Below are 72089 nucleotides of genomic sequence, written 5' to 3'. Positions count from 1 at the left end.
AAAAAGATAGTAGCTGTTTATGTAAAACAATGCTGTTTTAATTGAGTTTGAATTTTAAATTGAATTTGAATTTAAATTCAACGGATTGAAGGGTAACGTAGAGAACCTTGAAATAACTCTCGCATGACATTAAACATGATAATGAATAATGGAGCTCACATGACATTAAAAAGCTTATTTACTAGTCACAATGCTATGCTTCAGTGCTTTATAAAATAACATACTCTTAGAAAAAGTATCATATTAGGTCCAAACAAAGACTTGTAACAACTGTGGAAGCAACCATAAAAATAAACAATACTCACATTTCCAGATAAAACAAAATTCTTGTCAAAGATTCGTAACTAGAATGCAGTATCTCAACCTGTAGTGTTTGAAAAGAGTTTTGTCATGCGCCAAATACTAAAAGTGCACCAGGATTTCTTCTTAAGTTACTTTCATTTTTATGACTGTTATGAAAGCTGCAAATATTTAATCATTCAGATTGAAATAATCAGTACTGGGCTTGCTTTGGTTAAGATATTTTAAAACTAAAATCTGGGTGTGGAAATGACAGAAGAAGGCCTTAAAAAGTAAAAAGCCTGATCTGAGGACTGGAGGAGGAGGAGGAGAATTATAAAAAAATAACTGCATTCAAAACGCTTATATAAAAGTAATAAAAAGTAAAGGTAAAGGTTCACCTTGCACATATGTGCTAATCGTTCCTGACTCTAGGGGGCGGTGCTCATCTCCGTTTCAAAGCCGAAGAGCCAGCACTGTCTGAAGACGTCTCCGTGGTCATGTGGCTGGCATGACTAAACGCCAAAGGCGCACGGAACGCTGTTACCTTCCCACCAAAGGTGGTCCCTATTTTTCTAGTTGCATTTTTTACATGCTTTCGAACTGCTAGGTTGGCAGAAGCTGGGACAAGTAGCGAGAACTCACCCCATTATGTGGCACTAGGGATTCGAACTGCTGAACTGCCGACCTTTCGATCAACAAGTTCAGCGTCTTAGCCACTGATACCATCTGTTAAAAATGCATATACAGATAGTCTTCGACTTACAACAGTTCACTTAGCAACCATTCGAAGTTACAACGGCACTGAAAAAAGTGACTTATGACCACGTTTCCCACTTAACGACCATTGCAGCATCCCCGTGGTCATGTGATTTACATTTGGACGCTTGACAACTGAGTCACATTTATGACGGTTGCAGTGTCCCGGGATCATATAATCTCCTTTTGCGACCTAACAAAGAAAGCCCATGGGGATGCCAGATCCACTTAACGACCAGGTGACTAACTCACCAACTGCAGTGATTCACTTAACAGCTGTGGCAGGAAAAGTCGTAATATGGGTCAAAACTCAGAACAAATTTCTCACTTACCGACATAAATGTTGGGCTCAGTTGTGTTCATATGTTGAGGACTACCTGTACATACTTTATTCTGTTTAAATATAACACAGGTAAAACAAAAAACAACAACCCTGTATGACAAAAATGGATGCAAAACTTCCCAACAATGGGAAGAAGTACCATGTTTCCCCGAAAATAAGACCCTATCTTATTTTATTTTTTTTGAACCCTGAAATAAGTGCTTAGCCTTATTGCCATGCGCTCAAAAGCCCAATTGGGCTTATTATCAGGGGATATCTTATTTTGGGGGAAACAGGGTAGGTAGGTAGTGATAGATAGATAGATAGATAGATAGATAGATAGATAGATAGATAGATAGATAGATAGATAGACAGACAGATAGATAGACAGACAGACAGACAGACAGATAGATAGATAGATACCGTGTTTCCCCGAAAATAAGACCCTGTTTTATATATTTTTTGAACCCTGAAATAAGCACCTGGCCTTATTCCCATGCGCTCAAAAGCCCGATTGGGCTTATTATCAGGGGAGGTCTTATTTTGGGGAAAACGGTATGGACCAGCTCCATTAATATTTCTTGTCTAAAGGAATATTCATATAAAATGTTTTACAAATGGTACATAAATCCATCAATAGTCTCCAAGATAGATAAAGCATGCATAATAAATGTTGGAAAAGTTATGACCGTTGTAGAAATACACTATACCCAAATAAAATAATGACTGTTTTTTTAAAAAAGAATTAAGAAAAAGTAAGAAAAGCCTGTTCTAAAGAAACGCTGTTCCACAAGTGTGTACAATGGAAGAATCAAAAGAAAAATGTTCTTTCAATATCAATTTTTTTTTTCCCTGAAGGGTCAATGCAGGAGGTCATAAAGCTTTTCCTTGGCTCATTTCTCAATATTAAATAGATCTGGTAATTACATGGATATGACACCACTAGCAGATTCTAGACTGCAGGCTAAACTGGGAAGTCTTGGAAGAAGGCTAAATATTTCTGTACTGCTGATAAAACTATACGACATTTCACTGAAGTCATCAGGAAATGAGCTTTGACGTAAAGAAAACTTCTCTAAAGTTGCCCAATTTGAACATGAATCTTTTCGTTGCACTTACTGGTTTAATGTTACAAAAGAGAGCCAGTTTGGTCTAGTGATTAAGGTGCCAGACTAAAAAGCCAGAGAATATGAGTTCGAGTCCCGTCTTAGCCATGAAAGCCAAGTAGGTGACTCTACCTCAGCCCAAGCCATCTTACAGGATTGTTGTTCTGGAGAAAATAGGAGGAGAAAAGTGTGTTGGATATGTTCATTCTTTGAGTTATTTGTAAAAATAATAAAGACGGGATACAAATCGATCAATTAAAAATGAGTAGTTAAAGCAGAGTTTCTCACTCTTGACAACTGTAAGATGTGTGGACTTCCAACTCCCAGAATTCCCCAGCCAGTATGCTGCAACAATCATGAAGACAAGTTAAAAGTAATTTTTTTATTAGGAATAATTAATCAAAGGTTAAAGAAGCAACTCCAACATATCATTTTATATATAGTAACAGCAGCACGAATTGTTTATGCCCAGTGTTGGAAACTTGAAAATATACCAGCCAATGAGAGGATTATACATAAGATATTAGAATGTGCCGAGATGTATTTATGTTAGAAATAAAAGGCAAAGAAGAAACAGAATTTTACTGGGTTTAGGATAAGCGGTATAAGCGGTTAGAACAGAGAAACAAAAATGTATAGAAATAAATGTAGATAACTGTAAGAGACACATGACACAGTACTGTTAAAAAATGCTTATTGTTCTGTAAATTGGAAAAATGGAAAATATTTTTTTTAAAAAAAGATAAAAGTAATTTTTTTCAGAGTTGTTCTGCCCCAGCTACGGACCCCAAAGAATGCAGCACACACAAAGTCCGTTCAAACCTTAGTTTACTAAATAAACCAGTTTTTTACAACAACGGCTGTTAATTAACTGCATTAACAGCCACCAAGAATTCAAAGAATAATACTGAAAGCTTACTGTGGTTGGCAGAATGCCCAGAAGCAATTTGCAGGAAGCTGATAAGATAAGCAAGAAAAGACAGGAAGGTATGTGAACGAAGTTGTTCCCTGCAAATTGTTGTTTCCTCACAAACTCCGCACGGGTTGTGATAGGAGGGTCCCGATACTCCCATGTTACACCTCTCCTGCGTGACTTGCATTGGTTACCGGTTGCCCTCCGGGTGAGATTCAAGGTGCTGGTGATGACCTATAAAGCCCTACATGGCTTAGGCCCAGGATACTTGTCGGACCATCTGCAGCCAGCAACGGCTTCCCATCGCCCAGTGCGTTCTCACAGGGATAGCCTTCTCCAGGTGCCGTCCGCTAGACAATGTCGGCTGGCGGCCCCCAGGGGTAGAGCTTTCTCTGTGGGCGCGCCCACTCTTTGGAATCAACTCCCCCTGGGGCTTCGGTTGGCTCCTGACCTTCGCACCTTCCACCGCGAATTAAAAACATGGCTGTTTACATCACCCAGCCTGAGGGGGGAGGGGTTGATTATTTTAATGGGTTTTAAGATATGTTTAAATTATATATTTATACATTTATGTATTTTATGCATGGGTATTTATGTATTTTATGTTTTATTGGGTTTGTTTTACTTGTTGTGAGCCACCCTGAGTCCTACGGAGATAGGGCGGCATACAAATTATATTAAATAAATAAATATATTAAATAAATAAATTGCTTCAGTCGGCGTTCCTCCTTAAATAGGCTAAGGGAGTGGCCAATTAGCCCCAAGCCTTACTCTCGAGGAGACCTCCTCCTGAGGAGCCACTCCTGCCTTTTAACAACTCTACGCGCCCGTGCATCGAGAAGAGGCTCCTCCTCTTCTTCCTCTTCACTTAAGGGAGCTTCTGGAGGTTCTGAAGGCCCTGGCTGAGTCCCCGGCTCTGGCACCACATCTTCTCCAGCCTCCTCACTGTCCGACTCGAGTGCCAGCTGCACAGGCTGCTGGCGCAGCACCACACCAGCCTCCTCACTGTCCAAATCAGCCACCAGCTGCACAGGCCGCGTATGGGCCACAACAAAGGACAACAAGAGGGAAAAATATATATATATTTGCGTCTCAGGCTGATTTTCTTAGCTTTTCTAGCCGGCTGTGGGTATGTGTCACAGTCATGGTGAAAGAGTATAATAGGAAGCTATTTATGAGCTGCCGGTATCTATGGTGAGCCGTCCTTCTGCTGGAAGAACAGCTCACTAAAATGCTGGAAACAAACACAGGTAATCTTCAACGTACAACTTTTTTTTTAAGCGACTATCCAAAGTAACAACGGCACTGTAGAAGGTGACTTATGACCGTTTTTCACACTTATGACCTTTGCAGCATCCCCATGGTAACCTGATCAGAATTTGGACGCTTGGCCACTGGCTCATATTTATGACGGTTGCAGTGGGGTCCTTGGGTTATGGGATTGCTTTTTGCCACCTGCTGATCAGCAAAAAAATCAACGGGGAAGCCAGATTCACTTTTACAACCGGGTTACTAACTCAACCATGGCAGCGATTCGCTTAACGACAGCGACAAGAAAGGTCGGTAAAATGGGGGGCAAAATTTGCTTAACATCTGTCTCACTTAGCAACAGAAATTTAGGGCTCAATTAGGGCCATAAGTCAAGGACTATCTGTAGGCTTTTTTCAATCAAAGGGCAAGACCTTCCCTTTTGATGTTAGATATTGAATTTTAATGCGTGGGGTAGTGGTGGGTTTCAAATTTTTTTACTACCGGTTCTGTGGGCGTGGTTTGGTGGGCGTGGCTTGGTGGGCGTGGCAGGGGAAGGATACTGTAAAATCTCCATTCCCACCCCACTCCAGGGGAAGGATACTGTAAAATCCCCATTCCCTCCCCACTCCAGGGGAAAGATCCTGTAAAATCTCCATTCCCTCCCCACTCCAGGGGAAGGTTACTGTAAAATCCCCATTCCCTTCCCACTTCAGGGGAAGGTTACTGCAAAATCCCCATTTCCTCCCGATCAGCTGGGACTCGGGAGGCAGAAAATAGATGGGGGTGGGGCCAGTCAGAGGTGGTATTTACAGGTTCCCTGAACTATTCAAACTTTCCGCTACCAGTTCTCTAGAACTGGTCAGAACCTACTGAAACCCACCTCTGGCATGGGGGCCAAACTTGCGGCCAGAAAATGTTGGTATGAATAGTGAGGTCGAATCTGCAAAACTGAAGTTTGTTGCTGAGGTTTAGGGAAGAGGAAGAGGAAATAAAGTAACATGTGAATAACGTTATGCAAGAAGGCCAGGGCAGATGTGGAACTAAAACTGAGCTATCTGAATATCGAACGCTGTACAGACGGGATATATTGGGAGATAATCTTGCTTTTCATTTTCTGTTCTTTGAAGTAGGACCTATATTGCTTTCAAAGTTTAAACACAATAATAATCCAGAAGATCCTAAAAGTTGTAGCACCAAGAAAATGACATGCATAGCTTCAACAGTTTGCTAATCCATCTTTAGCTCTTAGTTGTTCTCACAGGAAAAGAACTCACTAACCTGGCTAAAGATTCTCATTTGGGAATATAAAAGTTTCCATCCATTCCCTTTATACCTGTCTGATATGCCATAAGCCAGTGGTGGCGAACCTATGGCACGCGTGCCCAAAGTGGCACGCGAAGCCATGTCGCCTGGCATGTGCAGCCTTGCCAGTTTGTTTTCTGGGTTTCTGGCACGCATGCAAGCATGACGATGAGCTGTCCTTTGTGTGTGGCAGTCCCGAAAACCAGTGTGTGCATATGCGCTAGCTAATTGTCGGGTGCACATGCACACCAGAACCCGGAAGTTTGGCTTTTCCAGAGCACAATCCATTTGCATGCACGACAGTGCCAAAAACCAGCCTATGCGTGCACACCAGCCAGCTGATTATCAGGCACACATGTGCTCTAGAACCCGGAGGTTCAACTTTTCTGGAGCGGGCCCCTGACAAGCGTGCGCGTCAGAGGTAGGTTTCAGCAGGTTCTAACCAGTTCTGGAGAACCGGTAGAGGAAATTTTGAGTAGTTCGGAGAACCAATAGTAAAAATTCTAACTGGCCCCACCCCCATGTATTCTCTGCCTCCCGAATCCCAGCTGATCGGGAGGGAATGGAGACTTTACAGTATGCTTCCCCTGCTATGCCCACCAAGCCACGCCCACCAAGCCACACCCCCAGAACCAGTAGTAAAAATATTTGAAACCCACTGCTGCTGTGGTTACAATCAGAGGGTGGTATTCAGCCGGTTCAGACAGATTCGCCCGAACCGGTAGCGAAAATTGCGGGTGGGCCCAGCCATGCCCACCTGCCCCGGCTCTATGCCGTCCTATTTAGGCAAGTTTTTGAGGCCAGGCGCATGCATGGAAGGTACGTGCGTGAGCAATGCGCATGCGCGGAAGCCTGTGGGCATGCGTGGACGTGGCGTGTGCACTCATATTTGTGAATCGGTAGGGAAAGTAAGTGAATAGCACCCTTGGTTACAGTCCATTTCTTTTGGAAAACTAGACCATGCTTGCTATCCCTCCAAATCTGACAGCTTTTGGGTGTAATATCTATTAGAAACTCAAGAGTTTTGCTTTGATCTTAGGTAGAAAAGAAGAAGACAGACAGTTTGGTGTGGTGGTTAAAAGTGCCGGGTTAGAAGCAGGAGACCATGAGTTCTAGTCCTGGATCAGGCATGAAAGCCAGCTGGATGATTTGGGTCAACCATTCTATCCCAAATCTAGGAAAATGAAAGTCACTCCCATAAGTTATGTTATCAAATGGACTTGTTTTCGAATCAGGGTTGACTTAACAAACCATGAAAGCAAGATGGGAAAGAAACTATGATGGTGTTACCCTTTGGCCTAAGCCAGTGATGGTTAACCTTTTTGCCGTCGTGTGCCAAAACCGGGGGGAGTGCGGGGGTGTGCCCACACCCAAAATTCAATGCCCTCTGCACCCCACCCCCTGTGCATGTGCACGCGACCCCCCCCCCCCGTGCTTCCCCCGCTTTTGGCAGACGACGGCAAAAAGGTTACCGGTGGGCCCAAGAGGCCTGTTTTTCGCCCTCCCCAGGCTCCAGAGGCTTTCTTGGAGTCTGGGGAGGGTGAAAACGGCCTTCCCCACCTCCCCGGAGGCCCTCGGGATGCAGGGAATGGTCAGTTTCCCGACTTCCGGTGGGCCCGGAAGGCCCAAAAGTCAGCTGGCATGCGTGCTGGAGCTGACCTAGGGCAACACTCACGTGCCCACAGATATGGTTCTGCATGCCACTTGTGGCACGCGTGCCATAGGTTCGCCATCACAGCCCTAAGCCAATGTTTTTCAATCTTGGCAACTTTTAAGAAGCCTGGGCTTCAGCTACCAGAATCCCCCAGCCAGCAGAGGGAATGATTGGTTGGGGTGTTGAAGTCCACATATCTTAAAGGTGTCAAGGTTGAGAATCTTGATCAATTCTGTCTGAACTTGGAAGCCAAGCAGAGTTAGAATATGGATGGAAGACCAGGAACTGGAGGCTAGAGTGAGAAGATTAAAACAAAAAACAAAAAAAAACCCTTAGAAAATAGGAAGTTGCCAACAAGCGCAGCATGGATGTGTTATTAAGTCAACAGCAACACAGCATGATTCAAAGACGGCTTTGCTTTTCCTTAATTGAATAAACCTCATTTGGCTGAACCTGCGCAAGAAGCTAAGCCATAAATCATCACTTCCAAACCACAGTGGCTAAGCCCATACATGTTCAGCCCAACTTGAAGAATGACATGATGGCTTAAGGAGACGGGCGAAGCAGGCCTGGGAATCTGGAACCGTAAAACGGCTCACGTGGAATCCCCAGGGATCGATCTGGATAGCAGAATTGGCTGAGGGAGGATGGGAGCATGACTGAAAGACTGAACATCAATTTCCGAACATTTATTTATTTATTTATTTATTGATTGATTGATTGATTGATTGATTGATTGATTGGTTCAATTTATATGCCGCCCTTCTCCGGAGACTCAGGGCGGCTTACAATGCGTTAAGCAATAGCCTTCATACTTTTGTATATACCTGCTTAGTAGGGCTTTCGGGCCCCCCTAAGCGGTGTTCTTTTTTATACAAAGTCAGCTTATTGCCCCCACAATCCGGGTCCTCATTTTACCTACCTCGGAAGGATGGAAGGCTGAGTCAACCTTGAGCCTGGTGAGATTTGAACTTGCAGTAATTGCAGGCAGCTGGTGTTACTTAACAGTGCTTTAGTCTGCTGCGCCACCAAGGCTGTACTCTTACATCTACATCTACTCTTACATGGAGGAACCCTGGTTCCCACAATGTGCTATTCATGTAATTTCTAAAAATTCTGCAGCCATAGAACCAGTAGTAAAAAAATGTGGATTTCACCACTGTGCTAACCCCTCTCCTTTCTAGTATTGATGATGTTATCTAGTAGGGTAAGGAAACGTCTGCAAGAAAACAACCAAGCTCAGAGAGCACAAGGATCCCTGAAAAGAGACTCTCTTCCAAAAAAAGCATGGCTTGGCAGAGGAGGTCCTCTTAAAAGCATTTAATCCAGAATCTTTAATTACTTAGCTATACCAGTGTTGTAGCTCCATGTCCCTTGGGCTCCTATTTCTCTCAATAGTTCCATCATCGTAAGAAGTAAAGGTGTATTTGAGTCAAGCTACGTAACCATAGCAATACCACTTATTTATTATTATTTATTTATTAGTTTGATTTATATGCCGCCCTTCTCCGGAGACTCAGGGTGGCTTAAAAAGCTTTTAAGCAATAGCCTTCATACTTTTGAATATACCTGCTTAGTAGGGCTTTTGGCCCCCCCCTAAGCGGTGTTCTATTTTATACAAAGTCAGCTTATTGCCCTCACAAACTGGGTCCTCATTTTACCTACCTCGGAAGGATGGAAGGTTGAGTCAACCTTGAGCCTGGTGGGATTCGAACTGCCTAACTGCTAGCAGCCAGTGATCAGCAGAAGTAGTCATGTTCATTTATTGACTTTTGAAGTGATTTGCTATACCTTCCCTTCCACGATTAGGAAGTTTTGAACTTCCTAATCGTGTTACAGATCTAGAATTCCCAGGTGCCCCTCACACACGCATCTAAGTAGTAACCACGGCTGACCCAACTTAGCTTCTTAGATCAGCTATGGTTGACCAGATGCTACTGTCTGTGAATTGTCAGCTTATTTTATGGAGGCCCAGACTGGATTCAAACCAGTAGTGGGTTTCAATTTAGTTTGCTACCGGTTCGCTTGTGCGCACGCGCTTGCTCGTGCGCACGATGCTTCTGTGCATGCGCAGAAGCGTCCAGATGGGTGGGCGGAGCCTCCCACCACCGCCGCTACCGGTTTGCCCGATCCGGGATGAACCGGTAGCAACCCACCACTGATTCAAACAGCACATCAACATACAGTGGATTTAAGAGAGTTTAGCTGTATTAATCCAACTGTTGCTAATTTGTACATCGGAATTTAGAGCTTAGAATGTGCTGCGTATTCATCTAACTGCTATTTAGTCAACGGATTCCAAATAACAAAATCGTTATCTGGTACAATGGTTGAACCAGTCGTTGTGATTTATGCGAGCGTATGGCAATGTATGAACCCAACGTTTGCGTTTATATGTACAGAATGCTTTTATTTAGTACGGAAAAATCCCAATTTTTTTTTTTTAAATTCCTTGGCCGAGTTGAAGTCTATATCTTTTGCATTTTGGGGATATCATTATGAGCCACGGTGGCGCAGTGGTTAGAGTGCAGTACTGCAGGCTACGTCTGCTGCCTGCCTGCAATTTGGCAGTTCAAACCTCACCAGGCTCAAGGTTGATTCAGCCTTATGTCCTTCCGAGGTCAGTAAATTGGGGAGCCAGATTGTTGGGGGCAATAGGCTGACTCTGTAAACCGTTTAGAGAGGGCTGTAAAAGCACCGTGAAGTGGTATATAAGTCTAAGTACTATTGCTAAATAAACAAATATAAAGAGAAATTTAGTCAAAACTATTCTGTTATATTGTTACCAGTATATGTGTTAATATTTCTTTTTGTTCTCTCTTTGTTTTTCTTTTGTAAATGATATATCCTGACAATACACTGTATTCAAAATGTTTATGAATAAAAAAAAGAAACTCTAGATGGTTTCAAAGAGGATTTCTCTGTTTAATCAAACTTTGGAAATAAATGAGGGTTTGATGAGGTTTCCCCAGTTTTGTTTATCCGTGAAAACATTCCCTTCTGCGGAAACTAAAATACCTGGAATTATTTCAAGATCACGCTGACCTGCCTGGGGAGGGGACCTGGAAAACCACAAGCTAAACAAGTGAAAGTATTCCCAAATGGATCAAAAGGCTGAACTTACACGCTATAGCCAAATTAGCTTTATTCTCTGTTTTATGACCACTTGGCGCATTCTGAAGTTAACAATCTTTTCCAAGACTGATCCGACCTTTAGAGCCAATTAAATCTAAGGGGTTAGAGGAAGATGTCAGAGCGTCTTGTATGACACATTTACCCTCGGTTAATCAGAATTACTCAATTATTCCAATGTTCTGGCCTTCCGCGGAAGAATAAAGTAAGCCATTCCAACGGAATTGTCCCCAAACGCAACCATCTTGATTGGGCAACTTCAACATTCAACCTGTTACACAAACACAGTCCATCCGAAAGATCTAGCTAAATCCCGTTTTTCTTTTTTTTTCTTCTTTTAGAGGAAAGCACTTCACCTGATTTCTGCCCTTCTCAATCACAATAAAGACGTGTTATGTCTTCAATGGCAGCAATAAAATGCACAAGAACAGCCGTAAATCTATTTCTAGATCAAAACGTGCCAGAGATGTTCCCTAAGCATTTCGTGAGATCGGTACTGGGTGAAAGAATGAAGTATAAGGTTCACCGGCCTCATATAAACGTCCTTCACTAAATGAGGGGATTTAGTCATCAAATCCTTGTCATGGACAGATCATTCTCTCCTTCACTTAGACTTCCAAGCCGCTTCCCCCCGCCGCAGGGAGACGGAACCGACCAGATGGTTCTGTCCCAGGTGCCTGATGGACCCCGAAAGGTTCCTGACGGAGCTTGGGCCGTTTCCTGAGACCCTGGCACACGACTCGATTGAAGACCTGGTGGTCGCCTGGGAGAGTGCGGCCGCCGGAGCTTTGGACCGCGTCGTGCCTTTGCGGCCTCTGACCCGATGCCGATCTCAATTGGCTCCTTGGTTCTCCGAGGAGCTGAGAGAGATGAAGCGTCGGAAAAGACGCCTAGAGAGCATTTGGAGGACTAGTCAATCCGATTCTGACCGGACACTGGTGAGGTCTTATATCAAGACCTACCTAGTGGCGATAAAAGCGGCAAAATCTAACCATTTTTCCGCTCTTATCGCATCTGCAGAGAACCGCCCAGCCGCTCTGTTTAGGGTGACCCACTCCCTTCTTCGGGAAGGAGTGCGGGAAGATCCCTTGCAGGGTCGAGCTGAGGATTTTGTGCAATTCCTGCATGATAAAGTCGCTCGGATTCGGGAAGGCTTGGACTCCGACTGGGTGAGTCCAGGGAGGGAGACGGGGGTAGGTCTTGAGAATATTACCTGGGAAGAGTTTGACCCTGTGGCTCCCGAGGACGTGGACAGGATTCTGGCTAGGCTTAGTGCTGCCACATGTTTATTGGACCCGTGTCCCTCCTGGTTGGTACGGTTAATGAATCCTGCTGCATCAGTCTGCCTGTGTGTGCTTTCTGGGTTTGTTTTTTGCAAGAAACTCTGACAAAATGTGTCAAGATGTTTTAAATAAAAATTGTTTGGTTTTCTTGCCTCAACATTCATTAATTGATACAATCTCTCCTTTATCTTTGTGTTTCTTCACATTTTTTCCTTGATAACGTTTCTGTCCAGTCTTTGCTACTTCTTCTCTGGCTTTCTGAGATGATCAAAAGTCAGAATATCGAAGGAAAACACAAAAACAGATGCCCAGAACTAAAAATTTAATCATGATTTATTTTTCTGGGTTTCTAAAGGGATGCAGTGGTTCAGTGGCTAAGACGCTGAGCTTTTCAGTCGAAAGGTCGGCAGTTCAGCGGTTTGAATTCCTAGTGCTGCGTAACGGGGTGACATAACGTTACTTATCCCAGCTTCTGCCAACCTAGCAGTTCGAAAGCACATAAAAAATGCAAGTAGAAAAATTGGGACCACCTTTGGTGTGAAGGTAACAGTGTTCCATGCGCCTTTGGTTATGCCGGCCATATGACCACTGTCTTCGGACAGTGCTGGCTCTTCGGCTTTGAAACAGAGATGAGCACTGCCCCCTAGAGTTGGGAACGACTAGCACATATGTGCGAGGGGAACCTTTACCTTTTTAAAGGAGAGGGATTGAGGCTTTCCCACTCAATGTTGACAAGTAACTGGCAGTTAGGATGAAGAATTTTTTTTTTTAATAAATTGTCTTCTTTTTTAAAAAATGGAGTACGGTTCTTTAAGCACTGGACAGCTTTCATACTCTGCTTCGTCAGTCCAACAATTACTAATTTCCACAGAAACTGATTCATGAGCCAGCCAGTCATATAAATACCAAACATCCTGCAAATTTATTGCAAAGATACTGGGGTGGATAAATTTCTTTACTCTGGTATGATAACAAAAATTTGGAACTTGGAAATGTCATGCTAAAGAGGGACTGTTTCCTTGCAAGAAACAAGGCAAAAGATTGGCTAAGATTGGGATCTGGCAAGATCCCATTGCAAAATTTGCATCAGATACAAATCCATTCTGGAGAATCAGATAAGAGCCACCTCCTTTATACAATGAATAGAATAGAATAGAATAGAAGAGAATAGAATAGAAGAGAAGAGAAGAGAAGAGAAGAGAAGAGAAGAGAAGAGAAGAGAAGAGAAGAGAATAGGAGAGAAGAGAGAGTAGAGTAGAGTAGGATAGGATAGGATAGAGACTAGAATAGGATTGAATAAAGACTAGAGAACAGAACAGAGAATAGAATAGAATAGAATAGAATAGAATAGAATAGAATAGAATAGAATAGAATAGGAGAGAAGAGAAGAGAAGAGAAGAGAAGAGAAGAGAAGAGAAGAGAAGAGAAGAGAAGAGAAGAGAAGAGAGAGTAGAGTAGAGTAGAGTAGAGTAGAGTAGAGTAGAGTAGAGTAGAGTAGAGTAGGATAGGATAGGATAGGATAGAGACTAGAATAGGATAGAATAGAGACTAGAGAACAGAACAGAACAGAACAGAATATTCTTTATTGGTCAAGTGTGCCTGGACACACAAGGAATTTATCTCCGGTACATAAGCTTCCAGTGTACATACTAACAACAACACAATATAATCATAAGATACCAATAGAAGGTAGTAGAAAAGATGAGAAAGATAATAGTAAAACAGCCCTACTACATGGGTAAATATCCTTAGACATAAGACATTGCTGGGGGAATTCGGTGTTCAGCAGAATGATGGCATGGGGGAAAAACTATCTTTGTGTCTAGTTGTTTGGCATACAATGCCCTATAGAGGCGTCCTGAAGGGTGGAGTTGAAGCAATTTATGTCCAGGATGTGAGGGGCCGGTAGATATTTTCTCAGCCCTCTTTTTGACCCATGCAGTATACAGGTCCTCAATGGAAGGAAGTTTGGTAGTAATTGTTTTTTTTTTTTTTTCTGCAGTCCTAACTATCCCGTGAAGTCTGGACCTGTCCTGTTTCATTGCTGTGCCAAAACAGGCAATTACTGAGGTACAAATGATAAACTCGAATAATTCCTCTGTAGAACTGTTAGGGTTCTAGAAATGTTAGGATAATAATTCTGGCTCATCTTACAAAACTAGGGAAAGATTAGGAACAGGGGTGCTATTCAGCAAGGTTCTGACAGGTTCTGGAGAACCGCTACCGGTTCTCCAGAATTTTGAGTAGTTCGGAGAACCGGCAAATACCGCCTCTGGGCTGACCCCAGTGGGGTGGGAATGGGGATTTTGCAGTATCCTTCCCCTGCCATGCCCACTAAGCCACACCACGCCCAACAAGCCACGCCCACAGAACTGGTAGTAAAAAAAATTGAATTCCACCACTGATTAGGAATGTGTGTAAAATGAAATGGGGAAAGATTCAATAGAGCTTGACAGTTTTCTCATGTGGAGAAGATATTGTTTTCTCCTGGTTTTCATTCAATTTGATGAAATGGCATCTGCTTGGAAATGATTTCCAAGAGTTGGGAAGGCCAGTGGTTTATTAGAGGCTACACCTCTCGGTGTATTAAGTGCTGATGACAGTAGGGTGAGACAACTGGACCACCAGGGAAGTTGATGACCCAAATCAATCCACACAGTTCCTTTTGTCCTCTTCAGAAAACAGGTTTGGCCATCGGTGTCAAGCATTGTGTGAATACTTTGAAAAATGGGCTTGTTAAATGAAGGCCCTTGATCTGAGTAGAAAGATGTTTCCTATTAGGACCAGTTTGCATTTGAAGGAATGGCAGATCAATTCCTTTCCTGGCCTTCCTTTTCTCTCCAAGAGAAATGACTTTTTGGGGAGTTTGTCTTGGAACTTATTTTCTCCTGGAGTGTCGAGAGGGGAACACAGAGAGCTAGAGTTTGCGGACACTAGCAAACACCCCAGAATGTTAGAACAATTAATCTGTGGAACAGCTTGCCTCCAGAAATTGTGGGTGCTCCAACACTGGAAGTTTTTAAGAATATGTTGGATAACCATTTGTTTGAAGTGGTGTAGGGTTTCCTGCCTAAGCAGGGGGTTGGACTAGAAGACCTCCAAGGTCCCTTCCAACTCTGTTATTCTATTCAGTGAAATGCTCAGGGGTGGCATGTAGTGTGATTTATTTATGAACACATTCCCCAAGACTCCGCAAATGCTCTTATATTTATCGATCTGGTAGATTTTGAATGTGTGTGACTTCCTGAAGCACAAGTCAACATACAAAATATTCCTACTTCCATTTCTCCCCACCCCACCCCTCAAGTGTATAGTGAAATATTTGGAATTGAAGGCTAGACGGTGGCACAGGACAACTAAGTGAGCTTCTGTGGCAGAGGGAAGGTTTAAATCTTAGTTTCTTAATTCCTAATCCAACATCTTAAACTTGTATCAGGGTTGTAAGAGCCTGTCCCCTTTTGGTTTTGCAATCTTTTGCAACTTATCTTGGTCTTTCCAACTTCCATTAAATCCCGAGAAGACTTTACGAAGGAACTCCAGTTTTGTTTTTTACTGCTCCTCTATCCCCCAATAGATTTTAGATTTTGAATCTACAGTAGTGGCCAAAATTGTGGAAACCTTTTGGGAAAGGGGTATTTTCTAAAACTAGCTAATAATGGCACTTTTTTGGGGGGGGAGTAGCGCCATCAAATTATATATCTCTTGATATATAATTTCTTGATTTTATGATTTTATGGTTGGTTTTAAATTTTGATATGGATTTTAAATTGATAAATTTTAAACTATGGGCCAAATTTAATTATTTTAAATCTATTTTTAATCGTACTTTCTGTATAAATGCTTTTATTTTGGCTGTTCACCGCCCTGAGTCCGAAAGGAGAAGGGCGGTATAGAAATTCGAATAATAAATAAATAAATAAATAAATAAATAAATAAATAAATAAATAAATAAATAAATAAATAAATAAATCAACGGAAAGATAATTTAATCAAGAATGTCATGCAATAACTTTTATGAAGGATTTGTTATTAGAATAGCAGTTACAGTATAAAGAAGAAAAGGGAAACACGTAGAAAAAAAACGAGATATACAAAAATGATCACCGTGTACTTAGTAGGGTAACTTTTAGCATGAATTACGGCCTTACAACGTCTTCTCATGGAGTAAACCAAGTCTTTTAGTTCTGCAGCTGTTATAATGTGAAACCAAGATTGAATGATGGCTTCTATTAACGGGGTTTTATTGCTGCGTCGCTTCTGACTAACAAGTTTCTTTACTGGGCTCCATAGATTTTCAGTTGGGTTAAGGTTTGGGCTATTCCCAGGCCGTTCCAGAAGTGGAATGTGATTATCTTGAAACTCCAAATAAAAAAGTGGTGTTATTAGCCATCAAACCTCACAAATACACTTTCCCAAAAAGATTTCCACAACTTTGGCCACTACTGTATGTGTCTTCCTGGAGCTCAAGGCCACATACAAAATATTCGTATCTGCCTCTGATTTTTTCCCAATGTACAGTGAGATATTTTGGGTTGAAGACAAAAAGGTGGCCTGAGACAGCTAAGCGAGCTTCTATGGCTTTTTCCTGTCAAGAGGGGATGTCATGTCCAGTGGTGAAATCCAATTTTTTTTACTACTGGTTCTGTGGGCGTGGCTTGGTGGGCATGGTATGGCTTGGTGGGCGTGGCAGGGGAAGGAAACTGTAAAATCTCCATTCCCTCCCCACTCCAGGGGAAGGATATTGCAAAATCTCCATTCCCATCTCACTCTGGGGCCACCCAGAGTTGGTATTTGCCAGTTTTCCGAACTACTCAAAATTCCCGCTACCGGTTCTCCAGAACCTGTCAGAACCTGCTGGATTTCACCTCTGGTCATGTCCTTGAGAAGAAGAAGAAACAAAACCTTTCTGAGGTTGAGCTACCATCAATGGAGGCAGCAACTCTTCTCCTGCCATGTCTTCCCTTTGAGAGAAGTCAAGAAAAGAACATGAATGAAGTCAACGCATGGGAAGAAACGAGGCCGGCAGCTTTTGATGTGAATGAGAGAGAGAGAGATGTGCCGAAGTTATCTGAGGACAGACGGAGGGGAGCCGAGCCTCCTTCAGCCACGTGAAAGGAAGGCATCATCTCTCGCATACAGAGCAGCGTTCAGCTCCAGGGCTTGCACTCTTGCCGACCTCAATCCTCTCTCCCCAAACACGGGATTTAACATTTCAAAGGAGCCACCCTTGGCATTTGCAGCCCCTGCCCCGGGGCTTAAAAATAGCATTGGCTGTCATCTATAGAAGCTGCAGGGAAAGCAGTGTGGCTCTGGAAAAGGATGCTATGGGAGGGAAAGATCACCTTTGGGGTTTTATTGTCCTCCTCCTCCTCCTCTGGATTCTGGGAATCAGCTGGCCATGCACGAGACACAAGGAAAACGTTTCGGAGAATTCATTGTGCCGTGAAACTCTGCAACTGCACGTTTTGAAGGAGACATGAGCTCCGCAAAGGTGACATTCTCGGGGGCTGTCCTTTCGATTGAACAGCTCTGGAATTCCTCGGCGACTGGATGCCAAGAGCCGCGTGCTCCTAAATTTTCAAACGGGAGACCGTCTTCGGTGATGTACCTTCTTCCTCTAATCCTCTCCCACACAATGGCCTGTCTTTCTTCGTTTAAGCTTAAGTCCAACCGTTCGTATCACTCCTTCTGGTCAGTAGTGGGATTCAAATAATTTAACAACCGGTTCTTTGCCCTAATGACCGGCTGGGTGGGCATGGCCATGGTGGGCGTGGCCAGGGGTGTGTGACAGGCAGCACTCGGCCTCCTGCACCTCCCTGGGAGCAAAAATGGGCCATGGGGGACCCCTCACGCCCCTGTTTTGGGCCTAGTAGGCCTCCCTGAAGCCTCCTGGGAGCGAAAACAGGCCGCGGGGGGGCACACACCCTCGCGCCGTTTTGGGCCTAGAAGGCCTCCCTGCACTTACCTGGGAGCCAAAATGGATGCGTGGGGACTCCTGGAAGGGGTGGGGTGGGGAGGGGCGGGGAGGGGCCAGCCAGCAATTTAATGATCAGTTCACCAGAATTGGCCCGAACTGGCTGAATCCCACCACTGCTTCCGGTCCTTTGTGTGATGTGACCATTCCTTTGTCGCTAATTTGACTTCAGCTAAACTTCCCCTTGGGATCTAAGCATGCAAAGAACATCTGGAGGATGAAAGTGGAACCTGTTTCCTCCACGAGAACCAGCTTCCATTCCCGAGTTGGTGTGACCACGGAGATGTCCTTGTGGCCATTGGAACTCTGGAACTAGTACCATTTTGGGGGGTGGGTGGGAAGGGAGGGGGTCTGCCCTAACTTTGAACGTCCCAAAGGTGCTCTTCCAAAAGACAACTGGACTTCCTTGGTTTTTTTTCTTTGAAAATGTTTTGCTTCTCATCCAAGAAGCTTTTTTCAGTTCTAACTTCAGTTAAGTGAATCTGGTTTCCTTGTAGTCTTTGCTTGTCAGAAGGTCACAAAAGATAGATCACATGACCCCGGGACACTGCAACCATCCTAACCAAGGTGGCGCAGAGGTTAGAGTGCAGTACTGCAGGCTACTTCAGCTGACTGCTAGCTGGATTTCGGCAGTTCAAATATCACCAGGCTCAAGGTTGACTCAGCCTTCCATCCTTCCGAGGTGGGTAAAATGAGGACCCAGATTGTTGGGGGCAATAGGCAGACTCTGTAAACCGGTTAAAGAGGGCTGTAAAAGCACTATGAAGCGGTATATAAGGGCTATTGCTATTGCTAACTATGAGTCAGCTGCCAAGTGTCTGAATTTTGATCACATGACTATGGGGATGCTGCAATGGTGGTTAAATGTGAAAAACGGCCGTAAGTGTTGTGGTCCGCCAGCAGCCTGCAGAGCTGGTAGCGGAGTTGGACAGTGAGGAGGCTGAGGAAGAACATGGGCCAGTCTTGGAGGCTGGGGAAGGCCCTGATGAGGGCTCTGCGTCAGAGGCAGAGATGGGGCCAGGGCCATCTGGGAGTGATGTGCGGACTCTGGAGCCTCCGGAGGCTGACAGTAGAGAGGCAGAAGAACAGGAGGAGCCTGTCCCTAGTGCACGCATGAGACGAGCTGCCAGAAGGCAAGAGCAGCTAAAGCAAAAAGGATGACTCGGGAGTAAGGCCAAGAGATGATTGGCCCCTCCCATAAGGCTTAAAAGACCAGCAACGGCTCTTGGGCTCTTTGTCGGAAAACAAAGTTGATAGATTTGTTTCTGGTCTTGCTGCATTTATTTCTTGTCGGCGTCTTCTGCTTCTGAACATTTGCCAAGAAAAACCTTTGGCAGGTTGCTTAATTAGACCAAGGTTGGTGATAAGGCTGAAGAATTTGTGTTATGAATTAGTTTGGACTACGCTGAGAATGAGTTAATTCTCAGCTGTTCTAATAAAGTCTGTTTGTTTCAAACTGATTGCGTCTGATAATACCTACGTGGGCCTGGGTCACAACAGTAAGTCATTTTTTTCAGGGCTGTTGTAACTTCGGTCACTGAATGAACTGTTGTAAGTTGGTGACTGCCTGCATATCAAGCTGGCTCTCAATCGTGACATAATTTTTATTTGCGGACGAAAGACCCAAATAAAGCTGGCTCTAAGTTGGTCATGGGAGATCTTAAGGCTTGTTTTGAGCTTCACGGCTTTTGAGAAAAATGTTAACGTTTGTCTGAGCTCCGTAGATTTTATAAGATTGGTGTTTTTCCCCCGTTCTTTATTTTGCCACGGGTGAGCTTTTCTAGGCCTAAAGAAAATACAGAAATAAAGGGACAACGTTGAGCTTAAGGCTATCAATGTTCCTCCCCAACTCACTGCTGTTTTAAAAAGCACCTGGAACAATACACAGATGTGATTTACCGAAATAATGGTAGAATGTTCTGAGAAACAGTATCATGTTTTGCCCCAGAATTCTAGGGGGAAAAAAAATCATTATGGCAAAGAGGTTTTCTGCAAAATAGAGCTTTGAATATGACTTTGTAGTAGAGGAAGTTTGGGAGAGTTAGTTCTGTGGAAGCTAACTATTATTAATTCTTGGTGTATGTGAAGCTTGCTGTAGAGAACAGTAGGCAGAGTTAAGCAAGTCATCAGCCTAGAGTCATTTGGTTGCCACAAAGGTCTAAGTCCAACCCCTTCTGAATTCTGTTGACCCTTATCTGGCATCAATTTAGTATTGAGCTTTAGGTGACTAGATTGTTTATAAAGGTAAAGGTTCCCCTCACACATATGCGCTAGTCATTCCTGACTCTAGGGGGCGATGCTCATCTCCGTTTCAAATCAGAAGAGCCAGCGCTGTCCAAGGACGTCTCCGTGGTCAAGTGGCCGGCATGACTAAGAGCCAAAGGCGCACGGAACGCTGTTGCCTTCCCACCAAAGGTGGTCCCTATTTTTCTACTTGCATTTTTTACATGCTTTCAAACTGCTAGGTTGGCAGAAGCTGGGACAAGTAACTGGAGCTCACCCTGTTACGCAGCACTAGGGATTCGAACTGCTGAACTGCCGACCTTTCGATCAACAAGTTCAGCTTCTTAGTCACTGAACCACGATGTCCTTGTGTTCTTGTTTATAGGCTTGAGTAATTTTTCAAAATATATGCTTTTTTATCTTGATTAATTTTGGATCAAAGAATATAATGGTAATAAGCCTGCCTTGGGCTTTATCGTTTTCATTACCAAAAAATTACGCCTAGATTAGTTCTGAATGTTCATCGAAAATCAACGGCTGAAAAGTTTCAAATCAGAAGCGTCCAACCTTGGCAACTTTAAGACTTGTGGACTTCAACTGCATGCTGGCCGGGGGAATTCTGGGAGTTGAAGCCCACAAATCTAAAAGTTGCCAAGGTTGGACACTCCCTGCTCTGAATCATGGAGCAAAGAACCTTAGGAAAGCTAAACTCATCCTCTCAAAATTCCTTCTGGCTCCCAATACATACAAGCTATTCTTAGACGGTTGCAAATGGATAATGTGTGTGTTTAAGAGAGAGAGAAATTTCGTTCTGGTAAAATCTGCCCTTCTGGATTAGAGCAAGGAAGCTGCAATGGAGTAAGGATTTCAGATTTGGGGAAAAGCCAGTTCCTAGTCCTCTCTCCCAAGACTCAGTGCCAGAATCTTACCCTTTCCCTAAAAGTGTATTCACAATTCAGTCATTCCTTCTGATAATGTGTGTCCGAGCGGATAAAAATAATCCTTTGCCCTTTCGTAGATGCAGGATGGTTTTTTCCGTCTCCTCTGCTCGTGAAAAAGCTCGTGTTAAGCATTTGAACTAGGGCTGTCAACCAATTGCAGATTTTTTTTATAAAGATACAATTAATGTGTGGAGAGTCCTTGGCTTATGACCACAATTGAGTCCAAAACTTCTGTTGCAAAGCAAGACACTCGTACAGCGAGTTTTGACCCATTTTGCGCGCTTTCTTGCAAGTCGAATCCCTGCGGTTGTTAAATGAGTAACACGGTTCTTAAGTGAATCTGGCTTCCCCTTGATTTTGCTTGTCAGAAGGTTGCAAAAGGGGATCACATGACCTCAGGATATTTGCCGAGCGTCCAAATTCTGATCATGTGACCATAGGAACGCTCCAATGGTTGTAAGTGTGAAAACAGTCGTCATTTTTTATCCCCAGGGCTGTTGTAACTTCAGATGGTCACTAAATGAATGGTTGTGAGTCAAGGACTACCTGTATAGGGTTTAAGTATTATATATTTCATGGAGCCTGCCTTTGCTCCATGAAAGTTTCATTAATTAATGCCAATCTGGATTGTGTTTATTGATTGATTGATTAGTACAAGGGGGAAAAAAAATCTGCTCCAGCAATTTACCTCTTTGCAGAAAGCAGCAGAGGCCTGCACAAAACAGCTGAGAGCAAATCAGCTGAGAGTCGGGAGGCCGATCTAATCAACTTGTGCTGATTAGGCTGTGCTGAAGCTGAAAGGAGCTGTTTTTTCTTGCTGTTTGCTTGCAAGGAGGTAACTGCTGCGAGGCAGAGGCCAAAGGGTGGGGGCCAGTGGGTGGGCGGGGCTACATTCAGTGTATAAGACACAGCTAAATTTTCACCCCCTTTTAGGGGGGAAAAAGGTGCGTTCTTAATACTCCGAAAAATACAGTAGGTAACATCATCAATTCTAGTGGACATTTCATTGGGTAATGGAATGTTTGCAAGAAAGGAACCCAGCTGAGAAAGCACCACGGCCCCCTTGTTTTAACCCTGAGCTATAGATACATTCTCCTTTGTTGGCACAGCAAGTGGTATCAACCAGGGTCCAGTTGATTCGTCCTATAGGAAATTGAGCAGCAGGTTACTTTCTGAGCTCTAAACCAGGGGTCTCCAACCTTGGCAACTTGAAGACTTACGGACTTCCAATCTCAGCAAAGCTGGCTGAGGAACTCTGGGAGTTGGAAGTCCGCAAGTTTTCAAGTTGCCAAGGTTGGAGACCTCTGCTCTAAACCCCCCCCCCTTGGAGAACACTGAACTGACCTTTTAACAACAGAGACGGTGATTATCTCCACACTCAATTACTCCTGTTGCTTGTAGGCAGGCTGTTGCAAACATCCCATTTATCTCCACTCCCTATTTCGTTTCCATGTCACCCTTTTCATTAGCAAATAAATATAAGAAAAGCTTTCATGCCAGAGACGGCATATGTATGCAACCATAAAGTGTTTATTTGGTTAGTTTATTAACCATCTGCAAGATAGTTCAGTTTTGGTCTGCATCCTTCTATAAAAGAGTTCAAGTTTTTAAGAAACCTCCGATACATACAATGCAAAGTAAAACGACAGCACACAGTTCAGACCAAAATACAAGACTTTGCCTTACGTTTTATAAAAACCCGGTCAATTCAAACTACATTTAAAAAATAAAATAAAAAAAAAGGCCACAGGCTTTCGGTTATCCTTAATACAGTGTTTTGCCAGAGTTTTGCACTGTGGCCACAAAAAGCCCGTAGGGCACAATCCATGTGCTTTAAATTAAAACAAACACAAACACCCTTTTTATGTACCCCAACATTATATCGAACATGTAAACAAAGTACCGCTTAAATCCAAGAACCGTTTCCGTACTCCGTTTTGTAACATGTAAACTTCAAAAGTACACCAGGGAGAGAGAGAGAGAGAGAAGAAAAAAAAAAGAGGAGTTCTTAAACTGCCCGTTTAAGCAACGTTTTCCACGAAAAGGAACAGGCAGGCAGGCTTAAGGCATGTGAAATTATCCTAAAGCATTATAAAGTCACGTAAAAGTGGTCTGACGGTTGGAATGCTCCGATTTGGACGCAGGAGTTCTTATGCTCTTCTAGGAGTGAAGACTGACTCAAATCTTTGGAGTGCGGAGACATTTGGAGAGGGTACGAAGATGTGGAGATGCCAGTGGAAGGTATCTAAAACCGAAACTTCTTCTCTTTAGCAATTCTCACAACGGGGAGATTTCAATGCGGTTAAAGTACAGAATTTCTCACTCCTACTCCAAATTCTTGGACCGATTCGCTTATCTGTTTGTTTTGCAGCTTCGTTTTGTTTTTTTTTAAAGTGAAATGAAAGAAAGCATATATGTGGCTGAAGACAGTTCACTCTGAGAAGCCAAAAGATGGTATCAGGCCATTTCCTCTGTGCTGCCAATCATGCAATTGACAGCCCTTAAAGATTTATTACGGTCTACATGTCCATAGAGGCTGCTTTGACCATTGCTTGCCCAATGAATAATAAATAAATAAAAACCCAATGGGATTTCTCAGAGTTTGCCCCCTTTTTAAATTAACAACCACTATTAAACACTTGGAAAAGAAATACAAAGAGCACTGAGAACACAACTTAACACATATTAATATCATCTGTTTTATTGCAAAGCCCAGTTTTCACTCATTCATCACAAAGTGCTACTCAAATTGCACTTTTTTCTTCTTCTTCAAATACAACCACAGACATTAGCATGCAGGGCAATCAAACAAGCTCCTTAACTGCTCCTCAAATCAAAATCTATGCAAACTAGGAAGAGATCTGGGATCTCTTAAAGCTAGGACACAGAAAAACAAATATACTGTACATCAAGTATTAAATTTGTTCAGATGCCATATATGTGAGTCAAAGAGATCTCCGTTTCTGTAACACAAAAAACACATGGAGGATTGACGGAGCAATCACCTAGGTAGGAAATACTCTAGGAATGGGGAGAAAAAAACCAAATATACAACAGCATGTATTGACACTTAAAGTGCAAAGGATAAACAATAAATAGAAAAAGGACTGCAGCTTTCTACCAACAGGTTTGATGAAATGTTTTTTTTTCCACATGGTTTTTGTGTACAGATGTTCCCCAAATCCAACACTAGGTATAATCTTGGATACCTTTAATTTAAAAATGAAAGACTGGAAAATTTGGGGGAAGCTTCAACCTGAATCTTAGGAAAGTGCGGATAGTCAAAATAGACAGATTAGACCTTCCACCTCAGGATTCGCTTCGAGTAACACAATTTCCTGCTGACATGGTTAGGAGTTAGCTTGGATTGATGCTTGGGCGACATCTGTTTGATATTATAAATGGGTTTAGAAGGATGGAGACGGATCAGTTTATTTCATTTATTTGATTTTGGAGGCTGCCTGATTCCAACTGACTCGGGGTATACCTCACCACATTAAAATGAGTAGATAAAAATTAATCCCCCAAAATAACAAAACAGTACATGTTGAGCTCTCTTAAGGTAAAATATGACATCTGAACAAATCCGGTTGACCGAGTTTATAATGCAAAAGCGATTTTGGAGGTCTAGTTAGTACAACTTAGCATATCCCATATGTTTTACAGAAGACTGTGAATATAAGGGTATTTTATTATTGGCAATCTACGGGTCTTGATATTGTGAACTCTCTCATGGCACTGTGTAATTAATTTCAGGTAAATTTGCATGGTGTGTTTCAAAATCACCTTTTGATCTGATTCCTATGTTAATCTTCCGATTATCTGGCTTGCAATTTCAGTAACCTAGTGGAATTCACAAGCTCACTTAAACTGTGCACAAATCAACTGATGATATGTACAGTGTAAGTGGGATTATTATTATTTTTTTAACACTTGGTGTACTATTTCTGATTCTGTTTCTGATTCCCATGTTATTAATGACTCAGGATATTTAATGTTAACCCTTAAGGTAACAATTAGAACAACATATACTTCTGCTGCTGCTGCTACTACTACACGAACAAGAGAAATACAGTAAGTATTCTGAAATTCAGCAGTTCAACTGTAAAACTTCCAATAGGTGGAAAGTGTAATTTCCGGTGAAGATGAGTCAGAGATAGAACAGTAATAATTGCTTACTTTTGTAGATGGCCATGAATCTCTCTTTCCCAATGGGGAAAAACATCTCACATTAGCTGTTCACTTTTAAAGAAGTCTGATGCTATTAACTCTCCAGAACGGATGAGTAAAGGGCTCGACCCCAACAGGCAGAGATCCAGGCAAAGCATATAGTGTTGGAAAATAATTGTGTTTTCCCTTTTTTTTTTTTTTTTTTTGGCCCATTATACCTGCATGGGCCTAGCCAAAAAGCATGATTGATTTTTTTTTTTGAAAAACACATATATAAACGCTGTAGTACAAAACCCTCTGCTTCCACCATGCTAATCGATATTCTGTGCTTCCTTTAGAAAAGGCCCCTCGGAGAAAAGTATTAAAAAGGTATGTTTCTTTAAATAAACGTGTGATTCTATTAATAAAAACACTGTGGCTATGTTGGAAGTATAAGAAACATCTGAATTATACCTTCTGGTCTGGCTACACCTCAACAAGTCGATACAATGCTTAAAATTTATACCCTGAATTCATTTCGCGTTGAATTTAAAAACAAAACAAAACAATGAGTTTTACCTTGAGCTTTCCTAAAGATGGCTGTGAACACAATTAAGATCAGATGTATTTGAGCCCCGTTAAAAGCAGTGTAGCCATAATAACCTTTGTTTAAAAGCAGCACCCTTCCATTTATGTGGACAAATCACAGACGCGTACAGATGCATTCTCCAGATGCAGTTTTTAATTTAAGAAAGAATTAAATGAATCTCACCGTTGCTACGTGGGAAAAACCAGTTAACATGACCAACAAGTGTGGAAGACTGACCCAAACGTTATGGTGCAAGCAAGCCGACCAGAACCTTTTGCACGCAGAAAAAAAGTAGCTAGCCTGCCTCTTTTTTCTTTCTTTCTAGCTTTAAACCTTTTAGCTCATGATGGCCTAAACCAGGGCTCTCCAAACCTGGCAACTTTTAAAGACTTGTGGACTTCAGCTCCCAGAATTCACGGCTGGCTGAGGAATTCTGGGAATTGAAACCCACAAAAGTCTTAAAAGTTGCCATGTTTGGAGACCTTCAGCCTCAATAAATCAAAATTAACTCCCTTTGAAGACTGGACCTTTTGATCAGATGCTGGAGTTTTGACAATAAGCAGCAAGAAATAAACGGAACGATTCAAGCACCACCCACTGCTTTCGTATATGCATAGAGAGTTGGTCAACTAGGGTAAGGAGTCAAGAGAGAGTCCAAGAGATTCTGCCCTCTCTCCTAGGTAGGCCTTTCCCAAAGAAGCACCCTGTCTGTCCATGGTTGCATAGTTGTGGAGGCAAACATGATTTTGCCTAGGAAGCTGCAAAAAGGCATCAATCATTGACTCACTTCTTTGTTGCGGAAGTACATATTCTTGCAATCGCTTTGCCTGTAGATGGTTCTGATAAAAACAGGGGGGAAAGGAGGCATATTGAGTTGAATTTGCCATAAAGCCTCCCTCCCTGCCTCCCCCGGGGTAAAGGTTCCCCTTGCACATATGTGCTAGTTGTTCCTGACTCTAGGGGGCGGTGCTTATCTCCATTTCAAAGCTGAAGAGCCAGCGCTGTCCGAAGATGTCTCTGTGGTCACATGGCCGGCATGACTCAACGCCAAAGGTGCATGGAACTCTGTTCCCTTCCCACCAAATGTGGTCCCTATTTTTCTACTTGCATTCTTTACGTGCTTCCGAACTGCTAGGTTGGCAGAAGCTGGGACAAGCTCACCCCATTATGCAGCATTACGGATTCGAACTGCTGACCTTTCGATTGATAAGCTCAGCATCTTAGCCACTGAGCCACCAGGTCCAACCCAACCCCCCGGGGTAGAAATCAGAATTGAGCAATTAGGAATCTGAAAAGTGCTGAGGTTCTGATGGAAAGGAAGGGAAGAGGGAGCAAACGAGAGGTTGCCCAACGAACAAAAGGCAACCCCTTCTGATGGCCTTTCTGCTAGCGGGCCTACTGGGAGCCCAGATCTAAAGGATAAATACAGGTAAGTAAATCCTCAACTTCCTATTCACTTAATGACCATTCGAAGTTAGGAGGGTGCTGAAAAGAGTGACTTACAGTTGATCCTCACCATCAGGTGATCAAAATTTGGGGCACCAGCATGCATCAGTGTCCTGGGGGTGTGTGTGTCCCCATGACTTCCATTTTACGCCCTTCCCGGGGGGGAAAGGGGGGGCCCTTCCGACAAGCAATGTCAATGGGGGAAGCCAGATTTGCTTAACGACGACATGAATCACCATGGTCAGGGCTCCTGGCGTCAAGCCGAACAAAAATACGCAATAATTATACTAAACGCAGTGAGCAAAGTTTAGCTTTTGCATTTATGCCGATTATTCTTCTTTTCCTGAAAAGCAAATGGCTGGAAATTTCCTCTTTAATTTGCAGGCTATTTTGGGGAGGTTTTTTTTTTTGCCACAGTTAACTATTCAAATTCAAGGAAAAAAAAAACTTACAGGCCATTGATATTGTTATAGCTAAAACCAAATATTCTGGGTCAGTGGGTTGGTATATTTTGTTTTTCTATTGGCTAAAAGTTACTTTAGTGACTAATTAGGTCCTTTGGACTTGTTGGAAAATTGAAATTCCAAAGAGAACTGGTTTTGTCAAGATGTCATTCTTTACAACACGGTTTTCAGCTACGGTTCAATCTATGTCCCCGGGCTTACAGCATAGTTACAACATCATTAGTCATATTACAAGTGGTAGAGTCGACCAGTACTTATTGTAACTTATAACTTGTAAATATTTAAAAGCAAAATATTTTCTTAGAGCGAGCAGTGAACCTTTAGTGAGAACATAAACATAGAAGCTCTGTTTTACATTTATAATCTACCAGTTTCAAATCAACGGATCATGTAATGTGTGATTTTCTTTCTCTAAAAGGGTTATACGTTAAAGACTGCAGGGCAGGAGTTAGCATCCAGCTGACCAGGGACAAATTAAAATAATAGTCAATAGTCCAATTTCTTGTTTCCCTACTTTCTCTACAAACTTTTTACTGTATTTCGTTTTAGTTGGCAGACAATCCTCTCTGACCTAATAGGCAGCAGGTGGCAATGATAAATATGGAACATTTAAGGATTAAAAATAATTTCTAATACATTTACTTAATCTGATTATATTCAGCTCAATGAAGACGTTTTTATCTCCACTGACTTGGGGAACCTCCTTTCTATTGAACTCATATTAGGCACTTGGGTGGTTTAGTTAATACTAGCAGGTTCAATACTTATATTCTTGATCATACAGTGACTAGACTTAGAACAACAACAAAAAACCTGACTTCAAAGAAATTTCAAGCTTATTCTACAGTAGCAGAACCTGGTAGCTCATAGAGCTGTTTCAATGAGCTGAAATTATGAAGAACGCAAGTCTAGGTGCTGAATTAGAAATAAACAGTAAACTAACGGCTACTAAAATGAATCACTTAGGAAAAACAAAGAGAAAGACAGTAACGTTATGTTGGTTTTGTCAGTTTCACATTCAGAATACAGTACATATGTTCCTGACCTTACTGAGAACAGAACTTGATACATTCAGATTTTAAACCAGAATGACGGAACGAAGTAAGGGAAATCTGCCCAGTGGTGGTTCAACAGATGTGCCTTTAAAGCTATCCTTCCACAGGTAGGAAGGGGGATATTGTTGCAAATCTATACAAAGAGTACTGCAGAAACATCAGAAAAATGTAGTTTTAGCTGTAAACCTTTGAAAGTGTGGTGAAAACAGAGAAAGAATAGAGTAGAGTAGAGTAGAGTAGAGTAGAGTAGAGGAGAGGAGAGGAGAGGAGAGGAGAGGAGAGGAGAAGAGAAGAGAAGAGAAGAGAAGAGAAGAGAAGAGAAGAGAAGAGAAGAGAAGAGAAGAGTTGGAAGGGACCTTGGAGGTCTTCTAGTCCAACCCCCTGCTTAGGCAGGAAACCCTACACCACTTCAGACAAATGGCTATCCAAAAAGGGAAACTAATAAAAGATACAGGCGGGTTATAACATACCAACTGCATTTGATCTCCAAATTTGGTATCCTTAGAGACAACCCAGACCTAAAGAGTTTCTCAGCCAGAGACTGAGACATCTATTAATCAAATAAAATCGATTAATGCAACAAGCAATGCATATTGAGAGTTGGGTCATTCTGGGCTGCCACCATCTGCAACAGGAACTACACACAGCTCCTAAGAACCAGCCCAGCCCATTTACTCATTGCAAGTATAGGTTGTCCTGCCCTGAACAGAAGCAATTCTAAGAGCAGGCGTGGATGCAATCTTTCCTAAACCCTCTGCCGTTGACTTTGCCCTAAGAGCCTGTTGAAATAAAAAGGGGGACAGTTTAAACTCATCATTCATTTCCAAGGATGGCACTGTTATAACAAGGGGACAGGACTGCCCAGGTAGTGATGTTGTCCAAGGCGATTTTAGACTCAGAATTAAGACAAAACGAGAAGAACGTACGTGCAGCTATCGTTTAAGCAGTTTTACAGTAGACTTCAATATTGTAATAGCCCTGCACTTTGATGAGTTCAGCAGCACCTGTGTTGAAAAAGCTGGCACTCACTGCAAGTTTTCTGTTATTGTAAAGTGCCTTAGGCGTGACAAACACCAGCTCTGTGATTTTGAAAACTACTGAGGTAACTATGGAAGAGAGTAAGATACATTACAGAAAAGAAATCTAGGGATGCCGTTTTAATCATCCCAGAGAGGAAAACACAACCAGAATACGAAGGCGTTTTTCACCACCATTAAATGCTCGTTTTTAAAAACGAAATTAATGTTTGACTATCGTAAACCGGACACTTTGAGAGCCAGGTTCAAATATGCCTTGTTAATCTTTCCAAACTCTTTAAAAAACAGTTTGCCAAAGGTGGACAAATAGGTGTGACTTGTGTGGTCAAATATGTGAATTGCAACACACTCTGAAATAAAATATGAACAGCTGCTCTCCAATCTACTAGCGGTAGCCTAGGCATAGGACTACAGTACTTGCAGAAGTTCAGAGTGTGGGAATTATTATTTTTTTTAAAAAAAAACAGAACCAAAAAAAAAAAACAAAACCCACAGGACTTTCAAAGAGTCAAACTAAACACAGCAAACAAATTTATAAAGTAGCATCGGGGAAAAAACTTTCTGCTTTAATTACTTCTCCCCAGCAGAAATGCAGAAACAGAACTGATTGGGGGTGAGGGGAGGATCTCTTCCCTTTAAATCAGGGGTCTCCAACCTTGGCAACTTTTAAGACTTGTGGACTTCAACTCCCAGAATTCCTCAGCCAGTAAAAGCTGGCTGAGGAATTCTGGGAGTTGAAGTCCACAAGTCTTAAAAGTTGCCAAGGTTTGTGGACTTCAACTCCCAGAATTCCTCAGCCAGTAAAAGCTGGCTGAGGAATTCTGGGAGTTGAAGTCCATAAGTCTTAAAAGTTGCCAAGGTTGGAGACCCCAGCTTTAAGTCATCCTTGTAACCCTGCTATATAAAGGTGAGACAACAGCAACTTGATTTTGAGACTCAAGATTAACCGATATCTAATTTGGCTCCAAGACCACAAGTCAGGAAAATAACCCTACAGATTGATGGGAGTCACTCTGAATCATGGCAAAACCTTTCTCTATGAATGGCAATGTTAGCCAAGGCCAACAAATGAATCAGACTAACTGAACGTATCTGTCCGACAGAATGTTCCCTGTGAAAAGACTTTTAGCTCCTAGAAAAGGAACCAATTTGGGCAAAGTTAAAATACGTATTTTAACTTTGCCCAAACAGCCCTCTGTACCCCTTAAATGCAGCGCTATTATTAAGTTGTTTTTTTACTGCATCTTAAGCATCGTAAATTACCTCCCGTGCAAAGAACTCAAAAGCTGGCTTTTAAGAGAAAAAGAAAGGAAAACACCCAGCAAATTGCAAAGCTCCTGTTGTGACCCAGGCCCAAGTAGTTAGTATTAAATACAAACAGTTCGAAAACAAACAGACTTTATTAGAACAGCTGAGAATTAACTCATTCTCAGCGTAGTCCAAAGTAAATTAAAGCAAATTCTTCAAAACACCATTCCTCACTTTATCACTGACCTTGGGATAATTAGGCAAACTGCCAAAGGCTTTTCTTGGCAAAAGTTCAGAAGCAGAAGACGCCGACAAGAAATGAATACAGTGAAACAAGAAGCAAATCTCTCAATGTCGCTTTCCGGCAAAGAGGCCAAGAGCCGTTGCTGGTCTTTTAAGCCTTATGGGAGGGGCCAATCATCTCTTGGCCTTACTCCTGAGTCGTCCTCTCTGCTTTAGCTGCTCCTGCCTTCTGGCGGCTCTTCTCATACGTGCATTAGGAACAGGCTCCTCCTGTTCCTCTCCCTCTCTACTATCAGCCTCTGGAGGCTCCGAAGTCCACGCATCACTCCTCAGTGGCCCTGGCCCTATCTCTGCCTCCGACGCAGAGCCCTCATCCAGGCCTTCCCCAGCCTCCAGGACTGGCCCATGTTCTTCCTCAGCCTCATCACTGTCCGACTCCGCTGCCAGCTCCGCAGGTGGCGGGCGGACCACAACAGCTCCTTACTATACTTGTTCAATTAGCGAGGCACTCGCATTTAATAGTTTGAAACGAAATGAACTCCGACCTCTTTGAATTCTCAAGGAAAGCAAGAAAAGACCCTTCCTGACATCATTCAGTTCAAAGTCTTGTTTTTATAGGTACACCTGGGCAACAATCACTTGCAAGAATCAGGAGAGACCTTGCATGGGGAAAAGAGAAGAGAGCTTTGAGTCAAAGGAATAATAATATAAAGCTAGCTTCTCCATCTGCTCTTGCTGGGGGCTTCCAATGGAGGGGAGACAATTAACCCCCCAAAAAAAATTAACTCAAAAAAGGCAGACTTGAAAACACACATTTCCCATCCAAAAAGAGAAACTGCCAATAAAAAGGAGAAACCAAACACCGAATGGATGAGCACCAACATTTCTTGATGAATGTATCTTTTATGTACACTGAGAGTGTATGCACCAAGGCAAATTCCTTGTGTGTCCAATCACACTTGGCCAATAAAGAATTCTATTCTATTCTATTCTGTTTCTATTCAATTCTATTCAGCTCATTTCTGCAAACTAAGCAGGTGACAAATGCTTCTCCTTTTCTTCTTCCTTTTATGCTTTCCAATCTGTTGTTCTTATTTTGCTCCCATCGGAATGGAATCATACTGGAGGGAATCCCAAAGAAAGACAATGAACGAAGATCCAACTGGATGATTCTCTATGTTTTGGATATTAGAAGGTCAAGAGATAAAAAGAGAATATTTGTGTAGCTCAGGGTGGAAAGGAGGGGTCCTTGGTGCTCTCTGAGCTTGGCTGTTTTCTTGCAGACGTTTCATGGCCCAACTAAGCAACATCATCAGTGCTAGTAGGAAGTGATGGCCTCTCTCAGATTATATTCTGGTGGCTTACCCTGTCAAGTGTTGGTGAGGGTGACCTCAGGGGTTCTTTGGCTGGGCTGTTTACTGTTGATTTATGTGGCACTTCCTTGATTGGGGTATTGCTTACTTCAATTGTTTAGATCAGGGGTTGGCAACCCATGGCTCTGGAGCCGCATGTGGCTCTTCTGTTGCGGCTCCCTCTCGCCAGTTGGCACCACAATTTTGAGAGGAGCTTCCCTTTAGGGAGAGGAAAAGCATGGCACGCCAGGAGGAGACTCTATGGCAAGGGGCGGGTTTTCTAGTCAGCTCCACAATTGATAGGGTTTTCGGTTAGGACAGGTAGAGGAAAAAGAACACCGCGCTGGGAGGAGACTCTATGGTGGGGGAACCGGACTGCTAGTCTGCTCCAGAAATGAACGGGAGGCTTCCGGTTAGGACCTTTGTGGTTCTTTGAGTGTTGATCCCTAGTTTAGATCAAGAGAGCCAGAAGCATCTCAAGGGAAGCTTTGAAGAATGTCCTTTGCATTAAATTGCCAGGTAAAGTGGCTGGGGATTGTAAGGAGGAGAAATAGCTGAAGAAAAGGACCCCTATTCCACTAAGACACAGAGAACCATTAGAAGACTTGAGGATAGAGGAGTCCAACCTTGGCAACTTTTAAGACTCGTGGGCTTCAACTCCCAGAATTCCCCAGCACAAGTCTTAAAAGTTGCCAAAGTTGGACTCCCCTGCTGTAGAAGAAGGTGGAGCAGCTACTCAAACCTTCCAAAATACTTCCGACATCGAAAAAAAGCAAAACTTGGGGAACCATATTTGCAGCCACTGTGACCTAAATGTGTATCTTTTATCTAAATGTTTGCACGAGTTTGTCTTTTTGAAAGAAGAACAAGATCTGGCTAACACGCGGAGAAATGCGGTAAGCCTGTGCTTCTGATGTGAAAACAAGCCCTCAACAATTGGATCGTTGTAGATCTGTGAGTAGATCTACGAAGGAATGCATAGCAGATCTTTACTCGCAACAGAAACAAAACTTTTAAAATGTGCTTAGGATTTGCTCTTTAACCCCAGATGTTGTAGTCTTACTGTTTGTGTACCGATGACAGCCTTCCTGTCAAAATATGGACTTTCTAAGATCAGGTGGAGAAAGGCCCACAAATCTGGAGGCCTATATTCCTCCTCCAGAAGGAATGGGGGTCTTTGCATTCTGGATCCACAAACGCTGAAGCCCCAACCTTCGAGGGCACGAAGGATGATGGGAGTTGTATTCCAGGAACACCTGGCAGCCCTGAGATGTGCTCCAAGACATCCACATAAATTCCATTGGATTCACGTTACTGTAAACATCTGGCCCAATAATATGCATTACTGGGCACACACATACAATGGAAAACAACGCCATTGTTGGAACAGCGCCATTTCCAGAATCTGCAGCGCAAGAACATGGAATATTTCAACGGTGTGACCTCTTCTTTTTTTTTTTTTTTGCTTTTCGTTTATAGAGCTTCATTAACAAGGTGTAACAAAATAACGCTTAAGTAGAAAGGTAAAACAGTATTGTGACTAGCAAATTATCTATAGTCTAATTAAATATTAATATTTATGATCAAAAAAATAAACTTATAAAACGGAAAATAAAAATAAAACCTTCACTGTAATAAGTATCAACAATATTCAGCACAATGTTCTGAGAAAGAGGTAATTTTTACACCAAACGTTGGATTCCCCCCATATAATTCTCCAGACAGTGTCTGAAATGTATTAATAATTTCACCGCCCCTTCTCCCACTTTACAAGAAGATTAAAAAAAGAAAAAAGTTATCTTCTGAACCTTTCATCCGTAATACAACCATTTAGGAATATATTTTTTTTACTCCTGAAAACTTGCATTTTTTTAATTCATCATATTTGGAAATATTCTCCTTGTATTAATTGCTCTTCTGCCCCCCCACCCCACTCCTACCCCAAATATGTGCTACCTGCCCCGTTCATAATAATGTATGGCACTTCTGACATTCATTCTCACCCATCTCATTCATTGAGATCCGTTCCTGAAGTCCAAAATACCTTTAAGGTGAACCACAAATAATAAAAGACCTACAGTATGTAATCATATTTAGTTCCCTTTTTTTTTTTTAACGGCACAATGCTGAGCTTGGTTTTAGAGATTAGTCCATTTCGTTTAAAAAAAAAAATTTCCTAGGAATAAAAAAAAGTGTGAAAGATGGCTTTACGTGTCATTCCGGGCAGAGGCCTCCCAATTGCAAAGAAAGCTGTGAAAATAAAAATTCACCTGCCCATTTTTCTCTTCCTCCCAGTGGATCTTAAAAAAAAAAGTCTCTTTTGGCATGAGAGAGAGAGAGAGAGAGAGGAGAGAGAGGAGAGAGAGAGAGAAATTGATTTTCATTCAGTATATCGCCTGCCAGCCGGGCTTCCCCAGCTCACCACAACATTGTTACTCACAACCATTCCCCCTTGGTGAAAACACATCCTGCAGATGCTGCCCCATTTTTCCGTAAGTTTTCTTTTGACACTATTGTTCTTCGTTGGAAACCAAGGGACGGCCTCCAGCCGCGTGGCTTAACACGTGTAAGTAACGGGACCTCTTCCATTTTTCTCCCGTGAGCCCCTCCAGAGACAGGCCGAGGCTTAAGCGTTTTGAGCAACGAAAGGAAAGTTAGAATGGTTATCATACCAAAAAGCCGAGTATACGGTTTAAATGTCTGCTTGCAGGACGTTGTTGGCTTCTCCGTTTACATAAAGCGGGTTTTATCAGCTTTCCCCGGACGCTCTTGCCGGGCTGCTGCGTGAAGGACGGTCAAGGAGAAGGGACGCGGGCGCGGAGGGAGAGGAGCAGCCCCTGCTGGAGTTGGAGGCGGAAGAGTTTGCAGTTGGCGATGCGCAAAGCGGCGCATCCGGTGTGGCGAAGGTAGGACGGGAAGAGTGGTTTCGTCGGGTGCCACGTTCCGGTGCTTCTTCGGAATTCCCGAACGTAATCGTAACTGGTACCTAATCGCAACGGCAGGGTTAGTTTGGGAAGTTGGGAGAAGCAGCTTTGAAGACGGAAAGCCAAAATACCGAATTCAACAGCAAGGCATGCAGTAAAAGAAGCATTTGACATCTTTTAGAAAAGGAAGGCATTAGATGTGGTTAAAGATGAGAGTCACCTTGCTGAACACCTAATTCCCCCCGCAATGTCTTAGGCCTAAAGATATTTACTCATGGAAGTAGGCTGTATTGCTATTATCCTTCTCATCTTCTCATTTTTCTCTCTTTCCTAATACGTTCTCCTATTGGTAGCTATGATTTATCACTTCAGTTCAACTTATTACATTCATAGACCAGAGACCAGTGGGCGTGGCTTGGTGGGCGTGGCAGGGGAAGGATACTGTAAAATCTCCATTCCCTCCACACTCCAGGGGAAGGTTACTGCAAAATCCCCATTTCCTCCCAATCAGCTGGGACTCGGGAGGCAGAGAATAGATGGGGGGCAGGGCCAGTCAGAATTTTTACTACCGGTTCTCCCAACTACTCAAAATTTCCGCTACCGGTTCTCCAGAACTGGTCAGAACCTGCTGAAACCCACTCTGGTGTGTTACCATGCTTCACTAAGCCAAAAAAAACAGGGGAATGAGATTGTGGGTTACTGTGATGTGTCAAATAAAAACAGATCAACTTGGTTGTAAAGGGGGAATATTTAACATGTTAAGGGCAGCACCTGTAGGTCAGTGTAGCTTTCCAAAAGACGCTAAACTGGAGTAGTTGGAGTAATAACCTTCTTGTGAGCCAGGATATATTTGCAGCTTGATTACAGAAGAGAAGCTTACGTTTTTAAACAAAAAATAATTTTTTTCACTTATCCAGCGGAGTTATTAAACTCAAGATGTGAAGCCCCCTGAAAGCCCCCTTTTTAATTCTGAATTTTAAACATTTTCTACTTGTTTTAATCTGCCTTTATTGTTTCTATATCTTATTTGTAGTTGCGGAAGGACTACAGGAAGGTGGGCAGTTTCTAAACGTGATAAATAAATAAAAAACAAGATGACCCTTGAAAAGTTTGACAAGCCTATCTTGTAGCAATGTGATGTTTGATTAGAAAAACAACAATCATGTTACTACTGGTTTAGGCACTAACCTGTATCCAGATCCCCGATCACATATATGCTGGCCCCAATGGGCACAGCTCCGTACACAAACGAGGAACTGGCTGGGATGCATAAATTCTGATCACTCAGATAGATCCATCTGCAAAGAAAGGCAACATTTTAGGAGGTGAACATATGTTCATTAACGAGTAGTGTTTAAAGAAAGACCTAAAAAGACATTCGCAAATGGCTCACACGGCGCACTAAAATCCTTTGAAGGAGTTTAAAACTGATGCTATATTTCCCACTGAGGTGACTTATCCCGTGGACACGTTTCTCACAATGTTTCTCAAATATTCTCAAAATTCAACCTTCTCAAAACCCCTGGGTTGCAGGCAAGCCATTTCACATTGCAGAAACAGGTGGACGCGGCTCTTATAGAATTTGCAGCCGAAAGCACCAGAAATAGATTACATGCTTCCTGTTTTGGCTAATGCTGCACAACGTTTTGTTTAATAGCTGCCAACATTCATATGCTGGGTGAATCAGTGACAGAATGCAAGTTCTGTACACAGAGGGTTTGGCATTCAATTTCCTGTACCTCCTGATCAAAGTGTTTCAGGAAGCATCTCTGGCAAATATTTCTAGCTTGAATCTCAAAGAATCGCCATCAGGTACAATAAACAGGGCTAGACCAAGCTCGGCAGCAGCATAAAGCAGTGGTGAAATGTAAAATTTGTTATTACTGGTTCTGTGGGCGTGGCTTGGTGGGGGGGTGTAATGTGACTGGGTGGGCGTGGCCATCATTTTTTTTAAACTTTTACAACCATTTTTTCTACAACCTCTTCCACCGAAGAGGTTGCACAAAATGCTTTTAAAAGCCTCTGACGATCCCAGCTGAGTCGAGCGATCATCAGAGGCTTTTTTTTTTCTTTTAAAGCATTTTTTCAGCCGAAGAGGTTGTAGAAAAAATGTTTTTAAAAATAAAAAATAAAAAAAGCCTCTGATGATTGCGTGGCTCAGCTGGGCATGGGGGAGGTGGTGGTACAGGGATTTTTGCTACCGGTTCTCCTAACCACCCGCTGCCATCGCTACCGGATCGGGTGATCCGGTCTGAACCGGGAGCATTTCACCCCTGCCGTTTAATAAGGCAGTTTAATACGAGAATGCTTTGTTATTTGTTTTCATTACTTTCTTCGTTATTATTTTCTTACCACAACTACAGGTGGACTTCGGGCTTACGATCACGTTCGAGTCCAAAATTAACCTTGCTAAGCAAAGCAGTTAAGGGAGCTTTGCCCCGTTTTATGACCCTTTGGGGCACAGTTGTTAAATGAATCATACGGTTATTAAGTGAATCTGGCTTCCCCACCATCCATTGCTTGTTGGAAGCCGGCTGGGAAGCTCGCGAACGATGATCACATGACCCCCCCGACCATCACATAAATACCGCGTCCGAATTTTGATCTTCCAAATTTTAACTTTGAAATGGTCACTAAATGAACGGCCGTAATTTGAGAACTACCTGTATCTACGGAGCCTGGACATTATTCTTTTGAAGAACAGAATACTCCTCCAAAGGCCAGCCCAATCGTGAGACAGGAAGGGCCTGATCACCCCAGGCAAATCGATATGGTATCAGAGGCAAATGGATCGGTATCAGAGGATTGGAAATTATTATTTGTTGCTGCTGTGTATTTTTATGGGAAATAGTCCTTTGTGGCACTGTCCGTCGCCTCTGTTGGTCTGGACCGGAGTATTTCAAGCCCTGAACTAAAGGGTGGGAATTGCAAGCGGTTCGATTCCCCACTCCCCCAATTTCAGGCAGCAAAGATCAATTCTTCAACATTTCAATTTGAGACCACGTGCTGTGAAGGAAGGAAAACGTATAGCCCTGGTGCAGAGTTTAAGGAGTTACACATCACCACCCACCACCCAAAAATAGTTTGGAATTCAGTTACTGTACAGTGAAGCACAAGAGCCACAACACAAGTAGTCGACTGAACAATCCACGGTAACCAACAGAAATAGATCCCTTCTAATAAAGCTTTAGTAGCCATTTCCTATCAATCCTCACAGCCTCTTTTATAGTACAATAGCACCCTCTTCTGGTTAACCGCGGTATAAGTCATATTTCATTGCAGGTACTGATAGTCCTCGAGTTACGACCACAATTGAGCCCAAAACTTCTGTCGTTAAGTGCGACATTTATGAAGTGTGTTTGGCCCCGTTTTGCAACCTTTTTTTGCCAGGGTTGTTAAGTGAATCACTCCTAAGTTAAATTAGCAACATGGTTGTTAAGTGATTGGCTTCCCTGTTGACTGCCTGTCAGAAGGTCGCAATAGGTGATCTCGTGACCCTGAGATACTGCAACCGTCATAACTATGAGTCCGCTCATCTGGCCGTGGAGTTGATGCAACGGTTGTTAAGTGGGGAAAACGGTCATCGGTCACTTTTTTCAAGCGTCATTGTTAACTTCGAACGGTCACTAAATGAACTGTTGTCAGTCGAGGACTACATGTACTGTAATGCCCACGAACTAGGGTTGTGCAAAGAATTCAGAAGAGCTCTTTGCACACGGCATTAGAGCGGAGGTGCATTCCTCTAGGAGCATGAAAGCAACGGGGTCCTTTCAAGAAGGCCTGACACGGCTGTCTGGCTGTCTTCAGATGCCTGTCAATGTCCAGCAGCTTCATTTCTCGTAACACGTTCGAGGGTGTAAAAGAATTTAGACCTGACACAAGGGTCTCAGACAAGAGGTTATATGGAGATTGCAGGGTTCCGAAGTAGAAGGGAAGACAAGAAAGTATTCAAAATAAACTTGGCATTCATGTTATTTAGTATAAAAGGTAAAGGTTCCCCTCGCACACATGTGCTAGTCGTTCCCGCCTCTAGGGGGCAGTGCTCATCTCCGTTTCAAAGCCGAAGAGCCAGCGCTGTCTGAAGACGTCTCCGTGGTCATGTGGCCGGCATGACTCAATGCCAAAGGTGCACGGAACGCTGTGACCTTCCCACCAAAGGTGGCCCCTATTTTTCTACTTGCATTTTTTTACGTACTTTCAAACTGCTAGGTTGGCAGAAGCTGGGACAAGAAACGGGAGCTCACCCCATTACGCGGCACTAGGGATTCGAACCGCTGAACTGCCGACCTTTCGATCGACAAGCTCAGCATCTTAGCCACTGAGCCACCGTGTCCCTTTTTATTTAGTATAAGATGGGGCATAAAGGAACGTGGGCAAGCTAAGATTCTGCTATTGTACCTTACCACGTGGCGGGGGAATTCTGGGAGTTGAAATCCACAAAGCAGCCAAAGTTTGAAGAGCACTCTTCTTACAATAATATAGTGGCGTTCCAGGAATCCCTGCGGGGTTTGTTTCTTAACCTGGTTGACGCAGGAGGCGGCTTGTCTTTGCATCCTCAGACAATTAGGGACAACCTTTCAAAGGTGTCCTTTCAACCTTTCAAAGTGGCGATGAGCCTTCCAAAAGTTGCAGCAGCTTTCATGCTTCATGCTCTGTCTACAGCCATGTATTCCTCAGTATTCTGTCCTTTATGCTGTAGGATTAACTTTAATCCCTCTTAAAATAGTTTAGAACCATGATGGCAAACCTATGGCACGTGTGCCAGAGGTGGCACACAAAGCCCTCTCTGGGGGCACGCATGCCGTCACAAGCTGCTCTTCTGATTTCCAGCGCGCATGTGGTTTCTGGCACGTATTTCCAGCCAGCTGGTCTTCAGAAAATGGCCAAAAAATGGGCCGTTTTCCAGCCGTTTTTTGAGCCAAAACCAGCCCAAAAAACCAGCCCGAAACCAGGCATGTGCACGCCGGCCAGCTGGCATTCGAGTTTCCGGTTCTGCGGCGTGCGCACATATACACACATGTAGGCGCGTTCCTGTTTGGGCACTTGGTGCCAAAAAGGTTCACCATCACTGATTTAGAATCTCTCTATATATATTCCCCCCGTTCTCCCTCTCTCTCTCTCCCCCCATGCATCTATCTCCCCCTATTTATCTGCACATTACTTTTCTTTTATATTTCATTTTAATTAAATGTGATTTCTCTACTCTACATTGCTGGTCTACAACCAAATAAAGATTTGATGGATGGATGCTTCCAGGAAGGATGCTGTTCTGGGAAGCTACTGAATGTTTTTTGCACAACTCTAAAAAAGTAAGCAAGTGGCCAATCTATATTAACACTCCTACACAACTTTCTTTCTACGAGGGCAGGCTGCACTCAAACGTACAAAATGCCGCAAGATGCATTTCCTTTGAAGGGAAAGAGCTTTAGCGGTGATTGGCTTCACCCTGCCAAAGATTTCCAGCTTTCCAGCCAACTGAAGATACACCAAGTGACAAGACTGAGAAGGATTATCTGCAGAGGTAATCAATCAAAGGCGGCTTTATTGGCTAAAGGGAGAGCAAGGGAGAATTATTCCCCAGGTGCAGCTCTTAATAATAAATGCTCTTCAGTGAAGTTGCCAGAGTCCAAACAAGGTAACAGCCAACCGATTACAGCAGAGCTCTCCAAACTTGGCAGCTTTAAGACTTGTGGACTTCAACTCCCAGAATTCTGGGAGTTGAAGTCCACAAGTCTTAAAGCTGCCAGGTTTGGGGACCCCTGGTTTACAGAGTGGACGAGACTCGGTTACAGAGCAAAGAGTTAGCTACCTTTTGAATTCATCGTGGTAGAATTCTGATTTGCACGTCACCATCTCACTGGTTTGATTGTCGTCGCGGCTTCTCACACCGCCGAAGACGTAGAGCTCTGAAGCCACGCCACACGCCACGGCCCCAAACCTGAAAAACAGGAGGAAGATGAGACAAGGTTAAGCATGGACATTAACTCAGCACGCATGTTAACTAACCCCCTTCCCGTGTTGTCTTAGCGGTTTTCACCCAACCTCATCCAGGCGTGGATAGTGACGTTTCCTTAGCGTAAGCTGCCGCCTTACTATTCCTGCCTCTTATTCCCCTGCATATCTCAGGCGAAGTCTAAAGCAGCGGTCACCACTGGTGGTCTGTGAACCACTGGTGGTCTGCGAGAAAATGTTGGTGGTCCGCAGAAAAATTATTTGCATAATTATTTGCATATTATTTGCATAGAGTCAGACATGACTGGTCAGGGGAAAACTTTTACCTTTTTTAAAAATGTGGAAATGTGGCTGTCAGATGCTCATCTTCACTTTCTTTGAAGCTCGCTAGCAACTGCCATAACCAGGGAGGAGGGAGCTTACGGGAGGGGAAAGTGTGCTGGAGGTAAGAAAGAATGCTTTGGGAAATTGGGGAGTATGGACACTAACAGGAATCACACGGTCAGTGGTGGGATGCTGCCGGTTTAACAACCGGTTCTGTGATCGCGCACTTCGCGTGTGCAGTTTTACAAATACTAACCTTCGGTGTTACCACTTGGGAGTAACACAGCTGAGGCGTGGCAATCCATTGTGCTGCAATAAAGGTAAGTAAAGTGCAGGGAGGGGCAGGCAGGACGACCTGATTGTCAGAGCGAACCGGTTCACTCCCAGTTGATCGTCGGAGTAAACCAGCTCGCCCGAACCGATCCGAACCGGTAGAATCCCACCCCTGCACTCGGTGCCAAACGAAGCCATCTGCCGAGTTTCAAGGACGCCAGACCCGGGAAAGGAATTTACACCAATGCCTGAGATGCTGAGTTCCTGAAACACCGGAATGAGATCTGATTGCCCTCCCAGGGGATTGCTTTCAATATATGATTTTCGCGTGGTTATTCCTCAGAGCTTGCCTCCTCCATGCTGCACTCAGCATCTGTAGGAAATGTGCCTTTTCTCTAAATCCTATGGAGTCAAGGGTCGTTCTTTCCTAGGGAGTAGATGGGACCAGTCTGACAGTGGCTTTTAAAAAGTAAAAGAACAAAAAAAGAAATCCTAGCCAAAGAGCCTAGATACCACTCATTCTCTCTCCATAGTCTGCAAAGAAATGCAGGAGGCTAGTCTATTGGCAGGCCAGAGGTGAAAATACCTTTTGCCAAAGGACACCTCCCTGTAACAGACGTCTTACTCATCTGAACAAAACCTCCAGCACCTATGACGGCCAGGTTAATGCTTAAATCCAAGATTGATGAAGAAGATGTCAGGTTTAATCTGTGAATCGTCGAATGGCTTGTGAGAGTAATGAAATGGTGGATGGATCTAGTAATCTGGGCAGTAAATCTTAATAACAATGGCAATAGCGCTTAGACTTATATACCGCTTCACAGTGCTTTTACAGCTCTCTCTGAGTGGTTTACAGAGTCAGCCTATTGCCCCCAAACAATTTGGGTCCTCATTTTACCCACCTCGGAAGGATGGGAGGCTGAGTCAACCTGGAGCCTGGTGAGATTTGATCTGCCAAATTGCAGGCAGCCGGCAGTCAGCAGAAGTAGCCTGCAGGACTGCATTCTATCCACTGCACCACCGCAGCTCATCTAAATAACTCTTAATATCTTACTCACCTCCTCTCTTTCAGTGGGCAGATGGCCGTCCACTGCTGAGTCCTCGGGTCGTAACATTCCACAGACTCAAAGAGCTTTCCATAGGAACCACCGCCCATTGCATAGATCTTCTTCTTCATAGCTGCGTAGCAACCAATCTTAAAAATGAAAATGCACAATATCTGTTACACAGAGCAGGGCATGAGTCAATTCGCCGCAATGTCCCGACAAAAGGCAGCAACACGACAGTAATACAAATGATGAACTCCTGAAAGGGAAAGGGGAAGTCCCCTCACACATTAATCAACAGATGGTTAAAAAAAAGATCCCATTCCTGATACAATTCAAAACAAAAAACAAAAGAGTCCTCAAGATTGAGTGCTTTAAAATCTGGATCTCTATTTGGAACATAGGAAGGCAACTCCAACAGGATGGCTCTGCTGAGATTCAACTTTTCTCTACACAGGTTTAAGGATTGTTTCTCTTTCTGTAGTGCCTGGAAAGAGTTTAATCAGTTCTATCAGCTCTAGTGTACTGTGTTTTCATTTTCTAAAGGCAGCTTGTTCCTTAACACTTGCATCATGTATTATATTAGGTTCACAAAAGATTTTACCTTCTTGTACCATGAAAAGAGGAAGGTGAAGAGGGAGGAGGAGGAGGAGTGGAAGGGGAAGAAGGGGAAGGAGGAGGAGGACGAAACAGGAAGGGGAAAGGGAATGGCAGACAAATTTCTGTTGTCATCAACATAAACCATGCTAAATTATGACCAGCATTCCTTGTATAAAAACCTTTTAATGTTTTGAACAGTCTCGATCTCTGGATTGATTGTATCTGACTCTGAGGTCTCCTTGAAGCCAAATTGGCAGAATACAGGAAAAGAAAGGTGCCATAAACCAATTGTCAAACCTGCAGGAGAGGTAGTAGTCGTCTTTCTGCTTTAGATACATGAAAGCAACAGACAGGTGTTGCTTTGATAAAAGAAATCAGCAGGTGTTTCCTCCTAAAGGTAGAATTCCCTAAACTGTTCAAACAGTCTATCTTGAGACAACCAGCCAATTAAAAAGGGCCTTTTTCTATTGTTTCTTTTTTTTCTTCCACGTTGTTTTATTTTATACAGGATGATAAAGACCAAAGTTGCATATTTCAAGAGCATCGTAACAATCTGTGGAGCCCATCAAAGTCAGCAAGACTTGATCCAGCTCAGCATTAAAAGTTCTTTAATGACGCCTTCATTGGGCTCCATTCAAGCCTTCCAGAACAAATTCAACTTTCTGCTTTCAACTATCAAGATTTTTTATATCCAAAGGCAGGGGTCAGCAACCCGCGGCTCTGAAGCCGCATATGGCTCCTTCATCCCACTACTGCAGTTCCGTTACCGGTCGGCACCACAATTTTGAGAGGAGTTTACGGTTGGGGGGGAAAGCATGGTGCACCAGGAGGAGACTCTATGGCAAGGGACAGGTTTTCCGTTCGGCTCCACAATTGATAAGGCTTTCGGTTTGGACAGATGTAGGGAAAAGGACACCACGCTAGGAGGAGACACTATGGTGAGGGAACTGGACTTCTGGTCAGCTTCAAAATTGAACGGGGGGCTTCCAGTTAGGACCTTTGTGGCTCTTTTAGAGTTTAAGGTTGCTGATCCCATCCAAAGGGAACAACTAAGTTCCTTGAATTGCAAGATCTCAAATGCTGCCTCAAAAGACCTTCAAAGCAAAGTTGCCAACATAAAGCTTTAAAGTTTTGCAGGAGAAAGCTAGCAAAGGCACAATGAGACAGAAATCATAACAGGGACACCGATTAATTTAAAACACCAAGGAAATCAAGTGGATTTCTTGGCCCGATTACCATTCAAGGTGGCAGCCCTTGCATATTGGGTTTTTTCCCCCCCATTTTTAAAGCTTTTGCTATTTTTATATGAGTATTAGATTGTGACTGTCTGTCTGTCTGTCGACAGGACAGGGTGGTCAGCGAAGAAACTTACTCTCCGGGAATCCATCTAAGTAAGAATTCTTCTAGAACCACCAAAGGAGCTTTTGAGATGAGCTTTTCGATGCAATTGGGAGTTCTGAGGCTGTTTTTTTAAAGAGCCTGCACTCTTTCGCTGCCCTTTTAGTGGCTTTTTAAAAGTTGTTCAGAAGTTGAGTCATGGCAACTGGGGAAAAAAAATCGTTTTGATTGGAAATGTTCCACTGCTTATGCAAGTATGTTCTTCGGTCCACTCTTCACTGAAGAAACGACTCGGATAAGTGGCGAAACGTTTCAAACCAAAAGGAAAAAGAAGCCCAGTTGCCATGACTCACCTTCCAGCCAAGTCTACTTGGATGACTGTCTTCATTGACTTTTCAAAAGTGCTTCTGAGAAGCACGTAGATCCTGTTTCGAGGCTGAAAAACAACACGAAGTGAACAAAATAAACCTCTTCCTCTTATTTTTTTTATGTAAACTGGCTGGTGCAAGGTCTTTCCTCTGAAGCTTCTACCACCGGTAGCTTTTCAAAAGACGTTATAAAACCTCACATGGCTATTTAGATGATAGGAGCAGATCTGGATGGAACAAACATTGATATTATTTCCCTTGCTGGGTTTAGGATAATCTACTTGAAACAAGCAACGGCATAAATTGCTCAGAAAGTCCATCTGCTGACGCTTGAACAGCTACCAGAAGATCTGGCCCTCGTCTCTACTTTACTTTTTTCCAGCACGGCAACCAACAACCAAAACATCCTTTTACAATATTAATACGTGGTGTAAAGCCTATTGGCAGCTTGCAGCAGCTACATCAACAAACCACTTCTGCAACCTTGCCAAGAAAACTGCAGGGACCAGTCCAGGCAGTTGCCAGGAGTCAATGCTGACTTGTCTCACACAGATACACAACCAGCTACCAAGCTGAAAGGATTGCTAAGAAAAATTACTAGCTATTTTGAGTCCATTACATGATGCCAATGTGCACAATTCTACAGTATCAAGTCAGGGAAAGATCTGGGGCAGGGGGCAACCTTAAACACTCAAAGAGCCACTAAGGTCCTAACCGGAAGCCCCCCATTCAATTCTGGAGCCGACCAGAAGTCCGGTTCCCACACCATAGAGTCTCCTCCAAGCGTGGCATCCTTTTTCTTCTGCTGACCGGAGGTCCGGTTCCCCCACCATAGAGTCTCCTCCTAGTGCAGCGTCCTTTTTCCTCTACTTGTCCTAACTGAAAGTCCTATCAATTGTGGAACCGACTGGCAACAGGGAGCTGCAGCAGAGGGATGAGAGAGCTGACCCCCTGATCTGGGGTTTCTGAGACAAGTGAATGAGAATTGCCCGACCAGGAATTGAGAATCTGCAGCCCTTTGAAGACACAAATGGAGAACTATTGTCATCATCCTTGAATATTAGTGGTTATGGCTGGGATGTATGGATATTGAAGTCCAATAGCATCTAGATCGGTGGCTGGGGGATTCTGGGAGTTGAAGTCCACCCATCTTCAAGCTTCCAAGGTTGAGAAACACTGATCTAGATGGCCATCTAGAGCTGATTGAGATTACACTCCAATTAGTATTGCTAGCCCCTAAACCAAAGTTGTAGCAAGACAACTTTAGGGATTTATATATTTAACTGTGAGGACAGCCAACTCAAACAACTCTGGGAAACTTTATAACTGACTTAGAAATTCCTCAATCGGTACTTAATTTTCCTTTATTTCTTTTCTCGCTTACCTTTTTCCTTCTTGTCTCTTGTTTAGTAGATACTGTAATTCTTGCAGAAGCAATTGCTTCATTGGGTTTTCAATCTATTTAATGGCAGTTAGTACATTACAGTCTCTTTTAAGATAAATTTGGCAATCAGCCCCAAAGAGATTTAAAACCTCTTAATTCAAGTGCATCTTTTCTTTTTTTTTAAATAGCTTCTTGAGGGTTGGGGAAAGGTACAGAAAGGAAAACTGAGGAAACCAGAGCTTATTGTTTTATGCTTATAATTGGTAAGAATCTTTTATTTTTTATTTTTTTTAAAAAAAAACCCATCACATGGAGAAAAGGAGTGGGAAAAGAGAGAGAGAGATTGCAGTAGTTTCAGAAAGAAATATGACCAGCTTGCTTTTTTTCTTTTGCTTGCTTCTTACCTTCCTAATCATGGTTAAATCTGGTTGCTTTGTCCATGTCCTATTGTAAATGTCATAGGACTCCATGGAAGTGAGCACCTGTTCTCCATCCTCGCCTCCCAAAACGTACAGCACCCCATCAATCTCGACCAGACCAAAATTGTGCCGGGCCTATTGGAAAGATGAGATGTAAGAATGAACTCTTAAATCAAGACAGTTCTGCAAATTTTCTTAGGTTGCAATACAAGCTATGGAGTACATAGGCAACTACAGTACACCATTCACAGAAACGGAAAGCTACCTCAGTCATCGGTGGCAAGGGGCTCCACGTATTTGTATCTGGATCGTACTTTTCGCCCGAATTTAGCGTGGCTTTATTTTCATCTTGACCTCCCAGGACAAACAGGAACCCCTCTGAGAAACAGGCCATAAAAATATATTTCAAAACACAAGTTATAAGGATGGCACATCGAGCTAGCGTATGCATTTTGTAAGAACGATCAACAACTGACGAGAGAAAGAAGCGCTGGAATTAAATTACAGAAACTATTAAAAGTGTTACATCTTCAGGTTTTAATAACAGAGTTGAAGGGACCTTAGAGAGCTTCTCATCCTATCTCCAGCTCAGGCAGGAAACGAATAGCTGTCCAATCTCTTCTTAGAAACCACCCACAGCTTCTGGAGGCAAAGCCATTCCACTGATTAATTGTTCTCACTGACAGAAAATGTCTCCTTAGTTCTAGGTTGCATTTCTCTTGATAAAGATTCCATCCATTACTCTTTGTCCTACCTTCAGGTGCTCTGGAGAATACGCACTTCTTCCTAGCTGGCAATATGATTCCTGTCTAGCCACACCACGTTATGTATGATAAGTGTAGCTTGAGTCTGACTTTACCGCCTAATGAAGTTGGGCAACGTTTTGCCCAGATCTTCTCATGAACATGACAATTGATACTCTGGACTACATCTGCAATTATTTCAAGTAAATTATTCATTGAGTGAATAATCCAGCAGATATAGCTAAGGTAAAGGTTCCCCTCGCACATATGTGCTAGTCGTTCCTGACTCTAGGGGGCGGTGCTCATCTCTGTTTCAAAGCCGAAAAGCCAGCGCTATCTGAAGACGTCTCCGTGGTCATGTGGTCGGCATGACTCAACGCCAAAGACACATGGAATGCTGTTACCAAAGATGGTCCCTATTTTTCTACTTGCATTTTTTACTGCTTTCGAACTGCTAGGTTGGCAGGAGGTGGGACAAGTAACGGGAGCTCACCCCGTTACACGGCACTAGGGATTCGAACCGCTGAACTGCCGACCTTTCGATCAACAAGCTCAGCATTTTAGCCACCACATCCCTACTTATGCAAGTATATAGTGGACACCAAACTGAACACCAGACTAAGCTATTCATTTATCTTCTTGGCTTAGTATGTTTTGTGAACATAGTAATAGCAATAGCAGTTAAAACTTTAGTGCTTTACAGCCCTAAGCGGTTTACAGAGTCCGCCTCTTGCCCCCAACAATTTGGGTCCTCGTTTTACCGACCTTGGAAGGATGGAAGGCTGAGTCAACCTTGAGCCTGGTGAGATTTGAACTGCCAAATTGCAGGCAGCCGGCAGTCAGCAGAAGTAGCCTGCAGTACTGCACTCTAACCACTGCGCCACCACGGCTCGTAACCACAAACAAAGCCACTGTAGTTTGTTAAACATAGTTAAGGAAACTATGGTTGACTATAATGTATATATACCTAATTACTGGCTCTAAGATGTTTAACAAGTTTCTATTAGGCAGCAAAGAAAACGTATCAGGCCAAAAGGATTACATCAAAAGAGTAAAAGAACCAGTTTAGTGTAGTAATGATGAGCTGGCCTAGGAGACTGAGTTCTAAGCCTCCCCCTTAGGCATGGGCTGAGGCGACTCCAAATGCTGGCTGAGGCGACTCCAGTCACTCTCTCTCAGCCCAACTCAAATCAGAGAGTTGTTGTTGAGGGGAAAATAGGAGGGAGGAGGAGTAATAGGGATATTTGGTGTCTTGAGTTACATGTAAAAAAAGGCAGGAAAGAAAGTGCGTGTTATTAAAAAAAAGATGTTGAGATCCTAGAAAGAGTGCAGAGAAGAGCAACCAAGATGATTAGGGGACTGGAGGCTAAAACATACGAAGAATGGTTGCAGGAACTGGGTGTGTCTATGTCTAGTGAATTGGACGATGAGGGGAGGTGACATGATAATGGTCTTCTGATATCTGAGGAGCTGCCACAAAAGGGGGAGGGGGTGTCAACCTATTCTCCAAAGCACCTGAGAGCAGGATAGGAAACAATGGATGGAAGCCAATCAAGGAAAGAAGCAGCCTGGAATTAAGGAGAAAATTCCCAACTTTGAGAACAATTAATCAGTGGAACGGTTTGCCTTCAGAAGTTGTGGGTGCTTCACCACTGCAGGCCTTTAAGAAGAGACTGGACAGCCATTTGTATGAAATGGTATAGGGCCGTGATGATGAACCTATGGCACGTGTGCCACCATATCAGTGGGCACGCGAGCTCAGCTCCAGCTGATTTTCGGGCCTTCTGGGCCCACCAGAAGTAGGGAAACAGGCTGTTTCCTGCCTTCGGAGGGCCTCGGGGTGGGTGGGTGAGGAAGGCTCATTTTTCTTTCTCACCTGGCTCCAGAACCTCTCTATGAGTCTGGGGAGGGAGAAAACAGCCTTCCCCATCCCCTCGGAGGTCCTCCAGAGCCTTCTATGAAGACAGCAAAAAATGTCACTTCCTGTCCAACCAGAAGTTGGGAAACGGGCTATGTCTGGCCTCCGGAGGGCTTCTGAGGGGGTGGGGAAGGCCGTTTTCGCCATCCCCAGACTCATAGAGAGGATCTGGAGCCAAGTGAGACAGAAAAATGGGCCTACTGGGCCATCATGTGCAAGGAGTGGGGGGGAGGGGGGTCATGTGTGCATGTGCAGGGCGCATAGAATTATGGGTGTGGGCACGCAGGCGCGCAACCCCCCCCCTTCCTGGCATGCAATGGCAAAAAGGTTAGCCATCACTGATATAAGGTTTCTTGCTTGAGCAGGGAGTTGGACTAGAAGACCTCCAAATTATCTTCCAACTCTTGTTATTCTGTATTCTGACTATATTCATAGTCAATGAAGAATTAAAAAAAAAAAAGCAAAATATATACAATATGACTGGGCTCCTAAGACAAGGATGTACATATTGATAGCACTTCCTTGTACACAATGTCTAAGTGGGAAATGACAACATCTCCAAAATGGCCAGATAGTTCACCATATCGCAATTCTAAGCCGCAACCCTTTTATATATGCACCTACATCATATAAAATGTCAGGGATCAAATTGTGATGCTGTGTCTACAATCTTTCCTGTTCTAACTTCCACAAATATGTGGCCCCTGAAGATGCTGCCAGAGGAAATGGAAGCAAAGAAAATTTATTTTGCTAAAAACCTACGATACCTCTTAGAATACAATAGCAAGAGGATAAACTTTAGAAAAGCTATGAATACAATAACATTTCCCACTGATCTCTTTTGAATATTGCCTTGTATTTATCAGACAAAAACCAGTCACCTCATCAAATATTTATTTAATTGATATACCAGATGGGTATAATTGAAAGACGCTTGCTCCTGGGGAGGAAAGCTATGGCAAAGTTAGATAGCATTCTAAAAACCAGAGACATCACCCTGCCAACAAAAGTGCATATGGTCAAGGCGATGGTTTTCCCAGTTGCAATGTATGGCTGTGAAAGTTGGACCATAAGAAAGGCTGAGCGCCAAAGAATTGAGGCCTTTGAACTCTAGTGATGGAGAAGACTCCTGCGAGTCCCTTGGACTGTAAGGCGATCAAACCGGTCAGTCCTAGAGGAGATCAACCCTGACTGCTCTTTAAAAGGCCGGATCCTGAAGAGGAAACCCAAATACTTTGGCTACCTAATGAGAAGGAAGGACTCACTGGAGAAGAGCCTAATGCTGGGAACGATTGAGGGCAAAAGAAGAAGGGGACGACAGAGAACCAGGTGGCTGGATGGAGTCACTGAAGCAGATTAAATGGACTTCAGGGGATGGTAGAGGACAGGAAGGCCTGGAGGAACGTGGTCCATGGGGTCGCGATGGGTCAGACACGACTTCACAACTACCACCACATGGGTCTGGTGAAACTAATATTTCCTCCTTCCTCCCTCCCTCTATGTTTTTTCCCTCTAAACTAGAGATAAGTTAATTATTTACAGGTTAATACTTGCCCAGGTTCTGATCGACTGTACCTAAAAGCTGATTTGACTTTGTAAATATTTAAAAGATTTGTATCCTTTTTTATTCAAGGGAAGGAGGGAAGTTTCCTACCTGCAGAAAGCACACTGTGGTTTATCCTGGCGGTACTCATAGGAGCCAGCTCTATCCACAATTGCCTGTGACGATCGTACAAAGGGCACATGCATCGCACTGCAGCTGAGGGCTTCCTGGAGCTGAACAGAAAGAAAAAGCAGAAATTAACTCGTCACATAGGACAATTCATTTTTAAACACTTTAAAAAGTGCTCAGCGCTCTCTCTTAAATATTTCAGAAAGACTTGGACTGCAATATGCTGCACAAACTACTGTATTTTTTAGAGTATAAGATGCACCTTAGTTTTTGGGGAGGAAAATAAGAAAAAAGCTGATTGGCAGGTAGATCGGCTTCCCGGAATACCCCCAATCAGCTGTTCCCAGAGGTGAATTTTAGCAACAGGTTCCTTGGTTGTGAGCTCTGGGCCTTGCTTCTTTTTTGCTTTTTTTTCAGCCTCTGAAACTTCTGAAGCTCCGTTTCAGAAAAAACTTTTTTTCCTGCCTCTGAAAGCCTCCGAAACAGCTTCAGAAAAAAAGCGTCTGAAACTCTGTTTGGGGGATTCTTTTCTGATGCTTTTTTCAGCCTATGTCTCAGAGGCTGGGCGGGGCTACATTCAGAGTATAAGACGCACCCAGATTTTCACCCTCTTTTTTGGGGGGAAAAAGATGTGTCTTATACTCCGAAAAATACGGTAATCAGTACTGGGAAAGACAGTAAGAAGCTGAGATAAACCAATCCCAAATAAACCTTTATTTTATTTTTTGGAGAAAAAGATTATAATTTGATTTCTGGCTATAAAACAAGAATCAGAACACAACACTTTTCTTTGGGATGGAGGGAATAAAGAAAGAAAATCCAGGAGAAGAACTCAATTATTTTGATATGAAAGTATTCCTACCTTGACACTTTGGTTAGTAAATTAATCCATTTTGGGGGGTGTGTGAGAAAGGGAAGGATATGGTAGATTACAATTTACCTTGTGGATCTTGATCATTAAATATAACCCAGCAAGGAACCAGTTCAGGCTGCAACTAATCATCCTTTATAGTTTTCTATAAAGGTTTACAGGGTCAATTTAAACCTTTTCTGGGACACTTTGGCTAAAACGTGGCATTTCACCATCTTTAAAATTACTTCAATATAAAAAGTGAGACGAGCCAACTTGACTGGTAGCTGCCAAGAAACTCTCCCAGATCTTAGCTTGACAGCAGAGATGAAGCTAGGCCCCTGGGTTGAATGATAACTGTTGTGGCCAGCCAGCGGACAGCAGAGCTGGTAGCAGATTCGAACAGTGATAAGGTTGGGGAGGAACCTGGGCCAGTCCTGGAGTCTGGGGAAGGCTCTGATGAGGGCTCTGCATCGGAGGCAGAAAGGGGGCCAGGACCGTATGCCAGTTATCAGCTGCCTTCAGAGGCAGACATCAGTGAGGCAGATGAACAGCTGGAGCCTGTTCCCAGTGTGCGCATGCACAGAGTTGCCAGACGAAGGGAACAGCTAAAGAACAAGGGTCAACTTGGGAGTAAGGCCACAGGTAGACAATGATTGGCCCCTCCCAGATGGAATAAAAGAGGAGCGAAAGGGAATTTGCAGGAGACAATTAGTTCACTTAATTGGTTCGTGACTCTCTGAGACACCTTGCCAAGTTTTGAAGATATCGGCCTGGCAGCTCCCCAAGCCAGATAAGATCTGTGACTATAAATTCTCCCTTGAAAGACTTTGCTGGATGCGAATGAGAGGAATTTACAGTAACTTAATAAAAAGGGTTTTTTATCTGCTTCATGCTCTTGGGAAGCCTAGGTCAGAACAATAACTGTCTCAAAGCAATCCATAATTCTCAAACTCATGAGATTCTTGGTCTTTTCCAGTCTTACTTTTCTTCTTGCAGATGTTTGGTTACCAAGCCAGGTGACATCAGTAGTCTACCCGATGATGGACTTAGCTTGATAATGAAACATTTTTGCAGGAAAAGTAAGGTCAGGCCACCAAGAACCCAACCATTTGACTCTTAAGCTCCATTTATTCTCTACTACTGCAATCTCAAACATTTCTTGGATGGTGTGTTTGACCTTTATGTCAAATTTATGGCGTCGTCTTTCTGATTCCTTCTCTTGCCAAATGAGATCCACAGCTACTTTCATTAATTACTTACACTCTTTCTTCACCCCCGACGGTCACGATGCACTCAGAGTATCCCCGGGGTTTAAAAGAAGCCAGCATCGCCTCTTCTTGCTGGGGTGGAGTGAGTGGAATGTTGTTACATTCTTTGACAATCTCCCGAACCAATGGCTCGTTCATCATTTGTTCACGCAAGTAGGTAGAGTCCAATCCAGTGACCCACACAGCTGACATAACATCCTTCATATGAACCTGAAGAGCCGCAAAGATAACGGAAATCAAAAAATGACCTTAACTCCACAAGCTTTACAGACAACTTTGTGCTCAAACTTTTCTTGTTAAAAAGACTTTCTGTCAGGTTTCGATGTCATCTCAAATAAATTGCACTCCCAAACAATTAATCTTTGCTGAAATATTCCATTTATTGAGTACGACAGATCTGGCCCCGACTTCGTCGTAGCCGATACTAACCCTCTGACCCCCAAACCCTTCCCTTTCCGTTCCCCAATTCTCATCTTCCCATTGGCCATCTTCCAAGCCAGTCTCCCCAGCTTCTGACCTCACCCCACAGGAATGTTCCCCCCTCCCATCCCATCTCCTAGGACAGTGGTCCCCAACCCCCGGTCCGCGGACCGGTGCCGGGCCGTGGAGTACCTGGCACCGGGCCGCGCAGCGGCCGGGGGACATGAACGCTGCAGCGCAAAGGCTCCTGGGCCGTGCGCAAAAGCTCCTGGGCCGTGCGCAATGGGCCGTGCGCAAAAGCTCCTGGGCCGTGCCCCCACCCCTGCACGCGCTCAGCGGGCCGCGCGATAAAAAGGTTGGGGACCACTGTCCTAGGAGATATTATCTACAGAGAAAATAAGTAGGTGAAAAGTCAAGCCTTGTCTTTTTATGGCAGCATCAGAATGCTGACATTTTCTCAGGAAGAGGGGCAACTTCAGAGGGGGGAAGCAGTGGCAGGGTAAGGACTATATTTGCAGGAGACCAATGCTGCTATGAACCACCTCGGCATGGCAGGAAATCCTAGACCAGGTTTTGGTTTTTTTTTTAATTTGATTTATATGCCGCCCTTCTCCGGAGACTCAGGGCGGCTTACAATGCGCTAAGCAATAGCCTTCATCCTTTTGTATATTTATACAAAGTCAGCTTATTGCCCCCACAAACTGGGTCCTCAATTTACCTACCTTAGAAAGGATGGAAGGCCGAGTCGACCTTGAGCCTTGGAGAGATTCGAACCCTGCAGTAATTGCAGGCATCTGGTCTTAATAACCAGCTTAATAACAGGGTGCCTTAGACCACTGTACTACCAAGGCTCTATCAAGGTTTCAGCAATTGTAGGCCAAAGCAGGGGTCTTATCCAAATTAGAGAATAAATTGGGTGTGATGCTAGTTTGCCTCCTCGTGGTGCATCCTGGATAGCATGGTAGTGTGAACCAAACGACTTAGCAACAACTAGCAGCCAGACTACATCTAAGAATTGGAAGTTAACGACAGCTGGCAGTCAGGCATCTTTGTAGAACTCCTGGCTCTCTAAATACATGGCAACAGATAAACCCCGGCTTTCGTCAGATCAGGTGCTGAGTCTAACAGGACATATCGAGGCTGGTTTCCAGCGAGGCTTAAAAACCACAGCTGTGTTCATCGACCTTACTGCAGCATACGATATGGTGTGGAAGGAGGGTCTGCCAGGTTTTGACCTTCCTCGCCAGCATTGGTCAACTCTGAACAGAATCCGTACCCAACATGGTGTCTGCCTGGACTCATTGTTTTAGTGGGGTCTTGTCTCTGTGTGACTGTGGTGCTCCTCGACAAAATATCCACCACATTGTGTCCAAATGTCCATTATCACAGCAGCCCAATGTCTGATTTTTTTTCAACAAGCTGAGCGGAATGGACATTAATATTTAAACGACTATAAGTCCATATATTTGCCATACTCTAAATAAATAGAGAATAAATGGTTCCAACGACTAAGTCTTGTAATGAATGAGGGGGGGGGCAGGGGTGTGCCTAAAGAAAAAAAAGCAATGACAAGAAATTCTACAGTCTATTTACAAGTTGAATAATACATATGGTTGCAATAAATGTTCCAATTCTGCCAAAATGGAGAATATGATGTTAGGACAAAATTTAGCTTTCTTTTATTCCTACTCCTGAGTTTTTAGATAAACAACTGTTCTTGATGGTGCAGCTAAGATGGTGAATTCGACAGTGAATAATGCCTGCTGATATCCTGGAGGTCAGGTAGTCCTCAATTTAACAGCAGTTCGTTTAGTGACTATTCAAAGTCACAGCGGCACTCAAAAAAGTGACTTATGACTGTTTTTCACACTTACAACCATTGCGGCATCCCCATGTTCAGCGGATCAAAATTCAGGCGCTTGGCAACCGACTCATAACCGGTTAAGAGTGTCTCAAGGTCACGTGATCACTTTTTGTGACCTTCTAATGAACAAAATCAATGGGGAGGGCCAGGTTTGCTTAACAACCGTGTTGCTAACTTCACAACTGTGGTGATTCACTTAACAAATGTGGCAAGAAAAGTCGCAGAATGGGGCAAAACTCACTTAACAAATGTCTTGCTTAGCAACAGAAATCTCGGCTCAGTTTTGGTCGTAAGTCGAGGACTACCTGTATGGGATGATGTAGGAACTACAGGAGCAAGGAGAATCGAAGCAGAGCAAACATTAAATGACCATGTTCCAAAGCAGGGAGCCAAACATCCAACATTAGAAGCATCCGAATAAACCAACATGAGCAAATAACCGTACGTTTTATCCAAACATCTTAAAAGTTAACTTTTGGACTCTGTACCTTTCTTAATTCGGGATCGTGGGAAATCCACCGAATGACCGCTTCAAAAATATGTTTTTCATCCCCGACGTTTAACTTCTCCAAGGAGAGGACTTCTTTTAGTCTTTGAGGACTGAGTTCTAGGAATTCTTCTGTGCTGCTGACATCCCGGAAGTGTGTTTCAAGATACTCTGAGGCCAGGTAGTGAACGTGGAGGAGACAGTAGTGTAGTGCAAAGTCCCGAATGCCAATACAGTTCTCAGCAGCAATGCAACCCTCCAGAAACTCACAACAGAGCTTTTTCAGGTCCGTAAGCAGCAACAGGTCAGCAGCTTGTACCACATCCTGGATGGTTTCTTCGCTTAGCTTGATCTAGGGTTCAAGGGCAGAAAAGTACAGCCAAGTTATGACGAAGGCATGAGTCAGACTCCAGATACCTTGCTATATGTTAGTACCTTAGATTAATAAACAAGTAAAAGTGGAGTGCTAGAAAAATACAAAAGATGTTATGGCCAGCCAGCAGGGGGTTGGACTAGAAGACCTCCAAGGACCCTTCCAACTCTTTTATTCTATTTCTAACTTGGCTTTCAGAGTCACAGAACACATAGCAGATGTTTTGATTTTCCTTGGGGTTTGCAACTTTCGGCAAAGTGTTTGGCTGGCTGCTGCAGAAGTGAGATTCCCCACTTGGACTTCCAATCTCCTCCAGCTGCATTTTCTTAATGGATGCTAGAGTATATTCAGAATTCAATAGATAAAAAACCATAATCTTTTTGAACAATCACATGATGCTTAAGAATGAAATGAGCATTTGACAAACTGGGGCAAAGTCTATTTTAACTTTGTGAAGTTTTTAGTGATCCACCAGGAGATCCATCAGAAACCGGCCAGGATTCATTGTGAAATATTTCTGTTTTATGAACTTATTTTGTAAGAGATTTAACTTATATCTCTAGACTTACTTTTGAGCGCACATGGTCAGAATTGCGACTGGATACACATATATGCACACAGAATATTCCTGAAGACATTATGGAGGATTAGGATTAGTAACACATACCTGGCCACTGAAGATGTAGTCCAGAATCTCTTTCATGGTATCCACAGATATCCCTTCAAGTTCAATTTTATACACGGATCCATCATCCTTGGGAGAGTTATAGTTCAGTTTTGTTCTGTAAAAGACAGAATAGAGCAAAACGTCTCAGAAAATCACACATGAAAAACATTCCAGCTTCCGGATTGTTTTCAATAATAACATCTTCTATGATTGTTCTCAAAAATTCCAAGAGCACAAGTAGAAAATTCTTAAGTTAATAAATATTAACATTTCATGGCAATAATTATTTAGACGTTCAGTGGAGTTTCGTGGCATTTAGTATTCCATTTAATGATAAAAATTATCCCTTTTCATTTCATTTCTTAAATCTCAGATAGGTTGTACATTTGTCAGGTCCATATGGATACCTGAGCATTTGTACAGAATAATTCCAGATGATGTAATGATACATTTCTCCAAATGCAACAAATATAAGTAAGTCTATGACTGCAAAACAAGGCCCGGTGACAGGACAGGACAGGACAGGACAGGACAGGACAGGACAGGACAGGACAGAATAGAATTCTTTATTGGCCAAGTGTGATTGGACACACAAGGAATTTGTCTTGGTGCATATGCTCTCAGTGTACATAAAATGAAAAGATACATTCGTCAAGAATCATAAGGTACAACACTTAATGATAGTCATAGGGAACAGATAAGCAATCAAATCATATTAGGAAACAGTCAATATAAATCTTAAGGATACCAGCAACAAGGTTACAGTCATACAGTCATCAGTGGGAGGAGATGGATGATAGGAACGATGAGAAGATTAATAGTAGTGCAGACTTAGTGAATAGTTTGACAGTGTTGAGGGAATTATTTGTTTAGCAGAGTAATGGCGTTTGGGAAAAAACTGTCCTTGTGCCTAGTTGTTTTGGTGTGCAGTGCTCTATAGCGTTGTTTTGAGGGTAGGAGTTTAAACAATTTATGTCCAGGATGCAAGGGGTCTGTAGATATTTGCACAGCCCTCTTTTTGACTCGTGCAGTATACAGGTTCTCAATGGAAGGCAGCAAGTTGGTAGCCATTATTTTTTCTGCAGTTCTAATTATCCTCTGAAGTCTGTGTCTGTCTTGTTGGGTTGCAGAACCAAACCAGACAGTTATAGAGGTGCAGATGACAGACTCCTCAATGTGAAGCAAGGTCATGGCTCTTTATCAGGTATTGCATGAAATGTCCAATTAAGCCAAATAATTAAAGAAACATCCCACATCAATGTTTAAACTTCAGGGACTCGCAATTTGTCAGAATCACAGGAACAGCAGAAGCTATTGTTAAGTATTACAAACGACAGAAACAACAGAATCAATCAAGCAAAATTTGAATTATTTTACTTGACAGCTAGATTCAAATGAAACCACGGACACCGGGCCTTGTCTTGCTCGCCGCCATTTAAATTAGAAAAGGTTAATATCATAGCCGTGTCTCTGTTAAGAACTGGCCAAAAGGCCAAAATGCTGAATGTTCTGTCTTGTCAATGAGATCGTGGCACAACTTTGCTGTGGTCTTCATTAAAAGAAAAGGATGCTTTGCAAAACATGTCAGCGTGTGGGAAAGTCTCTTCCTTCAAACCAACCAGCCGACTTGAAGCCTTCCTGATGGGAGCCCCAGCAGAATTGTTCTCTTTGCCACATACATGCACGCACACGCAACCAGGAACAGCTTTTGTGTGCAAGATTACAAAGGATGTGTTTACACAGCACGTTTTATACAGACGAGCCTTTTCTGGTTCAGCCTTTTATGTAATTTTCCACTTAAAAACTTGAACTTACACACAGGATCAAGAAACTTCCAATTCGAACAGTGTTTCTCAACCTTGGCCGCTGGACGATGTGTGGACTTCAACTCCCAGAATTCCCCAGCCAGCTCTGCTGGCTGGGGAATTCTGGGAGTTGAAGTCCACACATCGTCCAGCGGCCAAGGTTGAGAAACACTGAATTAGAAAGTTTGTAGAGATGTTATGAGTCATCCAGGCCATGGTTGTCCCAAAGGGATTTTTCATTCCCATCCATTCCCCAGTATCCTGTCAAGAGCTGAAGAAGCTTCTTGGATGAGAAGCGAAACGTCTTCAAAAGAAAAAAACGAGAAAGTCCAGTTACCCTCCTGAAAAAGCACCTTTGGGACTTCCAATTAGAAACACTCTTTCCTTCAGAATAGATAAGCGAGAGCGAGGAAATGAAGCAAGAACAGCAGTAGAAATAAATGTCCTTATTTCTTTCGGTTTTGTTTAAGACAGAAACAGATCTAACTTGCTGTCGACTTTTTTTTTTAAAGGGTACCAAGCTTTAAAATGTACAGCGTTTCCCCGAAAATAAGACCAGGTCTTATATTAATTTTTGCTCCAAAAGACGCATTAGGGCTTATTTTCTGGTTAGGTCTTATTTTGGGGGAAATACAGGACAAAATGCACCCATCTGGCTGACAATCTTAACTGGGACTTATTTTGGGGATAGGGCTTATATTATGAGCATCCTGAAAAATCATGCCAGGCCTTATTTTCTGGTTGGGTCTTATTTTCGGGGGGAAACAAGATAGGCGAGAAAGTTTATTGATGAGTTGCTCAGGTCATCAGTAAGAAACTCGTATGCTTTTCCAAACAGCAAACATAGAAGGAGATAATATATATACTGGCAAGGAGAGAGAAGATGGGAGAATGTAATTCTCAACTGTCAACTAAAAGTGAATCCTCGGTGAGAAGTTATTAGAAATAAAATGCAGATGGCCATAGCTATTCCCAGGACTTGTTTCGAGATATACATTTACATGCATGAAATATGCAATAAGCTCCGAAGCACCAAATACCACTGAGCATCAGTTATGCAGGATGCGGAGGGAGAGTCATAAATTTATCCAGTGACCTCAATTTAATGGAATTTAAAGGCTTGCTCACTGTCAAAAACGGCCCTCTTTCAACCTCTGATGCTATTATATCCGTGTGTCAGCCTGTTAACTATTTGGTGATTTGATTATATATACAGAGCTATAAGCTGCTTAAACGGTTTGTTTAGACAATTTATCTCTCTGTGTTCTTGTATATACATTTATCTACTTGTGTGCACAGGTAGATGAATCTATAGCGGATTCACAGAGAAGCATAAAACACAAAGAATTTAATCTACGGAAACTATACAGCAAATGTAGCTCAGGACACATTTCTCAGAGCCCTGAGTCAGCATTAAGCTTTTATTAAACGTGGCAGAAAACAAGGGGGAATTTTTTTTCAGCGGACATCTTATTCCAATCCCTTCCCTGTGGTCAAAGTTGGGATCACTGCTGATATGGATAGCACACGCACACAGAGAGAGGGAGGGAGAGAGAGAAAGAGAGAGAAAAAGGGAGAGGGGGGAGAGTGAGGGAGGAAGGGGGAGAGAGACAAAGAGAGAGAGAAAAAGGGAGAGAGAGGGGGGAGAGTGAGGGAGGGAGAGAGAGGGAGCGGGGGAGAGAGAGATTCTGTTCAGGTCTTACAGGAGAAGTTTTAGTCCAGCATTCATTTTACTAAATTCAAGACATAAGACATAATGGAAAGAGTTTCTTGAGTCACTCTGCCCCTGAGTTACTCATTATGCAGATAAGAAGGAAGGTGCTTTTCCTTGTTTATTTTCCTCTCCCCCCCCCTGCCCCCCCCCGGCCACTAGAAGGGAACTGACATCAAAGCAAAGATCCTCAAATGGGAAAAAGACTGCAGGGAGAACCAGGAGTCTATGCTCCTCCCTGCTTATGCATTTTTTTCCAGCTTTTCATAATTGCCTTGAGATGTGTCTGGGGTAAATCAATGTTTAAAGAGGCGCATATATAGCCTCTTTGCCCTGTGGAAGCAACCGTATAGATTTCATTACTTCCTAAATCTCACCTACAGCTACTGACCCAAAGCAACATCCCAGTGCCAAAACACAGCTGAATCATCGTACTTCTTTCCTAGATAAATCCTATATGAAAATTTGTGGGCTGGCGGAACGATTTCCCCATGTTCACCCTAATTAAATCTTGCTTAATTATGTAATATATACAAGGCGGCTTTAATGTGGTGCGATTTTATTCTATAGCTGTAATGTTATCCCCTTGTTCTTCTAATTTGATTTCATTAAAAATGCATTTTAGGGGGCTTTGTGTTACAGAGTTGAGACAATGAAACCCTAAAATCAGTTCCTGTCCCCTCACCTCCAAAAAACAAATAAACAAACAAGGCTTTATTATTATTTTTCTGCATGTCATACCTTAGCCCTTTGGCAGCACAAATTAAAAGATATAAGCTTTAACCACACCCTGTTCCCACTGCCAATTTTCTGAGAGTTTTGGTTGTGTGTTTTGTTTTCAGGTGCTCTGCACAAGAGCCACTTAAAATAAAAACAAACACTCTGTGTAAAAAAAAAAAAAAAAAACCCAAGGGACTCTACCCTTCCATTTACAGAAGGAGCTACTACAATATTTATACTTAAACTTTATGAACTATTTCTATTCCCCTATCCACTCACGTATTCTCCCCTAAGTGCACTAGTAGGTCAATGGTATCCTGAAAACTGGACCAGACCTCACTCACAAAAGGACCGCAGGAGAAGAATCTTCTGTTTGGAAGTAACTTCTATGTGAACTTTGAAGCTGATCTAGAGGTAAGAAAATGGGGATGTAAAATTCCTATTAGAAGATAGCAGGAGATGAAGTAGCAACACAAGGTATCTGGCTATACTCTCCCTATTTCTGATAAGACATATTGTATTTCTAGAATAGGAATGCAGTGGCTCAGTGGCTAAGACGCTGAGCTTGTCCATTGATAGGTCGGCAGTTCAGCGGTTCGAATCCCTAGTGCTGCATAACAGAGTGAGCTCCCGTTACTTGTCCCAGCTTCTGCCAACCTAGCAGTTCGAAAGCACATAAAAAATACAAGTGGAAAAATAGGGACCACCTTTGGTAGGAAGGTAACAGCGTTCTGTGCGCCTTTGGTGTTGAGTCATGCCAGTCACATGACCACAGACGGCTTAGAAACGTAGATGAGCACCGCCCCCTAAGAGTCGGGAACGACTAGCACGTATGTGTGAGGGAAACCTTTACCTTTACCTTTATTTCTATAATATTGTAGCCCAAACAGTTTCAGGGTGAAGGCCTCTTTATTGAAAGTTATGTCCCATAATCTATCATACTGGCCCATAGACAGACAGATGTTGGTAGACAGATGTTTTTCAACTTCCCAGTCTACAGCTGAGTGTTAAACACTTAGCCCAAAGTCACCCAGGCAGTTTCTGTGCCTGGGGAGGACTCGCTAACATGGGCCTCTTTGCATTTGGTCTGGCACCTTAAATACTACACAACACTGGCTCTTGTATATACAATAGACACACATGGAGGATGAATGTAAATCTGTGCTTGGTTTGCTTTGCTTTCCTTGATAACGTATTTCTCTTTTTGGACCAATGCATAAATGGCAACTTGCTTTACTTGGGAGGCCACTTTCAGAACCAAATCTGGAGCACTAGACTTCTTTTGGTTTCCAAACTCTATGTAAGTCAACTATTGAACTTTAAAATAATGACCAAGGTGACATTGGGCCAGTCGCTCTCTCAGCTCAACCCACTTCACAGAGTTGATACTGTGGACAAAACAGAGGACGGAAGGAGTTACTGTAAAGGTAAAGGTTCCCCTCGCACCTATTACGATCATCATGTACAGCAGCTTCATTTCTCGTAACACATTCGAGGGTGTAAAAGAATTTAGACCTGACCCAAAGGACTGAGACAAGAGGTTATACGGAGATTGCAGGGTTTTGAGGTAGAAGGGAAGACAAAATAATATTCAAAATAAACTTGGCATTCATGTTATTTAATATAAAAGGTAAATGTTCCCCTCGCACATATGTGCTAGTCGTTCCCGACTCTAGGGGGCGGTGCTCATCTCCGTTTCAAAGCCGAAGAGCCAGCGCTGTCCAAAGACGTCTCTGTGGTCATGTAGCCGGCATGACTCAACGGCAAAGGCGCGTGGAACGCTGTTATCTTCCCACCAAAGGTGGTCCCTATTTTTCTGCTTGCATTTTTTTTTACATGCTTTTGAACTGCTAGGTTGGCAGAAGCTGGGAGCTCACCCCATTACACGGCACTAAGGATTCGAACAGCTGAACTGCCGACCTTTCGATCGACAAGCTCAGCGTGTACAAAGTAACAAAAGGAGGATTTTAAAAAATTAAAACACAACAAATAGGTCAGTAACATTTAGATACTTAAAACAGTATCTTAAAAAACTTAGGGTAGATTTTGTTGTTGTTGCATGGATAGTGTCTAACTATTCTATATTGTAAATATGTAACCATGCTGCAGGACGCAAAGTAAGCAAACTAGGGATAGGATGCAGGGCTTCTGAAGTTTCCTCCAAGCTTCTTAACTGCAGTTCCATTCTGGTTCAGGTGACCAGAAAGGAGAAGAAGAGAAGCTTCCAAGGTGAGTTGCTGCCCAATTTTCTCTCCCATAGGAATGTACTGTGGGATTATTCCTAGCATTCTTTTTTTAAAAAAAAAATCTGGCCCCATTTGAAAGCCTGATTCTTTCTTTGCTTTGCTTCTCCCTTTCCTTCAAAGTTTTGTTGTGTTTTGCAGAGCTATTCCCTTGCTGATGGACATGGAGAGACATTCAGAGTTCTAAGCCCAGTTATTCCCAACGTACCGTTGGGTGGAAAAGAATAAAAATGAGTCACCTCCTGAATTCTAAGTTTTGAATTCTGAGTTCTAAGATTTTTCTTTCAGGGATTTTAGCAAAAGAGAGTCCAAATCTGGGAGTGGCTACAGGGGACTTCAGATTAATTCTACCCATCCAACAACCCTACAACATTTTTCAAAGTAAAAAAAACAAAAACACCTCTGCAATTATTTGCTATAATTTTTAAGGGAAATAGCAACTGCAGGAAAGAAAATTCGAAATGGTGGGATGGCTTATAATACCATTTCTATTCATTCAAGACTGAGGATTTGGATACTAGGCACGTCTATGCCCAGTGCTAGCTTAGATAGCAGCTTAGAAGAAAGTATGATTCAGTCTTAATAATAATAATACAGATCTATGCTCTCACTCTTTCTCTAATTACCTTTCATCTGATAAAAAAAAATGCATGAGTCAGTTACATGCATACTCCCATCTCCATACAGAAATGAACTGAATTATTTTTCATCTACCGGTACTGTTAATCCTCAAGGACAGATAGAAATATATGTTTGCATCTATCTCCAAACTCTTTATTTTACACGTTGTGGATTAAATGTATGTGAATATTTATATTATTTGAAAACATTCCATCCATTAAAGAGAACCTGTTCCAAGGATTTAATAATGTTCCAATGGGCCTGAACTATATGCTAAAATGATAAACTAGTTCAGCTAGATACAAGACATGTAAGATTACATAAAAACAGATGATAAAAAAGCACCTGAATTTTAACTATGGCTGGCAATCCACTTTAGAGCTCTTAAACAGCAGTGCGTGTACATGTGTGCGTATACACACACACATCTCAGTATATCTTACATGTAAACTAATAAAAAAGGAATAATCTACATACTGCCATTGCAAGGTGGGAAAATGACAGCTGTCAAACAACTGCTATTTAACATTTATTATAGCACTTGGAATAATAATGTGTGATTTTTACAAGTTACCATATTTTTCAGAGTATAAGACGCACTGGAGTATAAGATGCAGCTTAGTTTTTGGGGAGGAAAATGGGGGGGGGGAATCTGTCTACAAGGTATTCATCTGGCTAGCATTCTTAGTCTGGTCAGCTTCAGCACATTAGTTTGCTGGTTTTTATTCCCTACTAGGGGATAAAAAAACAGCTTCTAAAGCACAGCTGATCTTCGGAGAGAGAAGCTATGAGAAAAGCAGGCAAATCACGGAGATCTCGCTAGCGCCTCGTTAGGGCTGGAAAAAAAAAGCTTCTACATTCGGAGTATAAGGCGCACCCAAATTTTCAGCCTCTTTTAGGAGGGAAAAAAGTGCGTCTTATACTCTGAAAAATACAGTACCTTGATTTGGAACTTATCCTACACAGTGGAGAAGCAGATCTTCACATGGAAGAAAATAGTGTAATAAATCACTGCTCTCTTTCCAAGAGTGTCACAACATTATGAAAACACTAATTGCATCCTATAATAAGGACCTTTAAATACCCAGGCATCTTTTAGATAAGAGTGTTCTGTTGCTTTATTTAAAATGAGTATTTAAATAATGTATTTAGAGTTAAGGAAGGGAAGAAGAACTACAGTTTAAATTATATGTGACACATCTTCAGCTTCTTATTTGAGAAATATTTATGTAATCAGTTGTGAAATTCCTATCTCAGCTGTTTACTGCCATTCTTTATTCCCAGAGTTAACATGCTTTCTAGCATTTAAACTATATAAATCAGAGGTCTTCAAACTTGGCAACTTTAAGACTTGTGGACTTCAACTCCCAGAATTCTCCAGCCAGCATAGGAGTTGAAGTCCACAAGTCTTAAAGCTGCCTGGTTTGGGGATCCCTAATATAAATCCTCCAAGAAAAGGCTCTTTAATTACTTGACAGTCAGCAGTTTCATAACTCTTCTTCACCATGAAAAAATGCCTCTTTGATTTTCACAAAGGCGCTGATAGCTCTTAACTACCAATATTACCCACTGAAGTCTTGGTAAACAACAGAGGCTCTGCCTCTTTTTGCATGAATGATACACCTGAATGTGTCAGTAATTTTCCCACCACTCCACCCATCCATCCAGATGTAAGAGGCATATATTCTAAACTTCTTCCTACCTGTCTTAATGAGGAAGTCAGCAATTTTCTCCTGTTCACAGCACAAGGAAAGGACTGGTTTTAAGGGGCTCTGACGATTAACAGAAGGGTTGCCCATGAAAAGAGGTCAACCTAGGAATCTCCTGTTATCTATCTGAGAGGTTTGTTTACACTTTTTAATCTACGATAGTGCCTTTCTTGTGCTGGAGAAGTGGGAAATGGCAGGAAGAAGGAAGAAATAGGGGGGTTGGTAACTAATTGGCCAAGCAAGAAGCAAAAAAGAAATCAAAAGAACAGAAAAAGAAACCCCCTGAATCCATAATGTGGTTGCTCATACATAATTTTACCTTTGTTACCAGTTGCTCTAAATTTTAAATTAAGCAGCATGAGACTTCTCATCTGGTTGTTCTTAGAGCTAGTCTGCTCTCGTGGTTTGAAGGCACACAAATATTTTCTTGATGTTAAGAACCTGGATGGTTAAGAACATGGACAGTACCTGGATGAACAGCCCTGCAGAGATGGCCAGGTGAGCAACTGGTATCAGTTTCATATTAGAAGCTAAGATACAAAATGAAGTTAAAGCTAATTTCAACAATCCCTTTCCGGTGACATGACTTCATAATTCAGGCTTTCTCGTCGAGTTCAGTAAATGCCTCAGTTGAAGAACTGATGCTTAATTTTTCAATGAGAAGCAACAGGACATCATTAGAGCACAAAAATGGGAGAGGGGGACTCTGCACATGCTCAGAGTTACCTTCCTTCCTAGTTTAGGAGAATTATTTAAAGACATTATATAAAGGACACGCCAGCATCAAAAAATGATTCTCTTATTTGTTGGGTTCAATAATCTGTGAAAGCAAAGATTCAGCCACCCTACTTTCAAAAGTATTTCTTATCGTTTAGCCGTGTGAGTAAACCAAGCCGTTCTGGCTTGTTCGGCACAAAGTTGAACAAGTGAAGGTTACACGCAAAGCCAGACACCACCTAGCAGGCAACTCATGGAAAAATGTTGTCAACAATTGTCAAGAAGCTATGCAACTCTTTCAAACTCACAGGCAGGAACTTGTTTAAAGAAAAGAAAAGAAAAGAATCCGAGGCCTGTTGGAAGGCTGCCAGTTCAGCCAATGCTTACTAAGCATATTTGAATAGCCTGCTAAAGCAGGCCATGAGATCGTCCCATTCCATTATTGTCCAATAATGGCTAACTTTTAACCGATCATTGGATTAAATATTGCACCCTGGAGCAATCGCTATTTATTTTATTTAATCAATATATTAGCCACCTTGATTGCTGAAGGAGCTCAAAATGCTTTTTTTTTTTTAACAAAGGAAAAAATAATTTAAAATTTTAATTTAGACTACAAGCAGCAAATAAAAACCACTCTTGTTCGAAAACAGGAATACAAACATACACCATAAGGAACATAGAACTTCCAGTCCTACCGCCGGTTTAAAAAAAGCCAAGACTTCCCAGTGTTCCTAAAAGGATAACTGAATTACAACTAGATGAGGGATGTTCCACGGGGCAGAGATCGTCACAAAGAGAGGACCTCTCCAGGATCCCCTTGCCCGAATGCCATTGCTTTTCTTTTGCGACCCAGATCATGCCAATCCTGTTAGGAGGGAGTTGAATGCTTCTTCACTGTGCATCTCTCAACCCCTTTAATTGCTATAAAAGGTTACCTGAACCGGAAAACTAAATCCTGGCACAGTCTCTCTAACCACCGGTGCCTTTACTGACTCAACTGGAAACATCCAAGTCCTGTGGGAGGACGTGAAGTGAGACCATTTAATCCTGCTCTCTGGTTTTCAACAAGTCAGTCAGGGAGTTTCTCAACCATATCTGATTGGCCTCTGTTTACCGGTAATATATTATGGTGCTACTCTTCTGGCACCCTTAAAAACCGTGCCAAATTTAACTTGAAAACTCTCATCCCACAAACCCCAAACAAAAACAAGCTCTTATAGAAAATGTTTTTGGGGCGGGGGGCGGAGAGAATCTGAATAATAAAAGAAATACTGATTTTTCCCAAGCCAGCATCCCTGCAACATCTCTTTATGGCTATTACAAGCTAGGTAGGGATTTGTAAGAGTCTATCACAAAAAAACAGAAGGTTTACCACATGCCTGTCCCTTGTATCATCTTTGCTACTAACTTAATGCATGCCTATTTAATAAACAAACTACTCTGCTGGGTAATTTACATTCATCTTGAATGGTGGATCCTTGGGAACTGAATTTGGGACCAACCATAAAAGACTAGATTTCTAAATCTCTCAGCACACTGGGTCACATCTGCACCAAGAAGCCCTGGTGGGGTTGAGCCAGTGGAAATGGAGCATGGGTGGTCACGATGCCATAGTGAGAAGAGTATGATATGTTTATGTCATTTGTTTATTGACTTTGTGGTGAGTCACCTAGGATTAGTGTGTAAGATAGGCTACTATAGACTCCTTATAAATCAATAAACTGCCTTCTATTTAATCCTCTAAGGCATTTATGTAATAGAATGTTAAGAATTTAGGCACATTATACAATTATTGTAACTAAAATAGCTTATTTTATTACAACTGAGAAGATAGAGCAATAGATGGCTTATACAGCTAGATTTAATAATATATTAAAAGAATGAGCCGGTGTTAACATTTTATACATATTCTTTTAGCTTTTAAGAATGCTACTGCTCCCTTATTCATTATCTTCCATCAGAGAGATAGAGATAGAGAGATAGATAGATAGATAGAGAGAGAGAGATGGACCGTAATCTATCATGCTAGATGAGTGCAGGTTGGCACAAGATGTTTTTCTACTTGACAGTTAGGGCAGAGAGGGGGGGAGAGAGGAGAGGGAGGGAGGGAGAGATGATAGATAGATAGATAGATAGATAGATAGATAGATAGATAGATAGATAGATAGGGGGGGAGAGATGATAGTTTATGCTTTCCTAATCTACTTTCTTATTTTGTTCTACTTCTCTTAACCCTATCCTACTCCGAGTAGGAGGTGAACACCTTCACCACTAGCCCACCACGCTACTCAGATATACTCTGTATAATATATATATATATAGATATATAGATGATCTATAGCTGAGATGGAGAGACAGACTTTATTGTCCCTTTGAATGCACACTAATTGGCGTACGTTAAAATGAAATTTCGTTGCCTACTGCTCTCAAAGGGCCACCCGCCTTCCACATATGCTACACCAACATGACACATACATACAAAACCATGCCTATTAACCACATTGCAGAAAAATACGATTTCAGCCACAGGGCAGTCAACGCCTGGAATGCCCTACCCAACTCTGTGGTTTCTTCCCCAAATCCCTATAACTTTAACCTTAAGACTGTTTATTGTTGACCTCACCCCATTCCTAAGAGGTCTGTAAGGGGCGTGCATAAGTGCACCAGCATGCGTACAGTCCCTGTCCTACTGTCCCCATTTATTCATATCCATTTCATGTATTCACAATCATGTTTATACTTATATCTGTTATCTAACACATGCTTGACAAAATAAAATAAAAATGTCATATGACACAAGATAAGAGCACCAGCGTGCCTACCATCCTCGTCCTAATGTTTTCTTTTATTCGTATCCTTTTCATGTATTTATAATTAATGTTTACAAACTATTCTAAAAATACAAGTTCCAGGTATATTAGTAAAAAAAGAAGCAGACATCCTGCGAGCTCCGGAACTTAAAATTTTAAACTTTTAACTAAAAGCTTACTTAAATAAAATTTTAATTATTTTTAAATTTTAACTAAAAGCTTACTTAAATAAAATTTTAATTACGTTTTAAAATTTTAACTAAAAGCTTCCTTAAATAAAATTTTAATTACATTTTAAAATTTTAAAAAGTTCCCGAGCTCGCCGGATGTCTGCTTCTTTCTTTAATAATTATGTTTACATCCATTTCTGTTATCTAATAGGCGCTTGACGAAATAAAATAACATATAAAAAAAATGTCCTATGACACAAGAGAAGCACTGAGGTCTAGGGGAAAACAGACCAACTCCCAACCTCCCCCCCCCATAGCAACCACCGAGAGGCTCCTCTTTGCTTCATAATCACCATCCTAAGTTTTTTTGTTTGTCAAGCATATATAATGGCGCAGTCCTGGAAGAAGGAAGATCTACCTACTATTGAAGAATGGACACGAAAAGTAGTGAATTTAGCGGAGACGGCTAAAATTTCAGCATATTTGAAGGATCATTCAAATGAAAGATATATATTGGAATGGAGAAGATGGATTGACTATATTCAAAATAAATATGGGACTAAAAAGTTTCAAATAGCTTATGAGTGGGAAAAAAAAAGATATTTAAGGGAATTCTTATATTTAGTCATGTAAAGGGGAGTTAAAGTGCAAGAGGGAGATAGGAGTTTATAGATAGTCTGCATATGTTAGCTTCTGTTTGTTAAATGCTATACCCTGTATTTTGCTCTGGGAAGTCCGGGGGGGGGAGGAGGGGGGGAATTGTTTTTTAAAAAAAATTTTAAAAAAACTTTTCAATAAAAAAAAAAGCATATATAAGATAAGAGGGTAAAAGCATAAATCAGGGGTGGGCAACGGTGGCCCTTTGACCACCTGTGGACTTCAACTCCCAGAATTCCTGAGACAGCTTAGCTGTCTCAGGAATTCTGGGAGTTGAAGTCCACAGGTGGTCAAAGGGCCACCGTTGCCCACCCCTGGCATAAATGTACCATTTGAATCCATGAAAGGAGTCAGAGTAAACAAAGGAAGATGAGGACAGGGACGGCTTCCCTCCCTCACGGCCTGGCCCGGGCTCCGCTGACCCACCTGACGTAGGGGCTGGCGGCGGCCAGGATGTTGGTCTGCACCGGGATCTCCTGCCCGTCCAGCACCAGGTTGGCGTCGCAGAAGCGGCCCTCCTGACGGAAGGAGCTCAGCGCCCTCAGCAGCCGCGCCGCGTGCTGCGGGTCGGAGACGGAGCTGCCCGGAGCCCCGCTCGACATGGCGGCGGCGGCTTCGACCCCCCCACCGCGCGCTTTGCGCCTTCGCCTCGACTCGCCCTCACTTCTTCAACGCCGGCCGGGAACCGCCATCCTGCCGCGCCGCGCCGGCGACGCCTGACCTCATCTCCGCGCGACGGAAACACGCCCATCCGGGGGCGGGGCGGCGAGGGTGACGCCTCCCCCCATCCCGAGAGGGGAGGGGCGCTCGCTCCCCTCCTCCTCCTCCCCTCGTGGGGGCGGGGCTTCGGCCGCGCCTAGCACGTGCTGCAAAAAAAGAAGAAAAGCCAGAGTTTTCCTCCCCCGCCCCCCCCCGACTACAATGCCCCTCGTTCCCAGCCGGGAAGGGGAAGGAGCGAGGCTGGCCTGACTTTTCCTCCTTTTAATGTTGTTGATAACGGAGGGGCCTGGCTTTCTGGATATGCTCAGAAGGAAGATGGGCTGCAGACCTGAGTTTCCAGCCCAATCGGATGTGTGGGACTACAGTTCCCAGGCTTCCCAGCCCAAAAATAGGGTGTCTGGTGTTATGGTTTACTTCCTCTGGAGCAGAGGTCTCCAACCTTGGCAACTTTAAGCCTGGCGGACCAACTCCCAGAATTCCCTGTCCGCCAGGCTTAAAGGAATTCTGGAAGTTGAAGTCCGCCAGGCTTAAAGGAATTCTGGGAGTTGAAGTCCGCCAGGCTTAAAGGAATTCTGGGAGTTGGAAGTC

At 42.8% G+C, this 72089-nt stretch overlaps 1 protein-coding gene across 1 annotated transcript; it reads right to left on the bottom strand.

Annotated features, from left to right (window-relative positions):
* Positions 1 to 35081: 35081 nt before the first annotated feature.
* On the bottom strand, positions 35082 to 71531 carry GAN (gigaxonin). Its single transcript, XM_034425420.3, has 11 exons — positions 71208 to 71531; positions 57616 to 57730; positions 56577 to 56927; positions 53797 to 54014; positions 51666 to 51787; positions 47616 to 47728; positions 47336 to 47485; positions 43254 to 43390; positions 41456 to 41584; positions 36835 to 36944; positions 35082 to 35708 (listed from the first exon to the last, which is right to left on the bottom strand). The coding sequence occupies exons 1-11, from the start codon at positions 71381 to 71383 to the stop codon at positions 35518 to 35520; spliced, it is 1812 nt and encodes a 603-aa protein (XP_034281311.1). The 5' UTR covers positions 71384 to 71531; the 3' UTR covers positions 35082 to 35517.
* Between the last annotated feature and the right edge of the window lie 558 nt (positions 71532 to 72089).

The sequence above is a fragment of the Pantherophis guttatus genome, chromosome 11, assembly GCF_059756535.1.
Source record: "Pantherophis guttatus breed Tessera chromosome 11, ASM5975653v1, whole genome shotgun sequence".
Classification (NCBI taxonomy): Eukaryota; Metazoa; Chordata; class Lepidosauria; order Squamata; family Colubridae; genus Pantherophis; species Pantherophis guttatus.
The sequence above is the reverse complement of the archived record's forward strand: the minus strand, read 5'-3'. Positions and strand labels throughout refer to the sequence as shown.

Coding starts and splice junctions, on each gene's coding strand:
- GAN (XM_034425420.3), bottom strand. CDS start 71,383: ATGTCGAGCGGGGCTCCGGGCAGCTCCGTCTCCGACCCGCAGCACGCG. Junction 54,015..56,576: donor ACGATCCCGAATTAAGAAAG/GTACAGAGTCCA, acceptor GCGGCTCTTCAG/GTTCATATGAAGGATGTTAT. Junction 36,945..41,455: donor TACCACGATGAATTCAAAAG/GTAGCTAACTCT, acceptor CTTTCTTTGCAG/ATGGATCTATCTGAGTGATC.